This window comes from Xyrauchen texanus, chromosome 3 (genome assembly GCF_025860055.1).
Source record: "Xyrauchen texanus isolate HMW12.3.18 chromosome 3, RBS_HiC_50CHRs, whole genome shotgun sequence".
NCBI classification, from domain to species: Eukaryota; Metazoa; Chordata; class Actinopteri; order Cypriniformes; family Catostomidae; genus Xyrauchen; species Xyrauchen texanus.
In genome coordinates this window covers 9,720,853-9,779,543 of record NC_068278.1, presented here as the reverse complement: position 1 = coordinate 9,779,543, position 58,691 = coordinate 9,720,853, and the positions used below count along the sequence as shown (strand labels likewise).

General features: G+C 39.5%; 1 protein-coding gene across 1 annotated transcript; it reads right to left on the bottom strand.

The window, feature by feature from the left end:
- Window positions 1-1,575: 1,575 nt before the first annotated feature.
- LOC127631453 (transmembrane protein 47-like) lies at window positions 1,576-44,746 on the bottom strand. The gene is made up of 3 exons (XM_052109566.1): window positions 44,436-44,746; window positions 27,574-27,714; window positions 1,576-3,880 (listed from the first exon to the last, which is right to left on the bottom strand). Exons 1-3 carry the CDS (start codon window positions 44,629-44,631, stop codon window positions 3,699-3,701), a joined length of 519 nt encoding a protein of 172 aa, XP_051965526.1. The 5' UTR covers window positions 44,632-44,746; the 3' UTR covers window positions 1,576-3,698.
- Window positions 44,747-58,691: the final 13,945 nt, after the last annotated feature.

Sequence of the window (58,691 nt, the reverse complement as noted above, 5' to 3'; positions counted from 1 at the left end):
CATCATTATTGAATTAAATATGTCTTTTGTCGTTAAATAATTACACAGGGTCATGTAATGTCATCACTAGAAGGTTTGCCCATGCCCATTGCCCAAAGTCTCGAGACGGAGTTATTTGTGCTTATTTGCAGTCCTACAGAAACCCTACATCTACCACCAAACCTAACCCTAACCTTAGACCTAAACACTAAATCTAAGGTAAGTCGGAGATTGGACGAGTAGCACGTCGGTAAGGTGCAGGGGGCAGACAGTCCGAAGCTGTGACTCTAGTCACCATACAGACAAATGTTACCAAAAGGTTTTTGCACTTCTTCAAGAATTAACAAAGCTCTTTCACGTTGTCATTATAGGGTATTGTTTGTAGAATGTTGAGGAAAATAATGAATTTAATCCTTTTTGGAATAAGGCTGAAACATAACAAAATGTGGAAAGTGCTGTGAATAATTTCCGGATGCACTGTATATTAAAAATTCTCATATCACTATTTTTCCTTCTGCAGTATAGCTGCTTCAGTAAATGTACATTGTTGTGCCAGGGCCAGCTGCGTTCTCACAGTCTCTTCATCGTGCCTTCTTTGAGTTTCCTTGGGGTCAACGGCCAAAGGCCTTAACCCCAAGGTTAATTAAGTATCCTTTAATTACCTGTAAGTCAAATAAGGTTGGGAATTAAGGCGGGGTCAATGTCAAAGGTGGAGTTTCGCTGAGTCAGGTCAGAGTGTCAGAACAAAGATCAGCAAAATGTGCCAGGTTGTGTATCCAGCAGCACATAATGTTACAGGTTTTGCCAAAAAGAAAAACATTTTTAAATCGCAGGCATAGTAAAAATCTGTTAAAACTCAAAATGGACGATGTTTCCATGTTTTAAAATCATTGACAATGTCAGTGACTTGTCAACTCTAACTTATTTTGCTAGCTAGCTAAAATTTATATACAATATAAGCTTGTTATGCTAGGGGATAATGGCCTGATGGTGGGAATGCAGATTGAATTTGGTCTTGCGGTTCAAGGATATTGGTCCCAGCTGACCAGTTGATAGCCCTGGCTCACACTAGCCCAATAGTTTGAAAAGCAGCTATTGTCCATTGTGGTTACAGCCATGCTTAAGACACTTTCAGCCTACGCGTTGGCTTGTGTGCTCAGCGGGACTCGTACCTCGGTCCTTTGCATTGAATATGCAAGTGCAACACTGTATCAGTTGAGCTACTGTGCAATTTGATCACATTTGTGTAAAGCTAATTTTAACATATTTTGCCTTAGAAGTCATTCGTTATAGGCGAGGGTAAGTATTTATTAATCTACCATTTTACTCATGATTTGTGTGAAAGGGAATCTAGTGTTTATTTCACCAAGAAACTGCAGCGTTATGTACAATGAGTAAAAATAATATAGCAAAAATGTAGGTATATTAACATGATTCTATGAGACCAAGTTGCGTTTAGTTGAGTTAAATGGCAGCTGTGTATGTACACAGTAGACAGCCAAGTTGCTCACAGTTTTCAAACAATATTGTTAGGAATAAGAAAACGATAACTACAATAGCTGAGAATATACAAAATAACCATGTCTGTAGTTTGTTTTCAACAGTACTTTTATTATTCTTTTAAAATGAAGGAAACTGATATGTTTAAGTAGTAAAGCTTCAGTAAAGGTCTCCTCCCCCCAAATAAAGATAGTATTTCAAAAACTGCAAATATCAAAACAACAGAACATAAAATATATCCTTTAAATCTAAAATGACATACTTTATGAATACTATATAACATGATGATATGTCCTCTATCAGATAGTGCAACACTAGAAATATACAAAATGCCAAAAGGAACTATGCTGTATTCTTCTTCATAAAGAAATCAAATCTCTCGAGAACTTGTTCCAGAAAGGTTTTTCATCTTTGTCAAGGGCCAAACTAAGAGGGCATGGCACATTCCCGTCTCTTTATACGTCCATCAGGAATCCTTCTATAATACCTGCAGTCCAGTTCACACAGCTGTTCTTCATACTTCATACTGTCTTGGCGCTCATAGCACCAGCCTGTCATGCTAAATTTAGGCCTACACACTCTGTAGATGTGCAACAGAGTAAGACGCTAGAGTGTGTGTATTTGTGTAAGTGTATATGGCTGCGTCCCAAGTTGCATAACATCTGTCCTAGTATGCGAGATAAGAATGAATGCATCCAAAATCATAGTAGCCTAAGTTGAAACGCCTGGGTTTTCCAGTGGATTTTTAAATCATGTTCATCAGTTTTTTTGTGTCAGCATCAAGCTTTTTAGGCTGATATTTCTCATTACATTTTGTGCAATTTTGCAAATACTCTTAAATGACTGTCTGTAGCAAAAAACAAAAACGGTGCATTTAAATCTATGAACCTAAAGGTTAAAGGGTTATTCATTTTTCACTCAAAAATGAAAATTATTCCATAATTTACTCACCCTCAAATGATCCTAGGTGTATATGACTTCCTTCTTTCAGCCAAACACAATCGGTGTTATATTAAAATATATCCTGGCTCTTCCAATCTTTATAATGGGACCTTAGATTTTGAAGTCCAAAAAAGCACATCCATTTATCAGTAATCAGTTTTATATGGCTCCAGGGGGTTAATAAAGGCCTTCTGAAATGAAGCGATGCATTTTTTAAGAAAAATATCCATATTTATAACTTTATAAACTATAATCACTGGCTTCCAGTAACAGCCGTCCGCACGTTCACAAGAGAGTCGAGTTCCGGCATTTGACATAGTCGTAGCATAAGCTCCGGTGAGAAGTGATGAAGGGTCTTATACAGAAAGTCTTATACACCTAGGATGGCTTGAGGGTGAGTAAATTATGGTATAATTTTCATTTTTGGGAGAACTAACCGTTTAAGTGTGTAATTTCTGTTTCACTAGCATCACCAAACAGAATAAAACAAATAAATAAAAAAAAAACATTTTCAAACAGATCTTTACTTTTTTACTCACCCTTATTCCGTCTCAAACTCGTACGACTTTCTTTCTTCTGCAGAACACAAAGAAAGTTATTTTGATGGAGATATTATGTGTTTATATCCATAAAAAGTCAATGGGGTGGACCATTGGACACTTTCAAGCTCCAAAATGGACATAAAGGCAGCATAAAAGGTAATCCATACGACTCGAGATGTATAATCCATGTCTTCTAAAGCGATACGATTGGTTTTGAGTGAGAACAGACCATCAAGCACGAGGAAGTGTATTTGAGCTTCATATGGAAGTTGTAGACCCCATTGACTTGCATTGTATAGATATATTCACATTATAGCTCATTGTTTGTGTTCTGCACAAGAAAGGAAGTCATACGAGTTTGAGACGGCATAAGTGTGAGTAAATTATCTTTGGGCAAACTATTCCTTTAAATGTTAATGTAGACAAAAAATGCTAGAAAACACAAGTCATTTATGTCCCAATACTGCCATACTGTCTTACTACAACTAAAATGTATGCACTTTTCCATCCCCAGCAAAGTACAAACCTTTAGTGGTCCATTATACAAGCATGCAAATTGGAACACAGCCTTGTGTTGAATGCAGTATGTGTGTGTCTGCAATGTGAACAGATCTATGTATATACGTATACGAGTCTGTGGGAATGTTTGTACAGAATTGCGTAATAGATACTGGATTCTTTTTTGCTGTGACAGCATGTAGTGTTTGAGCGTGTTTGTGTAAAGTATTGGAGCCCTCAGTACATGGCATCTTCATACATGTCTGTTCTAAGGCATAGCAGTATTCCTCCGCCCAGCATGAAGATGGTGGCACCCCAGCCCAGTCCATAGCCCCAGTTGAACTCATGGTACGTTTGCAAGACTTTGCCATCGATGAATTTGATTGGATACAGCACCAGAGCACACGCCTGGAGGACCACTGCAAAAGAAAAAGACGAGGTATAAGTATGCATGTATAATAAAGCAATAAGCAATGAGGATTTAACTATAATTAAGAAGTGTTGTTAGGCACAACATAAAGCAGAGAGGTTAAAATCACTAACGCGTGGCCTCTCGCTGCTTAAACTAGTATCTGATGCAGAGATGGCGCAACTGCTGTTTATGGTTGCCAAGCAACATTGCAGTTTGGTGCAATAATATAAAACTTAATTAAGTTGCTATTACAGGGTTTCATCGTAATGACAACAAAGATGCAATTTTGGAAATAACTTTAAACAGATAAGGTTAGTAAGTGAATTTGGCACACTAAAAGCATGTCAACATGTATAATGTTTACATAATGTGGCTATATATGTTTTTTTTTTTTTAATTTACCACTGGCCCCATTCACTTTGATTGAAGTGCCTTACTGTAACTTTGTTTTTAATAAACAAGGTTAATAAACAAAGTTAAAATCATAAAAAAAAAATGTTTGGGTAATGAAAAATATGGTAATAAAATATATAGTGCCCTCAACTGACAACTCTTATGAACAACATGGCATAAACATGACAGCAAATTTCAATAATTTGCTGCAACTACTTTACTTTGAAAACGTGCAAAATTATTGACAGCATCGTTGTCTTCGGACAGCAAACACATTTTTGTTTGCTTTTTAGAGAGTCTAGAGCTGTCACAGAGACCGATAAGATATCTTACTTATTTAATTAATATCTTTCAGGGAGTAGGAATTTTTTTTTGCATACCTTCCATTAAAAAAATTTCAGCTCAATCAACAGCATTTGTGGCATAATATTGATTACCACAAAAAATTATTTCAACTTGTCCACAAATCGAGGTTGCATTGAGGCACTTACAATGAAAGTGGGGAAATTTTTGGAAAGCTTAAAGATAGAAATATAAAGCTTATAATTTTATAAAAGTACAGTTGAAGACAAAATGTCTTTCAAATAATTCCCAAGTGCTGTTTAATGGAGCAAAGATTTTTTGTGTGTTTATAATACAAATAGAAACCAAATTATAACCAAGAATAAAAACAAATCTACAGGTCAAAATGATTAGCCCTCTGATGTTAATAGTCAATAGTGTATCCCTTTTGCTTAATAACAGCCTTTAGTCGTTTGTTGTAGTTCTCAACAAGTTTTAGGCATTTCTCCTAAGGAGTTGCAGCCCATTCCTCCTTAGCAAATCTCTCAAACTCCTCCAGATTTGTTGGTCTCCTGGCATGGACTCTAGTCTTCAGTGTGGCCCACAGATTTTCTATGGGATTCAAGTCTGGGCTTTGTGCAAGCCAGTCAAGGACGTTCACTTTGCTCGTTTGGAGGTAGTTCTTCACCAGAAGTGAGGTATGCTTTGGGTCGTTATCATGCTGGAGGACAAAATGTCATCCCAAACCAAGTTTCGTTGCAGATTGCCTGAGGTTGTCTTTCAAAATGTTCTTGTAGTCTTCCTTTTTCATGATTCCTTCGACCCGGATGAGATTCCCAGTTCCAGATGCACTGAAACCCCACAGCATTATACTCCCACCGCCATGTTTCACTGTGTGAAGACACTGTGTGTCTTTCTCCAAACATAGGCAAATGTTTGGAGAAACGGCCAAAGAGCTCTAGTTTTGTCTCATCTGACAAAAGGACACGTTTCCAGTATGCACTTTTTCTCAACGTTGTCCTTGGCAAACTTCAGTCTAGCTTGGTGGTGTCTCTTCATCAGAAGTGGAGTTTTTCTTGGTCTGCAACCTCCTAGTGACAGTCTTCATTGAGACATCAATCCCAGACTTTGCTAAATCATTCACTAGTGTCTTGGCGGTTGTTCTTGGGTCTTTAGAAACCTCTCTCACCAGTTTTCTTTCCAAGGTTTTTGAAATCTTTCGCTTCCTGCCTTTGCCAGTCTTGTTCTCCACTGTGTGGGTCTCTTCAAACTTCTTGATAATACTTCTCACGGCAGTTCTTGTCACCTGAAAACACTTTGATAAACGTGTATACACTTCTCCTGCTTTGTGAGCATTAACAATTCTTTTTCTCAAGTCTAAACAAATTTCTTTTGTCTTTGACATGATGTCAGTTTTATATTACTTCACTGGTTGTTTTGCAAGATACTAATCCTCAGTTTGAAGTGCAACTTAAAGGCTTGTGGGATTAATTAAGTTAATTAAGCAAGTCATTAGATAACAGTGGTTGTTCTGTAGCCAATCAAACTGATCATATATTAAGGGGGCTAATAATATTGACCTTAGCAGTTTTTAAAAACATTTTATCATTATTTTATTCCAGGCAAATTGAAATAAATAAGGCTTTCTCCAGAGGAAAAATACGATAAGAAATACTGAGTTAAAATCCCCTTGCTCTGTTAAACATCACTTTGAAAAATAATTGAAATTTCATAGGGGGGCAAATAATTTTGCCTTCAACTGTACATCCATTAATTCTTCTGTTAAATCTCATGTATTATTTGAGCTGTAAAGTTGTTTAAATCATAATTATTAGTCATTTAAGGGTTTTAGGTTTGTTGACATTACATCGTCATGGCAACAAAGTTGTAAAATTGGATAAAACTTCACACAGAAAATGTTAGTAAGTAATTTTAGCACACTAAAATCATGTTAACATGCATACTATTTATGTCTTGTGGCTCTACTTTTGAAAAAGTCAGTATTTTAAAGTTTATGGAGTGGCCCTCATTCACTTCCATTGTAAATTCCTCACTGGAACCCAGATTAGTGCTTTTTTATTTTAAAGAAAAGGAAGAACGAGTCAAAATATTTTTTTCGTGGTAATCAATATTATACCACAAATGCTGTCGATTGAGCTTAACTTGTACTGAACCCGGAATATTCATTTATTTATAACTTGTATTGGTACTGTGCGCAAGATGGCGTCTGTGAGCAACAAGTGGGTTCCTGCTTACTTCCGGTCATATGTGGGCTCACTGAAAATGGATGAGACCACGATGTAATCGTGGTGTGAGCAGGGCTTTATTGTTGCTGAGGGGAGACTTCCAGAGATGTGGCTTTGTCCACACTTACTAGGCTGTCATGTGCAACTAGCCAATTGAAAGAACCCAGAATATTTAACTCAATTGTTAGAATTTGCTGCAGCTGTTTGTACAAATGCCAGACTTATCATTCATTTGTTATAAATAATCAAATCTTTTGCATGGCACATTACAAATACATTTTTTAAATATTTAAATGAGAAAGCATTTACTACACTGGATTATAAAAAAAAAATGCATTATTAAATAGTCATGCAGTATTTACAAAAATGTTGGGGTTAAATTCCCAGCACTAATAACTATATTGTGATAAGTACCATTACCATGATATAAAATTGACTCCTGTGATGTAAGATTAGGGTTATACAGTCATATCCTAGTCAGAATTACAGAAGGAAATCCAGCAAATCAAATAAATACATAAGAAAAAGCATAAAAGGTCACAGACCTCCAAGCAATGGCTTTTAAGGGGGCTTTCACACTAGCACTTTTGGTGCGCACCCCGGTTCGAATGACGTCAGAGTTCGGTTCGTTTGGATGATGTGAACGCTGTCTTCCGAACTCGGGTGCGCACCCGCGACCGTACTCGAGTCCGCTTAAAAAGGTGGTCTGGGGTACGGTTCATGTGAACTCCAGTACGGTTCGCTGCTAATATGAACGCAATCGAACCAAACCGCGGAAGTGAACCGCTATTGATGACGTATAATGTGGTCGTCAGTCTCACACGCGTCACTTTCAAAATGAGCGGAAAGGGTTTACTTTCGTGCGTGTGTGTGTATACACTTACCTTGACGCACACGCGCTGCAAGCAGAGAGATGATTTCTGCTTGCCTTCGCAAAAATTGTCTTCGGCGGACAGCCCGCTGTCTTTTGAACGATTTCAGTATTTTTGCGGCAGACAGACGCAAGTGTGTTTCTTTATCTTGATGTTGAAAACAAAACCAAAGGTTAAAAAAAAGAAGAACAAATGTGAACCGAGCAAGTCTATTCATTGAATTTTGACGCCATTTAATTTCGCGGTTATCAAGCAACACGATTACGCACCAGCTGCAGCTTCATGACGCAAGCGTACCGCGGTTCGGATACAAATATATAATGTGAACACAGTCCATCGGGGGCAGGGGGGAGGGGGGAGCAATCGAACTCGGGTTCGGAACAGGCAATCGAACCAAGTGTGAAAGCCCCTAAGTCTCTCTGTGTAAACAACAAAATAATGAGAGAAACTTGTTATGCTAACAGGCTGGAGGCACTAGCATAGTATGTGTACTAGATCTAACACACACATTCCCCAAGGTTCACATCACACTCTTGCTTCTCACAGCGAGACTAAAACGGTTTCTTGGTGTTGCTGCGTAAAATACCTGTAAAGTTCCCTGTGTGTTTTTATGAACAGGCAAATACAAACACAGCCCAATAAACTCAGAATAACACACTGCTTTGGAATCAGCCAGTAAGACAGCTTGACAGTTCTGCACCATTAGACTGTATTATGCAGCCATTATGACTTCTAATTAATTCTTAAAGCTCTAACATTTCCTGGTAACAGATTTCACCAGCATTCTTTGACAGAGTTGAGATGTGTTGCACATTCCAAGCCAAATAAACTGGAAGAATCCTATTGCAGAGTAGCCCCAGACTTCATGCCTATGGACCACACACAGTCCATTCACTGACTATCTGGTGCATTTTGCACACAAAAATGGAAAGTGCTTGCCAAATAAAAAGCTAGGCTGTCAGGGATACAAGTGTAGCTCATTTCAAGGATTTTAGTGTTGTGTACCATGGCATTGATCATTAAATTTATGAAACATTGAAAATATTCCCAAAAGTGGACAACTTTGGAAAAAATTATGACGGCCCAAACACACACCGTTGGTTGAGCCAGTAAGATTTTTTCCACCATTGGGCTGGACAGCTCTAAGCATGGTGAGGAATGGTTCCAGAAGCATTTCCATTTGATCATGGTTTGGCACAGTACGATTACAAACCATTCTCAGTCCTTCATCTCTCTCTCAATTTGATTTTCAAGTTCCCTGATTCAAACAAATAAGGCTCTTCGACTTCAAACATCAGACACTTCAGACATGTTTTGCAAGTTCGAGTCTTTGGTTTGTGTGCAGCTTTGTTGAGTTCTCTGTTCTCTGAATAAACAGTATGTGTGGTGGTCCAGATGTAGCACAAACCAAGTTCTCGCTTGAACGGCGCATCTCACGAGCGAGTGCTCCGTGACCAGCTACTCGTGTATTTTAACATTAATATTTCAACTAAACACTAAATTCAATTTTGATTTGTCCACATATGAGCCAAAACATTATGACAAATAAATTTGATCATCTCCTAACAAGGCCACAAGTCAAGGACTGGGTAGATTGGATGGCAAGCGAACAATTAGTTCTCGTATTCAACATACTGAATGCAGGAGAAATGGGCAAGAGTAAAGACCTGTGCGACTATGACAAGGGCCAAACTGTTATGGCCAGACAACTGGGTCAGAGTATCTCTGAAATGGCAAGGCTTGTGGGGTGCTCCCAGTCAGCAATGGTGAGTATCTACCGACAGTGGTCCGAGGAGGGACAAACCACAAACCGGCGACAAGGTGTTGGGCGCCAATGCTCATCGACACAGGAGGGCAACGAAGGCTATTCCTTTTGGTCCGAACCGACAGAAGGTCCACTGTGGCATGAGTAACAGAACATTTTAATGATGCTTAATGGAGGAATGTGTCAGAACACACAGTGCATCGACCCCGATGCGTATGGGGCTGTGTAGCCGCAGACTGGTCAGAGTGCCATGATGACTCCTGTTCACCGCCGAAAGCACCTACAATGAGCGTCAGAACTGGACTTTGGAGCAGTGAAAGAAAGTCGCCTGGTCCAATGAGTACCGTTTTCTTTTACATCATGTGGACGGCCGTGTACGTGTGCGCTGTTTACCTGGGTATGAGATGGCACTAGGATGCACTGTGGGAAGACGGCAAGCCGGTGGAGGGAGTGTGATGTTCTGGGCAATGTCCTGGTGGGATACCCTAGGTCCTCCCATTTATGTGGATGTTAATTTGACATGTGCCACCTACCTAAACATTGTTGCAGACCAGGTACACCCCTTCATGGCAATAGTATTCCCTGATGGCAGTGGCCTCTTTCAGTAAGATAATGCACCCTGCCACACTGCACACATTGTTCAGAATGGTTTGAGGAACATGATGAAGAGGAACATGATGAAGAGTTCAAGGTGCTGCCGTGGCCTCCAAGTTCCCCAGATCTCAATCCGATTAGTACTGCAAGATGTGCTGGACCAACAAATCCGATCCATGGTGACCTCGCAACTAACATGATCTGCTGGTAATTTCTTGGTGCCAAATACCACAGAACAGGGGTCTTATGGAGTCCATGCCTCGGCAGGTCGACGCTGTTTTGGTGGTACATGGAGGACCAACAGCATATTAGGTAGGTGGTCATTATGTTTTGGTAATGTGCATCTATCACAAAACCTTATTGATTACCTTCAGAATAAGACATGAGACTTATTAAATATTTTAGTAGACTTCCAAATAACAGTCTTTGCATCCTTTTGAAGCCTGAAGAGGCGGTCACTATCAATTGCAATTGTATGACATCAGTTAGCAGAATTCTTTTTTTACATTTCTCCCTTTGTGTACCAAACAAAAAGTCAAATGGGTTTAGATCAATGTCAATTTATGGTGCTTCTATGACACTTTTGGCTCATTTCGATTCACCAAACATGCATACCCCAGTATTTTACGCTGAAAGTGCAACGCTCTTGAGCTGCCGCAAAACCCGATCGCAAAACCTGATCACGAGCTTGTAAATGCAATGGGTTTTGAAAAGCAAATGTTAAGATGTATCGCCTTAAAACATGCACAATAGTAAAAGTGTTTACATGTCATAAGAAAGTGTGAGGAACACAGCAAAAACTAGCTGTTTATGAACTGACATTCTGCCGTTTTACTTTGAGTGAAATGGAATTAAAGTAATTGTTGTTGTAGCGCCTATATGATTGTTACATGATTCAAAGCTATCAGGCAGCATAAATAAAACATACTCTGTGGTCATCTGATAAATATTTAAATCTGGTATGAGACCAGTGGAGAACAGTATGTTTGCAATTAATTTATGGGTGTCAGTTATCTAAATGGATATCAGTATTGCTCCCTAACGCAATACCAAAGAAAGGGAATTGAGAGATAAGTGTCAACCTTGTGAGGATATTTAGACTAGCCTTTCATTACAGAACAGGATATTATAGGCCAACTTCACTTCCATTTCTGAACGCAATAAATGCTCAATCTGATGAGGTCACTGTTTTCTTTCTGATTTTCCAAAAATGAAAGAGACAAGGTCCAGATATCCAACACCACCATAAACACTTTGTGACCAAATGTTTTCTAAAGGGCTGTTCAGACTGAAAGCTTTCTTGCAGTAAAAAATCTAGATGCAGCACAACAAATATAGCAGAACGCTTTATGTTTAAAAGTTTGTTCTTTTTAACTTTTAACTTGGCCCATAGAAAAACAAAAACTGTTGCCCAAGCAACCAGTCGACTTATCAGTCTTAAGAAAGCCCTACAAAATGAGTCTGGTTTCATGTTCCCCTCAATCAGATATGTTTCTTAGGGGGTGTTTACAGTGAGAGAATAAAGTATTTGATCCCCTGCTGATTTTGTACATTTGCCCACTGACAAACAAATGATCAGTCTATAATTTTAATGGTAGGTTAATTGAACAGTGAGCAACAGAACAACAACAAAAAAAAAATCCAGAAAAACGCATGTCAAAAATGTTATAAATTGAATTGCATTTTAATGAGGAAACTCTCACTTAGTACTTGGTGGCAAAACCCTTGTTGGCAATCACAGAGGTCAGACGTTTCTTGTAGTTGGCCACCAGGTTTGCACACATCTCAAGAGGGATTTTGTCCCACTCCTCATTAAGGTTATTAAGGTTTCGAGGTTGACGTTTGGCAACTCGAACCTTCAGCTCCCTCCACAGATTTTCTATGGGATTAAGGTCTGGAGACTAGCTATACCACTCCAGGACCTTAATGTGCTTCTTCTCGAGCCACTCCTTTGTTGCCTTGGCCGTGTGTTTTGGGTCATTGTCATGCTGGAATACCCATCCACGACCCATTTTCAATGCCCTGGTTGAGGGAAGGAGGTTCTCACCCAAGATTTGACAGTACATGGCCCCGTCCACCGTTGTCCTGGCCCCTTAGCAGAAAAACACCCCCAAAGCGCAATGTTTACACCTCCATGTTTGACGGTGGGGATGGTGTTCTTGGGGTCATTGGCAGCATTCCTCCTCCAAACACGGCGAGTTGAGTTGATGACAAAGAGCTTGATTTTGGTCTCATCTGACCACAACACTTTCACCCAGTTCTCCTCTGAATCATTCAGATGTTCATTGGCAAACTTCAGACGGGCCTGTACATGTGCTTTCTTGAGCAGGGGGACCTTGCGGGCGCAGCAGGATTTAAGTCCTTCATGGCGTAGTGCGTTACCAATTGATTTCTTGGTGACTATGGTCCCAGCTGCCATGAGATCATTGACAAGATACTTCCGTGTAACTCTGGGCTGATTCCTCACCGTTCTCATGATCATTGCAACTCCACGCATTTAGATCTTGCATGGAGCCCCAGACCGCAGGAGATTGACAGTTCTTTTGGGTTTCTTTCATTTACGAATAATCGCACCAACTGTTGTCACCTTCTCACCAAGCTGCTTGGCGATGGTCTTGTAGCCCATTTCAGCCTTGTGTAGATCTACAATCTTGTCCCTGACATCCTTGGACAGCTCTTTGGTCTTGGCCATGGTGGAGAGTTTGGAATCTGACTGATTGATTGCTTCTGTGAACAGGTGTCTTTTATACAGGTAACAAACTGAGATTAGGAGCACTCCCTTTAAGAGTGTGCTCCTAATCTCAGCTCGTTACCTGTATAAAAGACACCTGGGAGCCAGAAATCTCTGATTGAGAGGGGGTCAAATACATATTTCCTCATTAAAATGCAATTCAATTTATAAAATTTTTGACATGCTTTTTTCTGGATTTTTTTGTTGTTATTCTGTCTCTCACGGTTCAATTATCCTACCATTAAAATGATAGACTGATCATTTCTTTGTCAGTGGGCAAACATACAAAATCAGCAGGGGATCAAATACTTTTTCCCCTCACTGTATATAAGACATGACTATGTGGAACAGAATGCAGGAGTCCCATTTTAAAATGCTGACACTCTCTAAGTGCTAAAAAAGTGCACTCTCTAAAAACTAAAAAACAAAAAAACAAAACAGTGTTAGACATGACACAATGCCCAAAGATGTCTGTATAAATGTGTATGGCTGACAGACATCTAACAGGCACACTAATCATACCCAGTAATGCTGTCCTTTCTATAAAAGTACTCTGTTGCTTGACTCATAGTGTCCATCACCACCCACTGCGTTATATTCTTGCAAAGCCATTCTTCTGGCTATCAAAATAAAGTCTGGTCAACTCTGCAGCTGTTGGACTTGTCCCTTGCATCTCCTTATACATTTCCATTAGTGGAAAACAAGCATTTAGTTCAGCTCTATATGATACACTCAGGTGGAATGTGTCCTTCCATTTAGATCAGCCTGCAGCATGTGTGCAGTTTTGCCAGGGTCGCACTTTCATAACAAACTTGACTAATTTGAAAGCGCAATCGCAGCTTAAAATCATAAATTCGTGGGTTGCTTTCGGGATACTTTAAAAATGCACCACGGTCACCAAAAGCTTTGATGCTAGCTAGGCAATACAGAATGAAAATACGACATCTAATGAATACTGATTCCTGGATTAAATATCTGCAACCTTACCAGCATGTGTAAGGACGGACGGCTCTCGATAAGCATTTAGTGAGTCATGTCCACATCAGTAACACGCAGAATGAAGAAAGTTTGAGAAATAACAGTTAACAACAACAATAATATGAATAGGTAAAATACTGTAAAGACTACAAGATGGAAAAGGACTTGGAAGTAGAAAAAAAATAATATTTAGGCAGCATAAAAGTAATCCAGATGACTAGTCGATCAATGAATGTCATCTGAAGCAAATCGACAGGTTTGTGTAAAAAATAAATCGATAATTAACAAACCTATCGATTTGCTTCAGAAGACATTAATTGATCGACTAGAGTCATGTGGATTAATTTTAGCTGCCTAAAAATTGCCTTCTGGACTGTCAAATTCCATATGGACAAGCAGAGCAGAAATGTGCTTATAAAAATCTTCATTTCGGTCCTTCTGAAGACGGAAAGACACATCTGGTATGGTTTAAAGTTACGTAAATCATCAGAGAATTTTCATTTTTGGGTGAACTAATCCTTTAAGTGCATGTTAACATGGTCTCTGTTGCACTTTTCCAAGTAAGAAGTCTAGCTTTCCAAATTGAATAAAACACAAACTTGTTTTTACCAAAGATATGACTGTTTCCTTCCTACAGAACACATGAATCTGTATCTGCATCAGAAAGCGTGTACGTTTGCAAGACCATTAAAAAATAAATAGCTTCCTTTCTTTTCCACACAGCAAACAATCACAGTCCCATGGGAACAGAATCAACACACAAGGCTATTTTTGTTATCCTGTGAATTCAATACTTCACTAATGCATATTATTGGAAAATTCCATGTCAAATCAACCACATTTTAGAAACTTCACCAGCTGAAATTGTTTATTTTGTAAATACTTTTTCTAGAGGATAGATTAACATAAGGCAGAGGCTTAGGAGCTATTTGCACTAATTGCACCCCTAATTAAATACTAATATTCAGTTTCACTGCATTGTTTTTGTGTTTATTTGGAGTACCACAGACACCTTACACCAGGGGTTCTCAACCTTTTGCAAGCTGGGCCCCCCCAAAGCTGGTTCATTGCAGTTGGGGCCCCAGTGCCCCCCGCCCCGCCCCATGCTTTATTGTTATTATTATTATTATTATTATTATTATTATTAATAATAATTGGCAGTAGCACCAGACTTCTAATGTGAGCTTGCCGGCATTATTATTATTATTATTATTATGAGTGGTAGTAGGCCTATCATCATTACTAGGCTATTGCTATATAATTATATGAGGTTACATGCTTTATTGTTGTTATTATTATTATTATTATTATCATCATCAGTAGGCCTATTATCATTACTAGGCTATTGCTATAATTGGGAATTGGCACCAGACCTCTGATATTAATTTATGCTTTATTATTGTTATTATTACTAGGCCTAATAGTAGGCATCATCTGCATTTTTTACAGAAGCATGCTGGTAGGTGATGTTAATATGAGACCTGAGCCTGCTTTGCCTTGCAAAGATCCTCAATTCTTGGCTCAATGTTTGATAAACATAGCCTCAAATCATCCTTGATTTGTGCACGATTGCGGTATTTCGTTTTGAGTGCAGTCATTTTTGAGAATCCTGCCTCACACAAATATGTCGACGCGAAAAGAAGGAGAATCTTCAAGGCGACGTCACAGAGTTCAGGGTATTCCTGCATCAATGCTGCCCAGAATGACGAAAGAGTGCAGGAGCTAAAGAGTTCCTTCAGTCTACTGTCACTCTTCAGCTCAATAAGCTGTTCCTGCATATCAATTGATAGCTCATTTGCTGTGCACACAAACGGATCTCGAAACCACGCAAAAGAGCGAAAATCCTCTTTAAAGTACGTCGCAAATTGTTTTCTAATTGCTGACAGGTGCTCAGACGCTGTTTGAAATAGGGAGGAGAAATCGTGTGACGTGCCTGCATCAGTGATAAAGTCTGCAAGGCTGGGGAACATGTCGCAGTTCCCTCGACTGATGCGGCCATGCCAGAGGTCTAGTTTTTGTGTGAAGGCGTGCACTTTGTCTGCGTGCACTTTGTCTGTCATTGGACAGTGGTACTGCACCGAGTTTGGCTGCTGCACTATCGCCTATCATTATTCTGCACATGTCTTGCGCTGCCGGCAAAATGAGAGTCTCGGCGATTGTATGCGGTTTACCCAGTTTACCGATCCTTTTGGCCACTACATACGATGCCTCCAAACACTGTTTAGACACAGTGCTGTGCACTGAAATGGTTGCCTGTTGCTGATGGAGGCCATCAAGCTTTCTTTTAAAATATTCAGCTGGTTTATTTTTAATGCCAGCATGCTTTGTTTCGAGGTGCCTTTTTAATTTGCAGGGCTTCATACTGTCGTTTGCCAGCACCTCGGCACACACGACACACTGAGGTCTCAAATCAGCCGTGACTGTAAACCCAAATTGCAGGTATGCTTCATCGTACCTTCGAAGCTTTTTTGCAGCTGGTGGTGCATCGGTTGGCTTGTTGGTCCTCACAAGAAATTTCTCCATTTTGATGTGTTTTCAATAAAGTTTAGGCAATATGTAACTGTGTGTGTGGTATATGTTGAGAGACGTATCAGGGGCTAATCAGTCGAGACTTAGGCACAATCTTTAATTAAACGAACAAAATAATTATTTTGCAGACAATTCAGATTTTATTTTAATACTTAACGATTGTAGTCCTCGTCAGTGTGTGTGTGTGTGTGTGTGTGTGTGTGTGTGTGTGTGTGTGTGTGTGTGTGTGTGTGTGTCTTAGTCGTGTGGGTAGTTTTAGCTAAGTGTAGCTTACTGCCTAGCAGTTAAAAAAAAAATACTGGCTAGGGCTGAGATTTGATCTAATCTTAAAAAAGAATGTTTGTGGGTTTAGTCTTTAAAAAGACTGTTGGGGTTTTGTAGTAAAGGCCTATGTAAATCGAGATTGATAAGACTAGCGAGAGCTGGCACAAGCGAACTTGGCAAGAGACTAGACTAGAGTGAATGGAAAGCTATGTCGTGAGTCAATTTAAATGCAGTGATTTATTTTTGTGTGAGAGTGAGTGAACATTTACATTTATACCCCGCTCTGTAAGCCAGGGCGGGAACGGCAGCGGCCATGCACATGCGCAATTCATTTGCAGCCTGGACGCGGATGGGTGTGCGTCTCCTCTCTGCTCTGACTGCTGCGCGAGGCTACTGAGAGACTGACCGCCTGTGAGTGCTTTTGGACGGGAGAGGGGCTCACGGCAGCACCCGCTGTTCGTTGAGCACAGTAGGCCTAACTGCAGAGTGATTCGTGCTTTCGAGTCTCCAAACACCACAAAAGTCTCCAAAAACACCAGTAAAAGTCGCTGGATTTGTTGCTTTTGACAACAAAAAAAAAAAAGCCGCCAGGAGGATGATTTGTTTGTGTTATAATCAGTACTTGAACTCTCGGCACTCTCTTTGCATTGGCAAATCATGACATTTTTACAGTGAAAAACAAAACTTGGAGATATTGCTGTTACAACAATGTATTGTTATTTATTTAGCATAGCGCATCTCACAGCAATACTCAATCGTGTTTTGAATGATTCAGTGTTGAGAACAAATCGGTTGAGTCAAAGATTCAATGACCCATTCACAAACATCTGTCTCATTCTTGATGAATCGGCCGTTTGAACGAATCGTTTGAATGAACGACTCAATGACTCGCTTAATGAAACCGCTTATCACCTGCATTTGCGCTCACCATCGACAAACCAATCAAATTTGTCGAAATCAGTCCAAACACATTTAAATTTTTATTCAGGAGTTATATATATACAAAACTATAACTTTTTATGACAGTAGTTTAGTGATAAAAAAAAATGTGCCCCAAAAAATTTTTTTCCAGTTTTTTTTCCCCTTCCATCGTAGCCTACTCGTGCCCCTGGGAGAGTGTCCATGCCCCAACGGTTGAGAACCACTGCCTTACACCAACCCCTTCCCCTACCCCTAAACCTAACCCAAACCTTCCCTTACAACAATTAACCAAGGTTTTACTACAGTAACCATAGCATCACTATGGTATTTTGCAGTAAAATCATAGTAACCACAAAATTAAACATGGTCACTGTAGTAATACCATGGTTAATTGCATCAAATCGATGACTTCTGCCAAAAAAAAAAACATAGTTACTATGGTAAAACCATGGTTAATTTTACACGGATCAAACCTTTCGCTCAACTCCCCGACCGTTACCATGACCAAATCACTGTGAAGAAATACATTTTTGTATTTAATCATATAAGTAGTATTAAAGGAAATATTGACAGGAATGGGCATTGGACAGTGGAGACAGGAAACAAAATGAGAAAAAGTGGGACAAAAGGCGGTACAACCCACAGTATTGCAACAACACAGTGGGCGCAGTTGACCTGACTATTGGTGTGCAAAAGGCCTTACGCTGTGTGGCAGGTGAAATTGTGGCAAAAATTCACGTTTGAACATTTTAACACAGTACTTGCATTATTATGGTACATGCAACAACAAAAAGTGCATTTTAAACAACTCGACATATATTCGACATATGGAAGCTGTACATTACAATAAAAGGAATACTCTTGCTATCACAATGGATACAAAAACGAATGCTGTAATGTGGCTTGAGTGTTTTAATCATAAGCTGGAATTCCAAATCTTCATCAACAAAGTAGGGCAACATATCTTTGGCAATGAACACCCTGTTTGTTTTATGTCTGTCAAAATTAGCACTGAATGCCTCCTTAAAAACAGAAAGTAGAGTGTGCAGTTTCGAGCTCATCTGTGCTCCTCTGCACATCGCAGCCTATTTATACGGAAATGATGTCATAGTCAATGGCAATCAAATTCGATGTATTAAGATTTTACTGCACTCGCGTTGAGCAGTATCTTTAAACAGTGACTGTTTTGTAAATGAATTGCAAATAGAAAGTGTTTCCAGACACAGAGGGCTATCAGGAACTGATTTAACATACTTACTAGGGCTGTCAATTGATGTATTTAATTGATTTACATAGTGTGCCAATTAATTATTCAAATTAAATCACAATTAACTCGCATATATAAATATTTGCTGAGCAAGCCCCTCAAATAACAATAAATCAATATATAATGATGAAATAATCATGAAGTTATAATTAAATAATTACACACACACACGTTATACACATACACATATACATATATATATATGCATTGCCTTGCAAAAGTATTCAGACCCCTTACCAATTCACTCATATTACCGAATGACAAATGGTACACTGAACTTTCCTGTGCCGGCACAAAATAAAAAGGGTGAGCTGTCAGCAGTCTCTGGGTTTGCGAGCATATATCTGAAACACTTCACAAAAATGAACTGAAACTCCACGAATACTTATCACACAATCATGAAACATATGTCTAAAGAAAGCTTAAAATGTCTACTTTTAAATAAAACAATTCAAATTTAAAACAAATATTCTCCTGCAATGTAATCTGTATGAAACAAAGTGATGTCGTTTTTACTGGCTCAGCTAATTATCTCAAATGATCACACCCACGGGCAGAGCGCGCTATTCATACGGTAATGTGTTGAGACGATTAATGCAAATGGTAAACGTCCCCCGACTGTGCTTTAAAAACATCAAGTTCAGTTCTGCACGTTTGAAAGACAGCACGATACACAAGTGAGAAAACTCCTGGATAGTGACAAAGAGTTACAATTTTCCTCAGAAGAAGAACAGGACTCTGATGAATGTTTGTATTTTGAAAAGAGACTTGATCCAGCCGAAGATACAATTTCGGAGGTTTAAGTAATTGTTTTAATTAGTTGACATGCTATTTTATATAAACGTGTACATATTTTACAAGTGGGACTGTTTCCAGACTTGCCAGCCAGGATTCAATGTATTGAAATATGTCCTAATAGGTAAATTTTTGTTACATTTAAATGCTGTTTTGGCTAAAGCAGGTATTTAAATTGTATGCTGTATGATATAAATATGATGTAATATGATATAAAAATAATATGAATGTTTAGATTATATTTTAACTAGTGTTCATGCTGCCTCGTTATCATCTACAAAGCTTGTGCTTGCAAATATCTGTTCAGTTTAAATGAGTAAAATGCACTTTAAATATGCCCATATTAGAAAATCTGCATATTATAATGATTTCTGAAGGATCATGTGACACTGAAGACTGCAGTAATAATATTGAAAATTCAGATTGATCACAAATGCATTTTTCAAACAGAAAACTGTTCTTTTAAATTGTAAAAATAGTTAATATATATCAATGTTTTTACTGTATTTTGGATCAAATAAATGCAGTCTTGGTGAGCAGAAGAGACTTCTTTTAAACGGTAGTGTAGGTTAAAAATTAGGTAAAGTCTTTATGTAAATAAAAAGTATAGTCAGATTACTTCTTTTAACTTAAAACTTAATTTTGATCATTAAGTCTCCTCACATTCATTCTCTTTCTGTCACATTCCTCAGTGATAGGCCCAGGGAAGGTGTCTTTGTCTCCTCAGGTGTGAAATACATCAATAATCATGATAATTCACGCCTCCTCGCATATGACCTTTCTAACACTAAAAGTGTCTTACAAAAGTTAAATGACTATATTGTTTTGTATGAATGAGTGATCAGGATAATTTTCACATCATTTTGTAGCAAACACTCTAGGCTACAAGATCCAGTTCTCAAAAGGCTAGTGGACAAATGTTTAATATGTGTAATATGCTGTGGCAGGGCGGAGGGCGGGGCCGGGTCATGATCATACACACCCGTTCCCTTATCATGCTAATCAAGCCTCCGAGAGGGATAAAGGTCGACTGCGGAGAATTGTGCGGGAGAGAGAGAGAGATACTTTACGGACATGTCCGTCATGTGTGTGTTTGTCTGTTAAGTTTATCATTAAAACTATTATTTATATTGTCAAGCCGGTCCTCCTCCTTTCCATTGACTGCTTACACATGCATAAACGTTATTTTCTCAAAAATACAAACATGTACACACATGTTGCTCACATATTATTGTAGCCCAGTTTGTGCTGAATACAGTGTCAAAACTTCTGCAGGGCCCAAAACACCCTCAGACCCCAGAGGGTTTTAATCTATGCATTTTTATTACTTTAACTTCTGTGGAATGCTCTTTGGTCTTCATTTTCCTTCAGATTCACAGCCTGATCAATGATCCTTCAACAATGTTTTTTCTTTTATCCAGAAAATGTGATTGCAACTTTAATTATTCACAGGTGGATGCCAATGGCAAAGTAACTGTGTCCTTGTTAAGGCAATTTCTTTCATCTGTGTAACCTGGCAGCTTTTGCAAGCAAGATATTTCAGTTTTTATACATATATATGTATAAAAACTGAAATGTTTCCCAACATAAAACCAATGTATTCTAACAATAATTAATTTTGAGTTCCAGAGTTTTAAAATAAAATATCAAACAGAATTAACTTTCATTGTACCATTTGTAATTCAGTAATATGAGATAATTGGTCAGGAGTCTGAATACTTTTGCAAGGCACTGTATGTATATATACACACACATACATACAGTGTATATTAACAAAATTCAGAAAATGAAAATGCATTACTTTATTGTGGCAGTTAAGCATTTTGTAAGCTGCATTTTGAAAGCAAGGATGCGTCCTCTTGTTGTGCTGTCTGCTAAAGGGTTGCTTTGTTCTCTGTATAAACTGTGCATTGCCTATACCGCTGAAGTTTCGCTTACTGCCCCCTGGAGAAAACAGGTGTTACTTCAAGCTTCAATTGCTTAGGACTCTTCCGTTACTGTCCGGGAACAATTGTGTACATTTCTTTAACGCGTTATATTTATCTTTACATTCATTCATTTATTCATCCATCTATTCTCCACTGTTTTTCTAGAAAGCTGTGAGTATGTGTGGGAAAAACTGTCTGAGATTTGACATACATAAGAGGAAATATGTCTTATGTAATGACAGGAGAGCTGGAAGTTTGCAAGTATGAAGCTGTAAGAAGAGCCATAGCATGATCGTGTGTGTCAATAGTGATTGTGGTGGCACTGCACTGAAAACAGCTGTAATACGAGCCCAAAATTAACACTCACCAACAGTCAAATGCTGTAAATAAATAAAACAGCCAGTAAACCAACTGTTAATGGCCAGCTGGCAGATAACATTTTTAGGAATTGCAACATAATGCACCATTTTAATCAGTGTTGGAGAAGTTACTTTGAAACTGAACCTGCCCAAGCTACTCATAATTTAAAATAATTAAAATACAGTCAAGCTACTCTTTTGAAAAAGTAATTAGCTACACAACATATTACTAACAAAACTGCATTAAAGACATTTAACCCTTTCGCACATACAATCAAACCGGTTTCTATTACACTAGGCTGGGCTCAGACAGGTACAATCAAACTGGTGTGATTACACTAGGCTGGGCTCAGACAGGTACAATCAAACCTGTGTGATTACACTAGGCTGGGCTCAGACAGGTACAATCAAACCGGTGTGATTACACTAGGCTGGGCTCAGACAGGTACAATCAAACCTGTGTGATTACACTAGGCTGGGCTCAGACAGGTACAATCAAACCGGTGTGATTGCACTAGGCTGGGCTCAGACAGGTACAATCAAACCGGTGTGATTACACTAGGCTTGGCTCAGACAGGTACAATCAAACCGGTGTGATTACACTAGGCTTGGCTCAGACAGGTACAATCAAACCGGTGTGATTACACTAGGCTTGGCTCAGACAGGTACAATCAAACTGGTGTGATTACACTAGGCTTGGCTCAGACAGGTACAATCAAACCGGTGTGATTACACTAGGCTTGGCTCAGACAGGTACATTCAAACCGGTGTGATCTGCATTTGTGCTGCTGTTTACCTGTAAAGGCCATTGTCATAATGAACCAACTGCTCAAACAGTAATTTCAACATCACAATATCTTTATTTTTATATGTTCCAAACATTCAAACAATCACTAAATAAAAGTTTAAAGCCATTACTTTCGGAGCGCACTGTTTTTGTTTCACGGTCGGCCATCTTTGGAACACTCTCGGGAGGCTTTTTCCAGTCATGCTAGTGGAGCTCCTATTTACTTGAATGGAGAAAGACCAAAATCTAAAAAATGGTTGGGACTTCCTTTCTACATCCGTTAACCGTTGTGTGCTCAGAGCTCCTTGGTTGAGCATTCCATTTTCTACCATTCATTTAAATAGAAGTGCTAAATCTCTGCTAAATAATCTCTGGTTTTGATGCAGTGATGCGGCCATGTTTTCTGACGTAAAACAAGGTATATACAAACTTGTCAATCAACTTAAGCGTTCTCCTATTTTGTCCATCACTCATTCTAACCACTTCCGGTGCTGGGAAATTGGAAGGGCCAGGTTTTAAGAACCTTGTATGCTTCTATCACGAACTCAGAATCCCATGTTGCATTGCATGTAAATAATATGGCCGACAAAGCGCAATGGCGACCGCATCTTATCTATCATAATCCATCATTATAAACATCTAAAAAAACACATTATAATATATAATCTGACTTTCATTGCACCTGCTGTAATATAATCGGTCCTCCGGTGCATCTGCTGTGAAGTGTAACGTAAGATTTAAAAAAAAATGACAGCATGTATTAAATAACTCACAGCAGGGGGTCGTCAGTACAGGAAAACTCACATGTGAAAAGGTTAAGTAACGGTCATAAGACTATGTAAGGCTGATGTAAGCGAACTGAGAAAATCAAAGAGGTACAAATGGCAAATGGCTTGAATATCATCCTGGATGTTACAAAATAACCAGCGCCATTTGCCACAAATATACAAGGAGCAAATAGCTAAATACAATTAAAAGAATTCCACTGTCATGGGTTAAAAAAAATACAAAAATGGCCAGTAAGAATCATTAATGGCTGGTAAATGCTCATTTTGGACCCTGGCTGTACTCCGCTAGCATGTACTATTAGTTAGTGTAACGGCCCACTGACCTCAGATAAGATCTTTTATGGCCTTTGCCACAGTGCCGTCCACTCATTGTTATGACTAAACTAAAGAAGGTTCTGGAACAGTATGTAATTCCTCACGTGGAACATGCATTCCTAAAGCCTGACACACACACAGATATAATAGCTAATGTGGGTTTCATGCGAGCGTATTTGATGTAGTGTAGACTATTTCTGAAGGTAATTTTCTGGCATTAGAAGTCAAAGTCACAGGAGACATTGCTCAAGGCACATCACAAGCTTTTTTAAGCTTCCACTGCACTCTCATAAAGGGATAATCCTCACACACACAGAGCTTGCTGAGGGCAAAAGCAGACTGCTTCAGTGAGGAGAGGATGGTGGCGGGTGCTTTTTGGGGAGGGAACACATTCTTCCTCGCATTACAAAATATGTGGTTAGTGAGAGAAACAGAGAAAGTTCTGTTCTGGGTATAAGAGACCAGAAGGCCCTTGTAATTGTAGGAAAAACATCCTGGAAGGGAGAATTGTAAGTAAAAATGTACATTTTGTCATCATTTACTCATCTGTATTCATTACTTATTTACTCTGTTGTTCTAACCCTATATGACTTTTATGACATTTCTTCTGTGAAAAAAAAAGATGAAGTGAACACTGCTCTTTACAAGTGAAAGTGGATGGTTATTTAAACTGTTAAGCTCCATAAAGGACAAAAAAGCACCATAAAAAAAGATAGAAGTAGACCATATGACTTGTGCACTATATTTGAAGTCTTCTGGAGTCAAACAACCTCTGTCATAGCTCATAGATCTGAGAATTAAATGATAATCTACCGTCAGTGCATGCACTATAATGGTGCGATTTCCATCGTACCTAAAACAAACTATTTAAAACATCATATATATGCTTTAGTCCGACTGAAAATGTCCCAGTCCAATTTTTGTTAAGTCCGACTAGCAGACCTAGATCATGCAATGGTAGCTTGACTTCATCCAGCATGTATACACCTAAATCGGACAATTATTGGCCTCGGCGTTGTGCCATGTTAAGTATGATTAGCAAATGGCCTCCCTTCTTTACTTTAAATGCCCATAATTACGCATTACGGATGTGACAGTTATGGGCACCTCAAATCAAAACATATAGAAATCAATGGGAGAATCGCAAACCTCCACCACTCGTTCTATTAGTCAAAAGTCAAAGTGTTTTTTATTGTCGTTCAACCATATACAGTTAGTACAGTACACAGCGAAACGAGGCAACATTCCTCCAGGACCATGGTGATTGTTTTTTACATAAAACAACATAGGACAAACCCAGAACCACATGAGACTACACAGACTAAAAAACGCTTTAGTCCAAATGCTTTAGTACCTCTTGCCAGATGGCAGGAGAGTAAAGAGTTTGTGTGAGGGGGGTGTGGGGTCATCCACAATGCTGGTTGCTTTGCGGATGCAGCGTTTGGGTAAATGTCTTTGATGGAGGGGAGAGAGATGCCTATGATCTTCTCAGCTGTCCTCACTATCCTCTGCAGGGCTTTGTGGTCCGAAACGTTGCAAGTCCCAAACCAGGCAGTGATGCAGCTGCTCACGATGCTCACAATAGTCCCTCTATAGAATGTAGTGAGGATGGGGGGGTGGGAGATGTGCTTTTCTAAGCCTTCGAAGAAAGTAGATAAGCTGCTGGGCTTTCTTGGCAATAGAGCTGGTGTTGAGGGATCAGGTGAGGTTTTCCACCAGGTGAACATCAAGGAATTTGGTGCTCTTGACGAGCTCCACAGAGGAGCCATCGATGTTCAGTGGAGAGTTCTCACTCTTTTGCTTTGTCCACATTCAGAGACAGGTTGTTGGCTCTACACCAGTCCATTAGCCACTGCACCTGCTCTCTGTATGCTGACTCGTCATTCTTGCTGATGAGACCCACCACGGTCGTGTCATCGGCGATCTTGATGATGTGGTTAGAGCTGTGCATTGCTGCACAGTCGTGAGTCAGCAGAGTGAACAGCAGTAGACTGAGCACCCAGCCCTGGGGGTCCCCAGTGCTCAGTGTGGTGGTGGTGGAGATGCTGTTCCCGATCCGGACTGACTGTGGTCTCCCAGTCAAGAAGTCCAGGCTCCAGTTGCAGAGGGAGGTGTCCAGGCCCAGCAGGTTCAGCTTTCCAATCAGGTGATGAGGAATGATTGTGTTGAATGCTGAGCTGAACTATATGAACAGCATTCGAACGTATGTGTCCTTTTTAATTAGGTGGGTGAGGGCCAGATGGAGGGTGGTGGCCATGGCGTCGTCTGATGAACGGTTGGGACGATACGTGAACTGCAGTGGGTCTAGAGAGGGGGGCAGCATGTGCCTCATGAAGAGCCTCTCGAAGCACTTCATGATGATGGGTGTGAGTGCAACGGGACGGTAGTTGTTGAGGCAGGACACTGAAGAATTCTTCGGCATGGGGACGATGGTGGCCTTGAAGCAGCTGGTCTGCACATCCTCTGAGCACCCTGCCAGGAATGTTGTCTGGTCCAGCAGCCTTCCATGGGTTGACTCACGTAGAGTTTTCCTCACATCAGCCGTGGTAAAACAGAGCACCTGATCGTTGGGAGAAGGGGTGGTCTTCCTTGCCACCTCATTGTTCTGCACCTCAAACAGAGCGTAGAAGTCATTCAGCACATCTGGAAGGGAGGCATCTTTGATGTTGATGTTGTCCTGTAGTTGGTGATGGCCTGGATGCCCTGCCACATGCGCCGCATATCACCGCTGTCCTGGAAGTGACTGTGGATTCCCTGGGAGTGTGCGCACTTTGCCTCTCTGATGGCCCGGGACAATTTGGCCCTCACTGTTCTTAGGGTCGCCTTGTAGCCTGCTCTGAAGGTGGAGTCTTGGGTCCTCAGCAGTGCACGCACCTCCGCAGTCATCCACGGCTTCTGGTTGGAGCGTGTGGTGATGGACTTGGAGAAAGTGACCTCATCAATGCACTTGCTGATGTAGCTGATCACTGATGATGTGTATTCCTCTAATTTGGTAGAGTCACCATATGTTGCAGCCTCCCTGAACATGTGCCAGTCAGTACACTCAAAACAGTCCTGAAGCAGAGATGCTCCTGCTGGCCAGGTTTTCACCTGCTTCTGAAGCGGTTTTGTGCACCTGACGAGCGGTCTGTATGCTGGGATTAGCATTGTAATAATTATTTTTATTACAATTAGCAAGGTAATAATCATTATTACCATGATGATTCAGATAGATCGCTGACTATGATCGGTTTCAAACTTACCGCATCTATAGGCAACACTTGGGAAGCGACCATTTCGACAATCCTTGCGATTTGAATTGTCATATGATAAAAATGTATCATGCAATATTCCCACTGCACAGCATGTGCCACACACACCCAGCACACTCACTCAGGCTAAAATGCAGCCATATTGTGATTTCAATCTTAATTAAATCAGTAGTGCAACCTTAATGGATACAATACCAAACTCGCAGAGGCCAATGTCTAGAGGTTTCAAAGCATTTTGGATGTTTTTTTTTCCTTTTTCCAGGGAAAGTCTGTAAAGCAAGTTAATTTCCTGATCTAAACTGAACAAAACCTTGTCTAGACTTAACATTTTCTGATGTCTGGACTCTATTTTTATGATTATACATACAAATGGTTTGACCTACTGGTAATGAGAGTCAGTTTAGTAAGTCAGTAAGTAAACTTTTGCACTTTTAACTGTTTGCAATTTCCATGACCCACTACAAATAACATGATGAATGACCTGTATTTAGCACTGTCAACTGATTGTTGGATGTTACCATCAGGTGTGAAAGGCTCATAAGGACAAATGTCATATCATCCCAGAGTTGTCCAACTAAAGGCTCATGAACAGAGGCATTATGGTCCAGCATGAAGTCAAAGTGGATGTGTCTTACCTGCTGTGAAGAGGATCACTGCTACCATACGATAGTGCTTCCTGTGTGTGTCTTTACACAAAGAGATGAGTGCGATGAGGAAGGCCACTAATGTCACTGATGCCCCTGCTAATAACAACACCAGTGTGGCTATCTGCCAGTCTAAAAAAGAGAGAGAATAAACAATTAGCTTAAAGCCAAAGTGCGTTAGCTTTTTGGTGATAAAATTATTTCTCCTATCCCCGCTAAATATGCAGAGACAACTGTAAGTAAGCCGTTTATAGGTTAATTTTCTTGAAAAATGTATACAATGTCATTATGAAAATTCCTCTGTTTTATTTGAGTGACCCATCTCTAGAAAGACAATAACATTGACTCGACCAATGGCGTGAGTTGGGGCGAGACTGTTTGATCAATGGAAGACGGGAACACATGTATTCAGTAAGCTGTTTTAAAAACAATGTTTATTTTTGCAATTTTTTTGTTAATGCATGATTTTCTGTAAAGCTACTTTGAAACGATGTGTGTTGTGAAAAGCGCTATACAAATAAAAATGACTTGACTTGAAAATTACAATTCCTGTTGGTGGTGCCAGTGGCACACTTCAGTTTTGAAGAAATATTCCGGGTTCAATACAAGTTAAGCTCATTTGACAGCATTTGTGAAATAATGTTAATTTCCACAAAATATAATTTCAACTCGTTCCTCCGTTTCCTTACAAAACAAAACAAAAATTACAGTTACAGTGAGACGCTTACACATTGAAGCCCAAAGCATACTTAGGCCAGACGCCAACTCTAGGTGTCTGCTTACAGGACGATTGACGCAAATTTGTTATCAACAGAGCGCTCGAGCACTGAACACATGTGGCCAGATTTTTCTAACCATACACACTCTGAACACGCAGTATGTACATTCAATTTTTTGCACTAATTATTGTGTCCACTAGGGTGTAACAATCCATCAATCCAATAACCAACAATTCAAATGTTATCCATACAACCCAACAAAATCTATACAGAATATTTTTTTTAGATGCACCTTTATTTTAATACTCACATGTCAGCCATGTCACTTTATAAGGGCTAAATACACTTTTCATGTGGGACAAGGATGTGCGCAGGGTCTGTGAAGCCAAATTGCACACTTCTATCCATGTGCGAACACCAACTGAGTTTCACGCGAAATGCAAGCTCCATTGACAGAGAGCACGTCAAACGGGCACTCCTTAAAATGTGAGCTCTCGTGACAAACACCACTGCTCCATGGTATTTTTGCCATTTAAAAATACCATGGAGCAGTTCAACCATCATATGAAACATCTTGACAATGCCGACATTCTGAACAGCACTAATGAGGAAAAGAGAAATGACCTGCTGCCCAGCACTAGCATCAGTTATACAACTTTACACATCTACACCCTTACTAACATTTTTCCTATTTAACTGTAACAGAATTGTTCATTACGACTGTGGAAGTTGTAGACAAGAAAACCGCATATAGCACGGATAGTTGGAAACAAGTCATGGGTCCATGAACTTTGTATTAGATTAAAGTGAAAAATAAGCTGCAATCAAATGGATGCGTGAAAAGTCATAGTGTGAATGCGCCAAACGCCTGTGCATGCGCACTGTCAAATTAAGTATACTATGTAAAGCTAGCGTTCAGTTGTACGCAGATGCTAAAATCTTGTATCAAAACCTAAGTACACTTTGGGCTTTAATGTAAATAGCTTTGAGGCAAACATTATTTGGTGCTTTGGATCACTTTGTTGCATCAATCTTGGTGTGAATGGGTCTTAACACATAGCTCAGTCACACATCTCGAACCCACTGAGAACAATAAGTAAACAGATGTGAGGCAACACCATTGTCTTCACACTTCTCTCTATCTGCCAAATGGGAACATGCAACCTTTTCCCAAAAAACACTCACTTAACATCAGAGGTGGGTAAGTAACTCATTACATTTACTTGAGTAACATTTTGGGGAAAATCTACTTTTAGAGTAGGCTTAAAAGTGGGTACTATTTAGTACATTTCTAATGTTTTTTTTTACTTTGACTTCTTTACAATGTGTGGCATTACTGTTGTTACATTTCTGGGTTTAATTTGAATTCATGTGTAATTTATTGAGAGATTAATGAATGGGACTTTTACGAGAGTGGAAGTTCACAGCTATGAGACGCTCCTACTTGAGTGATGAGACTGTCACTAAAGTCATCGGTGCAGCATCAAACTCTTCAAAGTGAAACACTTTCTTCGCTCCAGTGAAAAAAAGAATAGTTTTGTCATGTAATGCCTTAATTTAACACCAAGACAAGCCGATTTCAAGATTAAAGTCACAGCTCCAATTTCAGGCAGCACGCTGAGGTACATTTTGGTTGATGAGTGAACAGAAGTAGGGAACAAGTGGGTCACTCAGAATTCAGACACTCATACAAAATAGTGGACATTGGAAATAGTGCACTATATAGTGGATAGGGGGTGGTTACAGACACGGCCCAATTAGTTGTGTACTCTGCATTTAGACAGCGGCAGTACTGCTTTAAAGAACTAATGATCTAAATACTTATTACACTGAAAACTGTAACTACACTGAAATAAGTATCCACACAGGACATTAAAAGCTATGAAATAGCAAAAGGCAGCTTTATATTTCAGCATTATATAAAATGTCCTTGGACATTTTCATGTTTTCACTGTAATAATTACTAGAAATGTTTCCAAACTGCTCTTATTAACAAATACATCCAGATCTGACAAGATTCCTTAAAGGGAAAGCTCACCCAAAAATTACAATTCTCATTATTTACTCACCCTCATGCAACCCCAGATATGTATGACTTTCTTTCATTTGCTGAACTTAAATTAATATTTTTAGAAGAATTTCTCAGCTCTGTAGGTCCATACAATGCAAGTGAATGGGTGGCAACATTTTAAGTTAAACAAACAAACATAAGTCAGCATAAAAGTAATCCATAATACTCGTGGTTAAATCAGTATCTTCAGAAGTGATGTGATAAGTGTGGACAAGAAACAGAGAAACAGATCACTTTCACATTCTTCTTGTGTTTTTGGTGATTCACATTCTTCTCTGCATATCGCCCCCTGCTGTCTAGCAAAAAATGACAAATATTGTTCTGTTTCTCACCCACATCTATCATATCACTTCTGAAGACATGGATTTATCCACTGGAGTCTTATGGATTACTTTTATACTGCCTTTATGTGCTTTTTGGAGCATCAAAAATTTGGCCTGTAGAGCTAAAAATAATCTTTTAAAAATAAGAATTTGTGTTCTGCAGAAGAAAGGAAGTCATACTCATCTGGGATGGCATGAGGGTGAGTAAATGATGAGAGAATTTTCATTTTTGGGTAAACTCTCTCTTTAAAGTGATAGCCATAATTTAATATTCTGTCATCATTTCTCTACCCTCATGTTGTTCCAAACCAGTGTGAGGCTTTATATTATGTGGAACACAAAATAAGTAAGACAGAATGTTAGGGACTGACAGTCTCAGTCACCATTCATATATATATATATATATATATATATATATATATATATATATATATATATATAAAAAAAAAAAAACATTCACTGAAAGTAAATAGTGACTCAGGCTAACATTCTGTCTAATATCTCCTTATTGTGTCGCATGGAAGAAAGAAAGTCATACAGGTTTGGAACAGCATAATGGTGAATGATGACAGAATTTCCATAAATAATAATCATAATCCTGTAGTACATGTTCAGTGTGTATTATGTAATGGAATATAGGGGAGTAAACGTCTATTATGTCATTTGTGAAAGTAACAAGTTACTCACTACTTGAGTACTCTATTATTTGGATACTTTCTTACTCTTACTCAAGTGATTATTTATGTTAGTACTTTTACTTCTACTTGAGTAATTATGTTTTTGAAGTAATTGTACTTTTACTTGAGTACAGTTTTTGGATACTCTACTCACCTCTGCTTAACATGCATGTGCACCAATGGCAGAGAAGAAATGACAATGTTCATTACCTTTGGAGGCATAAAACAAGCATCTAAACTTTAATGTCGCGATTATTAAATAATTGTCTGATTGTGGTTATTTGATCTAACCGCGATTATTGTGCACTTTAAATTCTAATAATATTTGAATGCCCAAACAAGGGAATTTTAAGCAAATATATTAATTCCATGAATGACGTGTTTGTGTTTCATTCAGTTAAACTCCTAGCGTCACTAAGCCGGACCACAGGAAGAGCTCGTATAGCGCTTCTCAAGCGCTCCGATGCATGCGCAGTCAGCAGAGTCTCACGCCAAACTCCTGTGAAAATATAAACAAACTAAGATAAACTGTGAAAGTGAACGCAAAGCCCTCCGGCTTCACTTTTATTTAACGATCGTGTAATGACAAATGTTCCTGGTCAAAGCGGGTCCATACACAAAGTGTTAATGACACAGGAGGAAACGAACCCTTGCTCTATTTCTGTGGAGAGATAAAATTATGAAATTAAATCTCAAAGGTTTTGCTTCATGAGTAATAAGGGCTTGTGGGTTTAATCAAAGAACATAAAAATTACATGTGAAAGTGAAGAAAATAGGACAGAAACTTCTCATATTTGATCGCTTCCAGATATCGTGTTGCATAATCTGCCAGGACAAACTGATATCCGTGTGCGGAACCCCTGACGATGTTGTTCTGGGGCACGGCCAACCTGTTGCAGGACAGTGGTATTCAGCTTCATGTAGCGGGCCTCCCCGGAAAGCAGCGGTAGCATGTGGAGGGCCCACTGGGCTCGCGGCCAGCCAGAGGTAGAGGCTGACTGCTAAAAGAGGCTTACGAATGCCTCCGGATCGTCTTGGGGGCCCATCTTTGTGAGAAGGAGGTCAGGCTTCATTGCTGCCTCCGGGGTCGCGGCAAAGTATCCGCCTGGTGCTAGCCAGCTCCGTAAGGCCTGCCGATCCTCGGCCTGGGCTTGGAGGAGCTCCTGGAAACACCGCCCCTAGACGCGAAGGGCTTGATCCACGGTCTCCTGGATGCTAGACAGGGCACGGATGACTTCACCCAGCGGTGAGGTGACCATGGCGTCCAGACTTCTTCGCAATCCTGGGTTTCGGCACCAGTGTAGTGGGGTTAGGAGTAGGAAGGTTTCATAAACATTTTCACAGTGGTTTCACAGCCCACATGAGTCAACTTTTAATACAATTTCTTTTCAACTTAACAAAACACTTTACAGAGCACACAGAGCATCTCTGGTCTCTCTCTCGGTCTGTAACTCCGGCGGCCTTTTAAAGCTCGTCTCCATTGTCACTGAAACAAGACACAGGTGTTTAATGTTCACAATCACCAGGTGATTGCCCTTTCCGCTTCCTCTCTCCCCAGTGACAGACACACGACCACGTCCGCTCCACACCTGCATTTGTATAACTTGAGTCTGAAGGAATATAAATCTTTATGTGTCTAAACTCCTGAGGAGTAATTGTCCAGTATATCAAGAATAATTTGGGTTAAAGAGTTAGAAACTCTACAAAACATCCATCAAAACACAGCAGAAAGGACTGCTTTCTGTTTATGTTGTTCTTATTGGGTAGTTACTTTGAGAATGCTGGATTGCTGATTTGGCAATAAAAACGCATGTCAAAGAAAATATTTCTTACACCGTAAGCTGGGCCCAAGCTTATACCCCCCCTCACACACTTTTCAATAGTTTTTTTCCCTATAATTCCACTGAAATCTAATCCCACTTCACTTGCCCCAAATATGGCAAGAAAGGATGAACTACGTCTAATTTCCCCTCATTTCTCAGGGGTTCAAGGAACGTATATCTCAGATTATATATGCATGTACACACACTCAAAACACACTCTCCATTTCTCGTATATATATAAGCACTTTTTTCAATCAGTCTGAATCTCCAAGGGTGTTGTGTTTTTAATGAGCTGTGCCCAAAAGACAGTGAGACAGTAGAGAGCTCAATACAGTCACGACAACCAGTCATGGGTAGGTGAGAGAGAGAGAGAGAGAGACAAGGGGTTTCCCAAGGAATCAATGCAATTGATTATTCATTGAGCAAATTCCTCTAAAAAAACAGTGTAAAAGAGAGTGATAGTGGGACTAAGGAAATTGTTTCTACACAAATCTAATCCAGCTCTCAACAGAACATCCTTAACTACATCTTCATGAAAAAAAGTGTGATTGGTGCTTGCCTATGCAAAAGTCACAGCCATAATGCTAGGGTGTTGTGGGTGGTTGCTATGTGTTTGCTAAAGTGTTCAGATTGTGATGGTGTTTGCTTACTGACCAAAAGTCAAATGAGCCCATCCCAAAATCTACGATATTTTGGCCCAGGTCTGTGAGATTTGTTTTATTGCCTGTTTTAACCTCTGCGAGGAAAAAATTAAGTCAAGTCTGGTCACTTTGAAAAGTAATACCACACGTCTCCTCACCAAGTTGCAAGTTTTTAGGTATCATTCATTCAGCACAAACAGTGCAGGATGAGTTTTGTGACAAAGTTTAAAAGAATATTCCAGGTTCAATACCAGTTAATCAAGAGTGTTTGTGCCACAATGTTGATTACCACAAAAATAATTTTGACTTGTACCTCATTAAAAAAAAGGTGGTTACAGTATGGAACTTACAATGGAAGTGTATGGGGCCAGCCTATGAATGTTAACCTCCGTGACTGACTGTGCATTTTCCATTTCCCTCTTGGATTTGTAACTAGTAGCACCTAATAAACATGCAAAAAATTCTAGAGCGAAAAGCTTTCCTAAAAAAAGATATCCACATATGTGGACAACGGAGTTTCAAGTTGTGAAATTTTAAATAATACCAACTTATAGAAAGTCTGTTTTTTTTGTGTGTTTTTTTTAATGATCTGATTTTCTGTAAAGCTGCTTTGGCACAATGTGTATTGGGAAAAGCACAAACATAAAACAGTTTACTAAATCATACAGTGGGGTCCAAAAATCTGATCTCTCAGTGAAATCGGAAACTGTAGGTTGACTTTTCCTTAGCTGAATTCAGTCTGTGCTTAACGATATGCGAAACACTGCCCCCAGTGGCCAAAGTGGTAAGTGTTGTTGGGCACATGTGCGCTCTAATTCCAGGTGTAATGTCAAGGAGGGGCACCAAAAGTGAACTATACAAGATGTAATACAGTGAAGAGGAATGCACATTTTATCAAATTAACACCCCAACCCAAACCTAACCATTAGTGGAGTACAAATATAACGTTTCAGGGAAAAATGCAACCTTCGAATCGCGGCCTTCTCTTATCATGCAAACGCGATCATTTCCTGGTTTCAACGTGGGATTCGAACCCCAGTCTCCCATGCTGTTGATGCAACAAGATTCTGGTCATGCCACAGGGGAAGGTAAATATGCTGGAGCCATTGCAAATATGTCTGTTAGAACATCTACTTTGTGCATGACAAGAGTAATTTTTCCAAAATCTCTTTGCTTGACATCATGGGAAAATCAAAAGAAATCAGCAAAGACCTCAGAAAAAATAATTGTGGACCTCCACAAGTCTAGTTCATCCTTGGGAGCAATTTCCAAATGCCTGAAGGTACTACGTTCATCTGTACAAACAACAGTATGCAAGTAAACACCATGGAACAGCGCAGCCATCATACAGCTCAGATAGGAGACCCATTCTGTCTCCTATATATGAACATAGTTTGGTACAAAAAGTGCAAATCAATCCCAGAACAACAGCAAAGGAACTTGTGAAGATGCTGGAGGAAACAGGTAGACAAGTATCTATATCCACAGAAAAGCGACTCCTATATTGACATAACCTGAAAGGCCGCTCAACAAGGAAGTAACCACTACTCCAAAACCGTCATAAGAAGCCAGATTACAGTTTGCAAGTGCACATTGGGACAGAGATCTTACTTTCAGGAGAAATTTTATCTGGTCTGATGAAACAGAAATGTAACTTTTTGCCAATAATGACCATCATTATGTTTGGAGGAAAAAGGGTGAGGCTTGCAAGCCAAAGAACACCATCCCAACCCTGAAGCATGGGGGTGGAAGCATCATATTGTGGGGGTGCTTTGCTACAGGAGGAACTGGTGCATTTCACAAAATAGATGCCATCATGAGGAAGGGAAATTATGTGGATATATTGAAGCAATATCTCAAGACATCAGCCAAGAAGAAAGCTCGGTTGCAAAAGGGTCTTCCAAATGGACAATGACCCCAAACATACCTCCAAAGTTGTGGCAAATGGCTTAAGAACAACAAAGTCAAGGCCATCACAAAGCTCTGATCTCAATCTGATAGAAAATTTGTGGTCAGAACTGAAAAAGCATGTGCGATTCCAGCAACTTATGGCGCTTTTCCATTACCAGTACCAGCTCGCCTCGGCTTGCCTCAACTCGGCTCGCTTTTCACTCTGTTTTCCATTGCAGACAGTACCGCCACAAATAGTACCCGGTCGTCATAGCGACGCCGCAGGAAACTGCCGTGACGTAATCTTATGCGCGACACACATATCCGCTACCCACACACACAGGACAATGGAGGAAATCGAGTGTATGCTGTTTTTGATCCTCGGGATGTGGCTGTTTCTCACAGCAAGAAGACAAACGTTGTTTCATGAGAGGCTGAGGGCAGCAAAACGAAACACTGCTGAAAAAAACAGGAGAGTTTGGGAATTACTACAGAGTTCAGACTACGAGACGAATCCGGTTGTTCAAAGCCGACGCAAGAGGGTAAGTTATGCTAACATAGCTAATGTTTGCATATGTGTAAATACTATACTATATGCAAAGTATTTAATCAACTTTATAGCTACCAGTATTACGTACTAAAATGTGCATGGTTTATGTGTTTCAGATCCGTTTAGCTTTGCAAAGTCGCCGCGGCAGACCGTCTGTTTGGGCTTTCAACCGAGCTACCGAGTGGTGGGATGTTATTGTTCCTGGTTTCACAAACGCGCAGTGGGTTCAGAACTTCAGAATGTCGGAAGAAACATTCATATATTTGTACAACAAACTGCGTCCAGTGATGGAGAGACAAGACACAAGCTTCCGCAAGTGTGTTCCTCTAAAGAAGAGAGTGGCCATCGCACTATGGAAGCTTGCAACCGGTTCAGAGTACAGAACTATCGGCCTTCTTTTCGGAGTAAGCATAACAACTGTTTGCCGGTGTGTTCAAGAGTTCACTGCTGCTGCAGAAACGTTGTTGGTTCCCGAACAAATCCGTTACCCAGACCAGGAGAAGTTTGAAGAAATGGCTGCCTACATTGAGAACAGATGGGGGCTCCCGCAGTGTGTTGGTGCTATTGATGGATCACACATACCCATTTTGGCACCACAGGAGTACCACTGTGACTATTTCAACCGTAAAGGCTGGCACTCCATCGTCCTTCAAGGTGTTGTAGATGGAAAAGGACTGTTCTGGAACGTGTTTGCAGGACTGCCTGGCAGCTTGCATGATGCTCGTGTTTTAAGACTGTCCACATTGTGGGAGTTGGCCAGCCGTGGCAACCACTTTCCAACTTACACCACGAATATTGGTGGGGTGAATGTTGGCTGCTACATCCTGGGAGATTCTGCCTATCCCCTGCAGAACTGGCTCCTAAAGCCATTCACTGACACTGGACGGCTGACAGTAGAACAGCAGATCTACAACAAGAAAATATGTCGAGCACGGGTAGTGGTTGAAAACGCTTTTGGTAGACTGAAGGGAAGGTGGCGTTGCCTCATGAAAAGAAATGACTGTGATGTTACAATTGTGAAATCTATGATTCTTACTTGCTGTGCTTTGCATAACCTTTGTGAGAGTCACGGAGAGGACTATGACAATGACTGGGATGCACCTGCAGCAGCAGAGCCTGTGGTGCCAGTGGCACAGGGTGTTGAGGAGGAGGGCAGAGATGTACGAGAGGGTCTGATGCGTTATTTTAATTGCTAAATAAATACATTATCATTAAATATGTTGTCTCTGCTGTTTTTCATTAAAGGTTATCACAGTATACAATCTGAAAATACTTGTTCAAACCCTTGTAAAAAGCAAACCATCCAAAAAAAACACTGTTTGTAATAAGTTTCAAAAAGGTTTTATTTAAACACGCATACAAATAGAAAAAAATATAATATTAATATAAATTCACACATCCAACTATATACATATGTTACATGTAGTGCAAACATTAAATTAAAATAAACAAAGGGGTTTCAGTCCAGGGGCGGTGGAACAGCATCCCGCCGGTTCAGTGCCTGGACAAGCTGGCTCAGGGTTCCCAGAAAGGCCTGGTTGAAGGACGACATTGCAGCAATCTCCTCTCTCCTTAAAGCCGCTTCGAGTTCTCGGGCATGTGCTGCATCATCGAGTGCCATCTGTAAATGGCGCTCCTGCTGTGCCCGGTTCAACTCCAGCTGCTCGACATCCGATGTCTGCATCTCCCTCAGGACAGTCAGATGCTCCTGTTCCCTCTTTCGTTTCCTCCGTCCTGGCCAAAAAATAATTACAATGAATGAGTTATAAAGAAAAACGGACCAGTCACGTTTCATTCAAAGGTTGTGTGTGTTTTAAATTGTTCACATGTATTATCATTACAGCTGCTACACAAAAAAGACAAGCCCACAACTTACTATTACTTATATAGTATATGTAACGACTTAACATCTGAGCCCAACTATTTTAGTAAATGTCAACATTAAAATACTATGTGTACAGTATAGGTGTACACTGTGTACGTCTGGAAAGTTATAAAAATACTGAACAGGTATATTAATGAATCCTGTATTCCCATAACTGGGAATGCTTCCTGTTGTTATGCAAGTAAGTTTACGTTATTGAGTTATTGATACGATTAATGATATATTAATAAGTGTGTATGGATTCACAGACAACAGGCTAGAAGGGTTTACTTTTTCTCAATTATACTAACCGGTTGCCGGTGTCGACGCTGCTGCGGGTCTCGGTGTCGACGCTACTGATCTTGTTGGTGTCGATGGTGCTGCTGGTTCTGGTGCAAACGTGGCATCAGTGGGTGTCACTGAACCATTCTCCCTCGTCGAAAATGAATCTTAGATAGAAAGATCATACAAAAGTCAACACAATACGAAAATAGCAATGGCAGAGTTAGCAGCTAGCTAGAGGTAGCAGCAATTGTTATCTGCGACACAAGTTTACAGTCTTCGTTGTTATAAGTGAGCTTCAGCTTTTCAAAAGCCAGCCTACAGAAAACATAACTCTCGAGCTGAGTGCACCTACAGAATTAATGTAATGTAAACTTAAAACACTTACCATCCTCCATCAGCGACTCCAACAAACTGGTGGCTGAGTCAAGTCCACCCTCCCCCCCGTTGCTCGCCGGTCTATGGCCGTAGATACCGTCCATCTGTTCATACCACTTCCAGCTTTTTCGGTTTGAACCACTGCGGCTGTTGTGGTCCTTTACAGCTCTGTAGTCACTTTTCAGTTTTTTTTAACTTTTCCCTACATTGCTGGAAAGTCCTGTTGTAGCCATGTGTGGACAGCAGTTCGGAGATTTCTCGATAAACTTTTTCGTTCCTCGTTGCCCCATCAAGCTCTCGCTGGATCCTTTCTTCGGCAACCAAACAAAGAAAAGTCTGCACCTCCTCGTTTGACCACGGCGTATTCTTCCGAGTTGCCATAATAATAGTTTTGTAGGCTATATCTGTGTTTACTTTTTAAACTATTTAAAAATGGCGGGTTATTCTGGCTACTCCGTCTGGCGCTGCGCAATGATGACGCAGTGAATAGTGACGATTCTCTCTGACCAATCAGCAGTCGGCATTGTTTTTACGTCACATTTTAGTATCGCCTCAGCCCGCTCAGAACCTCGCCGGAGGTGGTACGAAAAAAAGTACCCGAAAGCAGGTACAGGTACAACTTTTACACAGTGGAAAACCAAACAAAGTCGAGTTGAGTTGAGCCGAGGCGAACTGGTACTGTGTAGTGGAAAAGCGCCATTATTGTGAGAAGCTAGTGGAAGGCTACCCAAAACATTTGACCCAAGTTAAACAATTTAAAAGGCAACTCTACCAAATACTAACAAATTGTATGTAAACTTCTGACCCACTGGGAATGTGATGAAAAATTCTCTCTACAATTTTTCTGACATTTCACATTCTTAAAATAAAGTAACTGACCTAAAACAGAAAATGTTTTCTACAATTATATGTCTGGAATTGTGAAAAACAGAGTTTAAATGTATTTTGCTAAGGTGTATGCAAACTTCTGACTTCAACTGTATATAACAAGTTGTTGCAAAGTCAGACTTTCGAAGCCTTTTCTATGTCAATTCTAGACCAGAGCATCACTTATTTAAATGTTACCATGGATATTAGCAGGGCTCTCCTAACTGAGTTAAAAGAAGATATTTAACTGACTTTCAAGATCGATGGACCATGAAAGAGACAAAGGAAGAAACAGGTGTGTCCTCATTAAAGATGACCCTCAAAGTAAGCAACAATAAAGTAAATGTGTGCCTTTCTCTCTGTAAAACCTCTTGTCTCTGTCCCACAATACACACAACCACATCCAGTGTAAGTTTGAGAGTCCATCCTCAAGCTTTCCCTCCAGGACAGATCTGTACAGAGAGATAGGCATATGATAAAAGAAAATGAAGGCAGACAGAATGAGAGACTAGACAGCCACACTCATATTCCCACAGAAAACATCTCCAGGGTTCTCTTACACACACACACACACACACACAATCCTCCATCCCCTGTGAGCAGCGAGCTATAGCCTCATTATCACCAGAAGCTGCTGTGGGATTCTACAGATTGCCATTTGCTCAGCAGTGTGTACCAGCAGGACAATGACAGAGCCAGATAAGAGATAGAATACAGACTGAATTGTTTTAAGACATGCCAGGGACCACACTGCAGCACCACAGTAGAAAAACATTGTTCAGAAAACCATCTCTTAGAGCTCCTGCTTTTGACTACTCTGCTTGCAAAATTATCCTCAAGAATTTGTTTTCAAGAAGTATTTGATTGACCTCACAGTTCCATAGTAGAGGTAGACCAATATGGAAATTTGTCATTACTGATAACTAAGGTGGTGGAAAAGGGTGAAAACGGATTCATCTGCAGATAGTTTATAAAAAAAGTTCTTAGTCTTTCCATACTGTGATGGGTACAGACATAGAGGCTGCAAGAGTACAAAGTAAATAAAATGTCAGATGCAGTTCAACCAAAAAAATAACGATTTGGTGCAGAACGTCAGACTTACAACTATAAACAAGCTAAATTAAGCATTTTATAGATTATATATTCACCACACTAACGGTTTTAATGATGAATAAGGTTATTTTTGGAGAGAATGTGCTGACATGGCACATTTACATAGTCACATTTTCCATTGTATGCCATCCCTTCAATTTAGAATACTTGATTATCTAATCAAAATAACAAAATATGCATTGAAGGGAGGATACAAATATGTATGAATATATTCAATGATGAAAAGACTTATATACAGCAAATCCCAAGGTGATTGTTTTATTTCACCTCTAGAGGCCACTGCATAAATATTTGCCAATAACCAATACTAATGGCACCGATTAATCGGTAAAACCAACAAAGCCTCTAGTCCATAAGAATGCAATATTTTAATATATTATATTAAGTCTTGTTCGTTGTATATTTGGTGCAAATATAGATCAAAAGACATGAAAAGCACCATAAAAGTAGTCTGTAAAACTTGTTATCTTCACTGAAAATCTTTGCTATAGCTCTTAAATCTCATGAATTCCTTAGGACAATTAAAGATGGCATTATACTCCTTTAAATGGTTAGTTTTCATTCCTTCAAAAGTAGTGCAATTGCTTCAGTTGAGAAACAGACCAAAATTTAAGTCCTCATTCACTAGAAGTCTTTACATCGGACTCATTTGGAGCACAGTGTAGGCTTCAAGATGGTGATGCCTTCACTCTGAAAACAATTGGCAGGTACTCAATCCAGGTATCATTATATATCAAAAAGATGTTACATTTTCATTTTCTAGTGTTTACCATATACTTTTTTGTTTTTTAAAAGTATCTTTATGCTTTTTAGAGCATCTCTGGTGTATGTGATGTTGAACACTCGTGGTGTTTACCAGAGGACAGTGTCTTTGAAAGTAACAGAACTGATCATATATTCACCAATCAGACACAACATTAAAACTACCTGCCTTATGTTGTGCAAGTCCCCCTCGTGCTGCCAAAATAGCGCCAACCCGCATTTCGGAAGCATTCTGAGATGATATTCTACAGAGTGGTTATCTGAGTTACCATAGACTTTTTGAACCAGTCTGGCTATTCTCTGTTGAAAAGGCATTTCCATCCACATAACTTTTTTTCACCACTAAATTACATTGAAATAAGTTTTTTCCGCGCTGCAGTCATTTCAACTTGTTCACAGGAGGCTTTCAGACTATCTGTGGCATTTATGATTTAAAAGACATTTCAAAATCCTTGAATATGTTTGAGCGAAACATTTGTGGGTGCTCGTATTATATTGTTTTGTCTCGTTTCTTGAGGCTATGCATCGTATTGTATTGTAACATGCCTAATATTTATATATAAATTAAGAGTGTAGCCTTCAAGGCAGAAGGGATGCTTTGAGGGCCCTTGAGCTTTCAGATGTTGAATAGCCTGACATAGATTAAACTTCCGGAGTCGTATGGATTACTTTTATGCTGCCCATACATCCTTCACAATATCTTTCTTTGTGTTCTGCAAAAGAAAGAAAGTAATACAGGGTTTAAACAACATGATGGTGTGTAAAGTGACATTTAAACTTTCGGCTAGCAGACTCCTTTAATGCATAGCAAACGCATCCAATTGCATTTGGTATCCACTTTCCCATGAAAGTCTGAAACAGTCTGAATACAAAGGCATTCCTGCCAGCTCGACAACAATAGCAAAGAGCACGCCCACTGTGATCACAATGCTCACGGGGGTCGAAGCAAAAGCCTCCCAGATGGCAAATAATCACTCACCAATACAAAGATAAACTTTAACAGCATTAAATCGACAGATCCTTTCAGAAGGGTTCAAAATGAATAGCTACACATCTGTCTTTCTGAAAAGGTTACTGTGGCTGGTTAGAAAGTAGGCTAGAGATGACTAACAGTTGTTAAAAGTGTGGCCAGTCAAAACAAAAAAGGAAAATATTCTGTCACCAATGTGTGTGTGTGTGTTTGAGAGAAATTGAGGTCAGGTCTCTAACAATGACCCATTGTGTGTTCTTGTCGTCAGTGATGTTCTCAGAAAACCACAATAAATACCTCACTTTTCTGTGGTCAGTTGGTTTGTTTATGAAATAAAGGAGATAGCCTTATAGATAGACCTTGTTATAGACCTTATTCATAGTAGCGCCATCTTTGATTTCTGACGATAATGAAAACGAGGCTGTGAGCGATAGACTTAAAGGAATAATTCACCCAAAAATATCACGGCCCTTGAGTTTTCCCGGTTCATTCTGTGTGCCTCAGCAGTCGCTCGGCAGACCAATCAGCATTGCCACGGTAACGCCATTCGTTATCTGACTAGCGGCAGCTGTTTCTCATTCCTTGCTTCCCTATTTAAGCTCCCTGGTGTGTCACGTTCTTCGCTAGATTGTTGTGTGTGAATGCAGAGTCTCACCTCATGCTCTCTCGCCTCGGTCAGTGTTTGTTTGTTTTTTTCTCTCTGCTGTGTTGCCAGTATGGCTCCGGTCAGTCGGTTTATTCCTGTCCACTGGATTACTCATTGCCTGTGTCATCGCCCGCTGCTAAGTGTCTGCTTGCTTCGGCAGGGGTGTTCCATCACGCCGCTGCATTCCGGACCACCCACCTCACCACACTGCCTAATCCTCCACCTTGCTGCAGTCTGTACTTCATCTCTGCCCCTTTATTCAATTATTCCTGCTATTCTTTAAATAAAGAACTGTGAATTGCTCTTCTGCATCTTGGTCCTTCCTTGCTCACCGGTGACATGAAAATTCTCTCATTATTCACTTACCCTTATGCCACTGACTGGAGTCGTGTGGATTAATTTTATGCTGCCTAAATGTGACTTTTGGACCGTCAAAAGTGCTGGTGCCCGTGTACATCCATTATAAGGACCTGATAGAGCTCTAACTTCTAAAAATCTTAATTTGTGTTCTGCTGAAGAAAGTCATACACATCTGGCATCAGGTTAAGTGAATAATGAGAGTATTTTCATCCAACTATCCATTTAATGTCTCTTCAATGACTTTCAACATATAAAACTGTCATAAAGAACCTAGATCACACTTTATTTACCAAAAATCATGCTGTCTTGAGTTTTTGGTCTTCTGAAATTCCTTGGAAAGTTATTTTTAATGTCTCCTCAGCGGAATGTTCCAAAAACAACCAAGATAGATAGCACATGGACATGTCTCTGAGATGCGTGTTTTAGATATTATCATCTGGGAAGCATCGCATATTAATTAACATCTGCTAAACATCTTAAAAAGTTCAGATTTACCAACATTTTAAATCAAAAACGTCTCAAAGACATCTGCTGAATGTCTTATTGACATCCGAGAGGAAACATTTTATATATGTATTGCATGTACTCATTGTCATTCCCGTCAAAAATCAAAGATGGCGCTGCTTTGAATAAGGTACTGTTGTTGCAAGTCCGCTATTTTAAACCAGAATGTTGACAGCGTTCACGTGCAGCGGGTAAACAAACGAAAACATCGCTGTAAAATGCTCTAGCGCACGAGTACTTATATCTGCGTAGCATCAATAGTGCTAATAATCGTTATTCAAGTTCTAGGTTGGGTGTTATCGTAATTGACTCACTTCAAAAATGCGTACAAATGTTCCATTCACCAATGTTTACAGTTTGAAGACTGTCATTTTCATCCAAACAATTGTGGATAATAACGTTGGGCTGCTTACCAGATTTGAGGGTGGAGATGCAGTTCCAGTGGCTCTCGATCTCCCTGCATGACTCCCACAGAGACAGCGCGTAGCCCTCCGCCGTCACCCACGCGGGGCTCAACAGCGCAACAATGTCCAGGCAAAGCGCGAGAAACACGCAGAGAAGAGCGATCAGTTTGAACGGCCGGAACACGTACACGTCGTTCAAGGACATCTTCTCATAGCAGACCGTCTGCGTTCGGGATCAGAAGCAACGGTGTTGTGCTCGTACCTCGGCAGCGAAAGTTTGTCTGGGAAGAGTTGAGCTCTGCGTGCCAATGATACTTTCCTGAGCACTTGACAACAACACACTCCGTGCGCATACAGTGGAAACAACGCGCCACCCAACGGCAAACGTTGAAATGGCGAGGTGGCGGTGAATTTCAAGGGAAGGCGTGTGCAAGTTTTACAAGTCTGGTAGTTTTCGTTATTTTATGTCATAGGTTAAATCTTTAAGTTTATTAAAGTTTTGTGTAACAATAAACCTATTTTGGTCTCAAACGCAACATGAGTTTGAGACCAAATTTAATAAAACATAATTGTTTTAGGCCTACTATTTAAAGAATATTCTGGGTTCAATACAAGTTAAGCTCAATCGACAGTATTTGTGACAATGTTGATTACAACAAAACCTTTATCTAGAAAAACTGAGGTTTACTGTCAGGCACTTACAACTGGGCCAATGTTTGGACGGTTTAAAGGCATAATGTGAAGCTTATAATTTTATAAAAGTGCATCCATTAATTCTTCTGTTACAACTTCTGTTAAAAGTATTATTTGAGCAGTGAATGTCAACTCAAAGGTCAAATCGAAATTTTTACAGTCATTTTAGGGTTTTAGGTTTGTTGACATTACATCGTCATGGCAATGAAGTTGTAAAATTGACTTAACTTTCCACAGAAAAAAAATTGTAAGCAATTTTATCACACTATAATCATGTTAACATGAATATTGTTTACGTCTTGTGGCTTGACAATGAGTATTTTGAGGTATACAGATTGGCCCCATTCACTTCCATTGTAAGTGCCTCACTGTAACCTCGATATTTGCTTTCATTTTTTGTTTTAAGGAAATGATAGATGAGTCGAAATTATTTTTCGTTGTAATCAACATTATGTCTTTTGACTGAGCTTAACTTGTATTGAATATTCCTTTCAGTAATTTCTGAAAAGTAGTTTGAATGTGACTCAATTAAGTAAAACCAACAGACACATTTATGCTCATAACATATAAAAGTGACTACATTATTAGATTTAAGTTCATCCAACAAAATTTTTTATTTTCTGATATGGTAGATTGCCAAGTAAAAGCAACATAAATAATATATCTGCAAGCAGCAATTACTGGGCAAAGCACCAGCATGGCAACCACTGCACAACATTAAGCACATATGATATACAGAAAAAGCAAACACCATAGGACAAGTCACCCCAGTACTGAATTGAACCTATGACTTTCCAGTCCACAATTCAGAGGTCAAGCCACTGGAACTATCCACTGCACCATAGAAGCACAACTTTGTCAGTCACCAAGACCATGGTATGTGTCTATACATACAGTAAACTGAGTATTAAGTGTGATCACTTTACTTTATCTGCGCTTTTATGTCATGTTTGAAGTTGAATCACGTGGCCACTATGAACTGCGTGAAGTTTCATGAAAAATTCTCCTCGTGTTCTACAGAAAATAACCAACATAAAGGTCTGGAACATTGTTTCAGCCCCTACTTGAAAACCATGGCCATATACAGACCTTGATTGGTTATTCACATAACACAAACCCTTGAACAGCATAAAATACCAAAGAGTTACATTCTGGTGACTTTTCAGAGAAGCTGAATATGTGTAGCATTCATGAAACTGGCTATACAAAGCATTTATAAAGACTTGTTCAAATGGCAGAAATAATAGAAGGATCTCAGAATTACCACTCTCTTACAATCTTCACTGAAACGAACCAACTCAAAAGAATGATTCATTGGTGAATCTTAAAAGGTCTTCACCAACATGCATGCTCTCAGTGTCCTGCTTTCCATTAATGGGTTGTCCTGTGAACATGCAAAATGATTGACAGGCAGAAAGCACTTCAAATCTTTTGTTTGGCTAAGTAAATAATCTTCAACCACCATTTTGTTTACTGTTTACAGAGGCTGTCACAGAGACAGGTGTGTTGTTTCAGGGCACATAATTCAATGATTTCAGGTAACAGGTATTTTCAGCATGTCATTCCATTAAGAAAATAGCTTACAACACCTTTAAGTAGGCCGAAGTCTTCAGCCATTACACACAAGCCACTTGTGAACAACTTCATCCAGCCATAATTAGCTCTGCCCTTCGCTGCTACCAGCTCCCGTGCCTTTAAAATGAAGATGTTAGAAAGAGATATGGAAGTGATTGGAAAGATGTAGGAAGAAAGAGTGAGCAAAAGTGTTTTGGGGGAAATCACAGCACATTCATGATTTATAATCTTTTATAATCCTTTTTTAAGTTTCAATGTCGCATTGCCAGCTGAGCACCAGAACAAAGCGACATTATAGACACACACACACACACACACACACAAAATTACAGGCATGCCTACACTAAAACACATATGCACATGCACACCCGCATGCATGCACACCAACAAGCACATGTAAATAGATGCTGTTCCCAAGAGCACACCTGAGGAATACACTTTTATCTTGCCAAGGTCCATCAGTCTACCAGCCTATCTCTTTGCTCGTCATGTCTATGGCTGCCGTTGCAACATCCAGGTGGATGCTGCACACTGCTGGTGGTTGAGGAGAGTCCACTGTTCCCTGTGTAAAGTTCTTTGAGTGTAGTGTCAGTAAACTCTATATAAAATGTAACATTCTTTCATTCAATTAGTAATTTGTTTAAATTACACAAAGCTCCATGGCCCAGTCTTGTTAGTGTAATATGTTATTTTCTATACAGCGATGGACTTGTTTTTAATCTGTAACTGTTATTTTTTCCAATAACTTACCCTGACTAGGAGAATCCTTCCCAGACAGCTGATACAACACTGTGACTTGGCAAATGCTCTGATATAAGTTGGCCAGTTTGGAGTTACGGGAGAGACAATTTCCCCAAGGTCTCTCTTGCCTGGTCCCTTTCTCCTGTCCCAGACGTGGGATCATTTCTCCTTGTGTATATGTTCCGTGTGAGCTATTGTAGTTGTGTTATCACAAGGGAGTTTTGTGGCACTATTTGTAATTGGGTATTCATTGTTATTCCTGAGTGCAGGGCGAGTTGTATTATCATGTGTGCTCTTATTTAATGAGTTTATTTTAAGGAAGCTGTAGGAAGGTGGGTGCTACATTATTTTGTATAACTTTTCTCCTGTTTATAGTTAGAGAGATGGAGTAAGGTTTAGTATTGTCTTTGTTTTGCGCAGGTAAGCTTCTTTTGTTTTATTTTGGCATTACCCCCTCCTGAAGATAATTTATTGCTTCCATGTAAACTCTTAAGTTTCTTTGTTACTGTTCTCTTCTGTTCCCACAATACAACTTTATTGTTGATTTGATAAATTGTGTTTGTAAAATAGAGTTGAGACGGGAAAACAGGGGCTCTATAACATTAGTTTGTTTTTGAATTATTTAGTTTTCTAAATTTATATTTTAGAACTGTTCCTCCTCCCCATTGAGTTTGGAGCAGGTGAGTCAAGTGCTCAGAGTTGATGGGCAGAGCACAGGGGAAACATCTGGAAAAAGATGGCAATAGCCAATGAGTCAATTATGAGTGTCAGAGCATGATGCTGTATTTTAGAAAGGGACCCAGTAATAGAAACTCCTAAAACAAAATTCTACTATATTTTACCTAACAACTGCTTTTATTAAATACATTAACTTAATGTGAAACCATATTACTGGCATAGCAGATCTTGTACACTGTGTAATATAGGGTATTCATATATGGTTTGTGCTCCTAAGATCATATAATATGATTCATGTTTAATGAAGACACTATCTGTACTACTGATCTTTTGTGGTGTCTAGTAGTGTGCCATGTAACATTAACAGTAAATGTTTTGATGACACATTTCAGTCAAGAAACTTGGTTAAAATGAAAATAGCAGACTCGTACAGTCAGCCAGGTTAGCTATAAAGCTAAAGATCAGGACATTCAACAAATGGGCAACTTTCAGCTGTCGACATTTAACAAAACACTATGCATGTTAAGGACTGAGAGAAAATGATACAAACCTTAAGTCACTGTATTCCTCATTAAAAGTTTGCGGCCTTGGAGCATATCTGTCTGTGCTAGATTCCATGCTCATGAGAGCTCTGTGACTCTGGTCCTGCCCTGATAGTAAAAAGAAGTGTGATTGGTTGAAGATAAAACATGCTACATTTGGTCCAAGTAATGTGACCATTTTCTGATTGGCTAGAATCCACCTATTTGTGAATTGCCCGCAGCTCTCCCTCATGAAATGTTTCAGAAATGTGAGCTGCCATCCACAAATGCACAGCAAGCGATACGCAAATAAATGCGCGCGATTCACAAATGAATGCTGGACAGAGTTGTGTTTGTCAGTTCATATAAATATATATTTGTAAATAACGTTTTTTATTTGCAAATCTCATTGTTTTTATTTGTGAGTTTGTTTCATTTTTGTGAAACGTCTTACATTTATTTGTGGATCTCATTCAATTTATTTATGAACCAACTTTCTATTTATGAATCTCTGAATTCGAAACAATTCTAACTCCATAGTTTAACATACAGAATTTAATGACGTACATCTTTGGAAGACATGGCATGTCTTTTTTTGGGATCTGCCTTATTGTTTTCTCAGAGATGGAAAATGATTGCAATAGAAAAATGTTCAGCCTTTCAGAAACAAAATGCAGTTGGAGGTATAAAAGCTCGAATTTTAAAAAGGTGCGTTGTAGTGGAAAGGCATTAAGAAGCTTGTTAAAAGACCTTGAAAAAATTATTCGATTAAGGAATATGCTCAGTGGCCCACGCTCAGCATGGTAAATACAGCTGTTTTAGATGAAATAATCTCTGTTATTCGTTTGAAAGAAATGTCTTAATAGAATCTTTGAAGAGATTTTAAAATGTAAGCTGGCATTCATCACAACACATTACAAAAGAGAGACCTTGAACTTCACAGGGTAAATCACAGTATAGATATGGAGTAGTTATTTGTTCTTCAGAAGGAAAGTCAGAGGGGTTTATGCTTTTTTAAAAGGATCATGAAAAAAAGGGATTGATGAATCACTGATACTGCTGCTTAACGTTTTGACTTCTGTTCCACACCTTTATACAGTATCATGTGCCAGGTAAAAGACATTTAATAACTAGTTCTGGTATTTTGTAAATGTTTTTGTTGCAGTGCTGTGCTGTGCACCATAAAATTGCATAGATACTTTTGTGACCAATGGTCAGTTGATGTATTTTTATACTGTTAAATATTGTTAAAGCCATTGGAAAATACATTCCTTGAGGTCATCATATGACCTTATATTTTATCACCTGTGTTATTTTGGTGGTTTTGAGTATATTATATATAAACTTGTCAACTGCATAAGAACATTCCATGTGCATGAATGAATAATTTGTGCGTGCAATTTGATTGTTTTCTGTCTCATCATATTAAGATATTTGTGGGCGTTCTGTAGCTGGAGTCCATGCAGTCGTTCACGTACGCATGATTTTAAGATGAATTACGATTTATAAAGTGGGACGCATAAAGGAACATTTCTTTGTGACTGGGAGGTTTTATAAATCATTCAGGATCATTTAGGAAATTGTCCTATTTACATTTAACATCATTTTGCGATGTCTTTATAAATGAGGCCACTGGCCATCAGAGTATGAATGCTTTCCATACAGAAGATTCGGAGGCTAACTGCTTTTGAAAAGCCCTTCTGATTGGGTTCTCCACACCTTTGGCACTAAAGTTGCAGAAGGTCCCACATAGATTTGAACTCAATCCATCATCTATCTGTCTGTCTGTATGTCTATCTCTCCATCCATCATCTATCTGTCTGTCTCTCCGTCCATCTATCTCCTATGTGTCTGTCTGTCTGTCTGTCTACCTGTCCATCCATCCATCTATCATCTGTCAACATGTCTGTTTGTCTGTCCGTCCATCTATCTATCTGTCTGTATGTCTATCTATCTCTCCATCCATCCATCATCTATCTATCTATCTATCTATCTATCTATCTATCTATCTATCTATCTATCTATCTATCTATCTATCTATCTATCTATCCGGTCCATCTGTCTATCTATCTATCTATCTATCTATCTATCTATCTATCTATCTATCTATCTATCCGTCCATCTGTCTATCCGTCCATCTGTCTATCTATCTATCTATCTGTCTGTCTATCCGTCCATCTATCTATCTGTCTATCCGTCTATCTATCTATCCGTCCGTCCGTCCGTCCGTCTGTCTATCTATCATCTGTCTGTACATCCATCCGTCCGTCCGTCCATCTATCATCTGTCTGTCTGTCTATCATCTATCTGTCCATCCATCCGTCAACATGTCTGTTTATCTGTCTGTCTGTCCGTCCATCCATTTATCATCTATCTGTCCATCCATCATCTGTCTGTCTGTCTGTCTGTCTGTCTATCTATCTATCTATCATATGTCTGTCTATCTGTCTGTCCATCCATCATCTGTCAACATGTCTGTCCGTCCGTCTCTCCTTCTGTCTGTCTATCTATCTATCTATCTATCTATCTATCTATCTATCTATCTATCTATCTATCTATCTATCTATTAAAAATATCAACTTATTGCTGCCAATTTTGTGTATACTGGTCAGCCTCTATTGATTGTAGTTACTTAATGCCATAAGAAAAGGTTCAAAATTAGTTTAAACACAATAAGACTATAATTTTATCCATCCTCCCATCACTGTAAAAAGTGAACATGTGCAGTTGTTACCGAATGAGCTATCAGGCTGATTGAGTAATATTAAACAATATTTTCCATTTTAAATAAAACCAGCTAATTTAGTTACTGCACAAAGCACATTTCAGGTAATTTGACAAAATGTTTTTCACAGTGCATGAGAAGTAGAATCGGAAGATATTCTAAACGATTTAGAAAGCAACAGTTTGAGGGATTCACATTAGTGCACGAGCACGACACTATTAACAGATTACCATTATTAACAGCTGAGAGTCAACGAGAGCCTCGAGCCGTTGACATAATAGCGTTATGTATACATGCGATGAGATTAAAATCAATTGGCGTCTCTGACTGATGAGATAGACTATCTTTAATGAAGATGCATACTAACGGTGTGCGGTACCACCATCACGCGCAAGGTCATCAGTGCCATTTTCACCAAACGGTGTCGTCGTACCTTCTTCCGTTCATGCATTATTACACGTTTACTACACAGGCAACGAAGACACGGATTTAAAATGACCGAAATAGGTTTTTAAAATGTAATTGTCACGGTTTACGCGAAACAAATTTAAATTGCGCGAGTATTTACGCGTTCGTTGTGAAGACTCAAGAGCTGCCATGAACTCTCTCGCGTGACAAACAGACGCTTCTTTCGTTTATGAGGAGGCACCACACACGCATCTGCACTGTTGGACACCTCGAAATGATGGAATCGACATCTGAAAGTATGCTGGATTTGCATATGGAAAGGCGAAAACTTGAATTAGTGCGGAATTGATTTCATCAGCTTGCGTTTTCAATCCTATGCCGCGTCTTTGGCGGAATAAGACGGCATCCTTGCATCATGATAGACGAGCGCATCATTTGGAGGAACTTTTTCACGCCTACCCCTGACGATTTGCCAATACTTTGGATAAATGGGTCCACCGAAGAACCGCTTTGGACCACCACCGTGGCGCACATAGGACGTCCGGATCCCAGTCTGCCGAGTTTATCAACATATCTTGGACTTTTTGTGTGTTTATTGCTCTTTCTTCTGGCCCTGGTTATTGTGATGCTTTACCGGATGAAACACACGATCGCCCCGTTACCATCAGATGTGGAGAGCGCTGGGCAAACGGAGATGTTTCCCGAGGTAGAGTTGCGCGCGGTCTGATGATGTGAATCCAGACAGTGGCGTAGCATCTCTGTATGCAGGGTATGCAGTTGCATATGGGCCCGGTGGTGTAAAGGGGGCCCGTGAATGCCTGCAGGGAAGAGCATTTAGCTTAAAATGTGCTTTTTGGGATAACTGGATGGATGGATGGATGGATAGATAGATTGGACTAGCATATCATTGACTGATATTGACTATCATTGACTGATATTGACTGATTTGCTTTGGTTGCGAGAGGTCCCATTTTCTAATGTTAGTCAGTGAGATATGCTCAAAACCAATTCGACATTTGTTGTACATAATAATTCAATTTGGCTAAAATACATGAAACAAAAAATTGTACATAACTCACTGACAGGGTGGATTTTGGACCTGATACTCTTATGTGAATCAGCCAAGCAGGCACAGCTGTCACTCAATGCCGTTTTTTAACCAGGCCAATTACCTGGTTTAAAAAACTTCTTAAACCAGCCTAAGTTGGTTTGCTGGTCTCCCAGTAATACCATTTGTCAGTTTTGATTATTTTAGAGGGGCTGTGGGCACTTGTGAGCTGGTCAAGTTTAGAGACCAGCTTAAACCTGTCTAAGGTGGTCTTGGCTGTTTTAATCTTATCTGGGGTTTTATTTTGAGAAGAGCATAACCAGCCCTGCCAATATATCTTTTAATATGTCTTTTACTATATTAGAGTAAATGGGTGTTTTTAGGCCATTTTCTTTTAAATGCTTTTGGATGGGTATTATATATTTGTTCAGATACAAATGATCACCCAGCTATTACAGATAAACAAAAGAAGGTGCAAATATGAAATTTAGAGATTTGTATTATTTCAGATTTGGCTTTATTAAAAATGATCTAACACAATGAGAGCAGTATGATAATTGTCTGAATTGAATAGGGAGAGACTGTATGTGTAATGCTCCATAAGAGAGTGCTGTGGCAGGATTATAAGAATGTTAATGCGAGAAAAAGACCAGGTAAAGGAGCTCAAATGTCCCCTGGCAACAAACTTAATGATGCTCATTACTGGCCCACCTCCTGGAGCATTTTAGCTCCAAAATAGAATCACTACCGTGTTAGTTGAATTGAGCTGATTGAAGATGACTATTGCTGCTACTCTTTTCAATGCAAGGATAGGTTGAAAAACTGGTCCAAAATCATTTTGATGATTGTGTGGTGGTACTTATTAAGCTATTATTTCCAACCTCCTACATTTGTTACACAATTGTGGTTTTTATCATTTATATGATCAAACTCTTAGAGCAAGAGAATACTTCATAGGTTATATCTGTGAAAACATGTACTATACAAATATTTTGTCAGGTAACCTCAATGCGATTCATATTATTATTATCTTTTATTATATTATGTTGAATGACTGAATCAGCCTGATTTTGGGGTTGCTGCAACAATTATAATTTTTAAATTAAACATAAACAGTATTCACAACCAATTTTATTTCAGTAATCTAAAATATTTCCATGTGAAACTGGATTTTCCAGTAGTAGTGCAGGATTACTAATTTTATCAAATTAATTAGAATTTATTGGATCAGTAAAAGGGGGCATACATATAGGAATTGAGCCAGGTGATTGGAGAAAATGGGTGGAAAAATAAGAGGGCTTGGTGACATCAGCTGAAGCAGAAAGTCATTTGAGAGTCAATCCGTCATCCGCTCCTCTTCGTGTTGTTTCAATCGCATTTGACTTTCCTTCCTCGGTAGAAAACTAAATGAAATTTAAGGCAGAATGTTAGGGACTGGCAGTCAATGTTACTCAAAAAAGTAATCCACTACAAATTACATCTCTAAAAATTGTAATCAGATACTTTACTGATTATATAATTGAAAACGTAATCACATTACGGATTACTTTACTTTTAAGTTATTTTTTATTTTTCCACTCAAAGAATTCAAAATAATGTCTACACTTTCTTGTTTTTCTTTGTCATACATCCTTCAGCTGTCACGGAAACAAACAGACGTACATCTGAAAATATTCATTCATATTTTAAATGTCTTATACATAATATTTGTTTAGAAATATGTATAACCCAAGCAATGTACATACCTTAATTGAAATTCAGTAACTGTAAGCTGATTCCAAGAATTTAAAATGTAATGCATTACACTATTTTTTGCTGTCTAGAAAGCAATTGGACAGTAACTAGTTACTTTGTAATGAGATTACACCCATTCACTTACATTGTGTGCAAAAAAACAGTATCAACATTCTTCAAAATGTTTCCTTTTGTGTTTCACAGAAGAAAGAAAGCAATACGCATTAGAGGTAGACCGATATATCGGTTTTACAGATTAATCAGTGCCGATAGATCCTGTTTGAAACTATTGGTTATAGGAAAAAATCTGTGCCAATTGTTGCCGATAGTTCTGAGTGTTCCTCTGTGGCCGTCACTGGAGGATTCTAGTGTTAGAACATCTTGTTTCTACAGTTTAAAAGTGGCCTCTTAACCTTATTCCTCATTACACATTATCAGATGAAATATGTATTTACAAAACCCCTTTATCTGGTGAATATTTAAGCTATAAAAAGCTTAATTACAGAGCCAAGTCATATCCATTTTTAAATAGGAGTCCCCGGTGTGTTTAAAGTGTTTTATACTGTAAACGTGCCTTGCGCCCCGTCTGCAGGCAGGTCATCCCCGCCTTCCTTGACCTGAGAAAAACAGGAGACAGGAGGGGAAAATAAACAAAAAAACAACAAAATAGGTGAGGGAAAGGCCAACATGGAGCGTCAGAGAGAGGAGAGAGAGAGGAGAGAGAAGCAGCTCACTCAACGGTTCTCTGATGCGCTGTCACATGGTCCCCGATCACTCCTCCACACTTTCAGGCAGATGACAGTCAAACCTCCGACCCCCAGCGGACAGAATGCTCCTCTGTATTCCCGGCGACGTGGGGACTCTCCTCTGCCCCTGGCAGCGGCCCTACCACTCCAGGCGGTCAGGGAGGCACTTCCCTCCTCCCCTCGTTGACGGTGGTCTTCTCCCGACCCCTCTGCATTTCTGGAGGACGGCAGGGCACTCCTCCCCCCTCCAGTCCCCACTCACCCCGTGGACGGCGGCCATTCCCCACGTCAGGGCGGTCTGGCTACTCCGTCAAACGGCGGATGGCAGCGGTGCTCCCCTGGGTGGACGGCAGGGTTGGGGACTCTGCGATGTGCATCCCTCCTCCTTTCCGGTTTTTGTAAGGGATTTAAGATGGGCAAGGAGGAAGCGAGAACTGCCTTAACAATATAAATAATATTTAATTAAATACATACAGGGCAGCTGCCCGTAATTCTCTCTCAAACTGTCGTCACCGGCCGCCTTTATCCCTCGTGCACCCCATCAGGCTGATTGGGACTGGGCGCGTGTCGTTCCAGCCCGGCCCAGCCCACCTCCGCTCTACACTCGTGTTACCTCTGTCTGTGCCTGTCATAGTAAGGAAAGATTAATCCGGTTAATCAGTTATCAGCCCTATCCACAACCTTTGTTATCGGCATCTGCAAAATCGACTGTCGATTAACCTCTAATATGGGTTTGAAACAACATGAGGGTAAGCAAATGACAGAATTTTCATTTTTAAGTTAACCAACCTTTAAGGTTACAACCTAACATTGCACAGCATCAACTGTTTTCAATCTTTTCTCCAAGCACCAATGTGTGTAATAAAGTTGTGTGCCCAGAATTCAGTTAGCAAACAGCAGCAAATCTGATACTCAGTTTGTTTACCACCATTTTACAACCAAAATCCTAATCCGAGGGGCATAAACAACACAGTGATAAATCCCTGTATTTTATTGATTCCTCTGCTTCTTATGTGCTAATGAAATGTTTAATTAAGACGAGCCTGTGTGAGATTAATATTCAAACAAGCTAGTTGTTCTAGGAGAGTGGTTGCCGTGTGTTTGTATAGGGGATAAGTGCTTCTGAGCTAATAGAACTACCCTCAGCGCTCTCTAGAGCATGAAAGCTAATTGATTGTGAGTGTGCCTGGTTTAGTATCCCTCTTTTTCCTTTCTCAGGATGGGAGTGAGGGATCCATTCAATCTGCTGACTGATTTCATCCACCCATTATTTGCCAGAAACGTGTGATGAAGGTGAATGAAGTTTTTTTTTTATTATTTACATGTAAAAACAACAAACATGCAGTTATTGGAGTTTTATTTATTTAATATCTCATGAAATATGAAAAAGATCTGGTAGAAAGTACTACAATGGCTACTGAAAAGTATTTGAAGAGGCTACTTAAGCCTCACGTAATGTATGTTTTTGCTATTAATTTGAACCAACTGGTGTCAAGGCAAAGCAAGGTAGCAGAGTATTTCATCATATTGGACGGCTGTGGCTCAGGTAGAGCGGGTCGGCTGTTAATCGCAGGGTTGGCGGTTCGATTCCCGGCCCACATGACTCCACATGCCAAAGTGTCCTTGGGCAAGACACTCAACCCCAAGTTGCTCCCAATGTCAGGCTAGCGCCTTGCTACCATTGGTGTATGAATGGGTGATTGGGACACAGTGTAAAGCGCTTTGGTAACCTCTAAGGTAAAAAAAGCGCTATATAAGTGCAGACCATTTACCATATTAATACAGGTACAGACATGTTGCATTAACGCTTGACAACAAAAAAGTGTCCAAATACTTTTTATCTTTATTATTATTATTTACAGTGTATCTATTAAACCTAATAACAACCTAACAACACACAACCTAACAACACACACTGAAACCTAACAACACCCTGCTTTTGTGAAAAAGTTGGATTGAAAAGTGTGATTTTTGCTATATTTCTAATAAATCCACTTGGTTTGATATTTATTCTTTAGACTAGTGCAATGACATTCATAAATTTGTAAGCATGGCTTAGGTGTCCAAACATTATTTGGGGCCACTTAAGTTAGCAATGGCACATTTTCACATCTTACTGTTCTATTGACATTTTTATTGAAGCATGTGAATTTACTCCGAATGGTGCCAAAATCAAAAAACATCCAGTGAGTGTCAGTTCTGTGGACCGAAATGACTTGTTGTTGAGAGAGGTCAACAGAGAATGGCCAGACTGGTTCGAGCTGACAAAGTCTATGGTAACTCAGATAACTGCCCTGTACAATTATTGTGAGAAGAATATAATCTCAGAATGCTATTGTGAGATGCGAGTTGGCGCTGTTTTGGCGACACGTGGGGGACCTACACAATATTAGGCAGGTGGGTTTAATCTTGTGGCTGATCAGTGTAAGTGTGAACTCTATATATTAGGATATAGACAGATATATCGGTTTTACCGATTAATCATTGCCGATAGTTGCTTTTTTGAACGGTTATCGACAAAAGCCTATACTGATTTTTTACAGTCTTTATATATATATATATATATATATATATATATATATATATATATACAATTAATCTGGTAAATAAATAAATAAGCTATAAAATATTTGTTGGTCAAAAATGAACAAAATACCATTATTGATTGAGTACATAAGCAATCAGTGTTCAAAACAATGTCCGTACCTTCCCCCGATTCACAACGGTAAGCCTATAAAAATATTTGTATTTTGAGCCGTCAGGTTCGATTTGGCATGAAATCGATGGCTTATGTCGTTCATCCTTGCGTCATTACGTCATGTCCGTAAACACAGTAAAGAAGAGCCGGCTGTCTGGTTCCCATGTAAACAGTAGATGGCGGTAAGCTCTCTATTAGTTTGCAAGTAGCCGTTAAAAAGAAGAAAGAAACTACAGTTCAGTCAGTGACACTCACACTGTTCCAGACAGCATCACAACAATCTGGATGGATGTTTATCTGTGATCTGTTTGGCGAAGCTGTTTACCTGCTATAATGCTTGGATATATTGTCTGGTAGGGTTGTTTAAGCTTATATTGCTTGACATGCTTTTATGAATCGAATATTACTCATGTGTTAACCGATCACGATGTATCTATGTTGTCCGGTGAAGTTACTGTGACATGTTTACTATATACTGTATGACTTCTGAAATTGACTTCTTGTAACTGTTATATTGAATTTTTAAGCATATTAAACATATATATGTTTAATAAAAGTATATTTTATCCCCATCTTTATTGAATCCTTGTGTTATGTTTTTAGTTTACTGTGTTATTGTGCGCATTCATAGATATACTATTGTAGTATTACGGTTCACTTGCATTATCAACTGATGCTGTACAATATTAAATAAAGCA

What these genes read in the sequence shown, in the direction of transcription:
- LOC127631453 (XM_052109566.1), bottom strand. Translation starts at nt 44,631, where the DNA reads ATGTCCTTGAACGACGTGTACGTGTTCCGGCCGTTCAAACTGATCGCT. An exon ending in CATCTCCACCCTCAAATCTG is followed by an intron (nt 27,715 to 44,435) that starts GTAAGCAGCCCA and finishes TCTCTTTTTTAG; the next exon opens with ACTGGCAGATAGCCACACTG. An exon ending in AGTGATCCTCTTCACAGCAG is followed by an intron (nt 3,881 to 27,573) that starts GTAAGACACATC and finishes TTTCTTTTGCAG; the next exon opens with TGGTCCTCCAGGCGTGTGCT.